Source organism: Benincasa hispida, chromosome 4, assembly GCF_027475165.1.
Source record: "Benincasa hispida cultivar pf3 chromosome 4, pf3_genome.v1.1, whole genome shotgun sequence".
In the NCBI taxonomy this organism is placed as follows: domain Eukaryota; kingdom Viridiplantae; phylum Streptophyta; class Magnoliopsida; order Cucurbitales; family Cucurbitaceae; genus Benincasa; species Benincasa hispida.
This window is the reverse complement of record NC_143481.1, coordinates 9,287,219-9,359,307: the sequence shown is the minus strand read 5'-3', so window position 1 is coordinate 9,359,307 and position 72,089 is coordinate 9,287,219. Positions and strand designations below refer to the sequence as shown.

The window sequence follows — 72,089 nt, the reverse complement described above, 5'->3', positions numbered from 1 at the left end:
GAAATGTCCTGCCCCACCATTGATTTAGAATTAAAGAAAAAAGGAAAAAAAAATATATTTGGTCTTCCTTCCACACAATTATTGGTTTCCTTTTTTTATAACTTTTTTTTTTAAAAAAACCCTACCTGATATTTTAAACGGAATAATGATTAAATACTATCTAAGTCGCACATAATCCTCATACTCCCTCACTTATTAACCACACAAAAATTGAATTAGAAAATAAATTATTTTTAAAAAAAATAAAAATACCACATGGCAAAATTTTATTGGACAATATTTGGGATGCGTCAAAATAAGTGTATCTAAAGGAACACCTAAGTTTTTTTTCTTTTAAATAGGACATATATTAACATCTAAGGCCGATCATTGATAAGTATTAGTTAAAAAGATAACCAGAGTATAATTAAATGGATGAAGCATATACTCTCTCCATGAAAATATTATATTTTTAAATATTTTTATTTCTTCTTGTTGTTAGACTAAAAATGAGCATAGTTAAATAGATAAAAAAAAAATTAAATGTAGAAAAACTGTCGAGCTACTTATAGCAATTAGTAAAAAAACATTGATAGATACGGATAGATTTTTATCAGCGTCTATCACTGATATCACTGATAAAATTTTATCAATTTCTATCACTAACAAACATTGATATGTTTCTATTAGTCTCTATCAACCTCTCTTAAAAAAAATTAAAATTTTGTTATTTCGTATAAATAATTTTCTTTATTTTTTCTATTTTTGAAATCCCTAAATAGATAATATTTAATATTGAAGAATTCAATGACTAAAGTCACGTTAATAATAGTGATTTTAGCAAAAAGAAAAAAAAATGCTTATAAGCGATTTATTAAAAATGAATTTTATCTAATACATTTAATGTTTGGTTATTGCACTTTTAGAAGTGATTTTGACGGTGAAAAAATAAGAGAGAAAAGAAAGAAAAGCGAGAGCACTAAAAAATAAGAGAGAAAAGAAAGAAAAGCGAGAGAACAGTTTAGAGACACATGGGGGGACATACAGTTTGACACAAATTTATGGAGAGATCAAAATTTCAAAGAGAGATAGTGTTAGAGAGGTGAAGAAAACTTCAGGGGATGATAAAAATTTTAGTGAGAAATATTAGAATTTAGTCATTTATTTGAAACAAACTCATGATTTCATCAATCATATTCTTAGAAAAAAATTGTGGAGAGAGGTACAAAAGTTTAGAGAAAGTTGCAAAATTTTGGAGTAAAAAATTGAGAAAGATGGCATAAAAAATCTAGAGAGAGATGAAGTTAGACACTACTGAAATTAGAAAGAGAAGATATAAAAAATATTTGGAGATGTTTGGTTTACCAACATGAATTGAGTTGAGTTCGTATAATATGCAACTCAATGTTTGGTAAACCAATTTTAAATGTTGATGGAGTTGAGTTGGTATATTTTACCAACTCACTCCAATCTCTATTCTTCTAATGTTTTCAATGACTCCATCTGTCAGTCACTGTCGACAATTATCGCTACCACACTCTAGGAACCAATTTTGGGCTCCGAAAATCACCTCCGATGACAACTCTGGCGACCAACTCCGACGACCAATTCCGAACTTCGACAACCACCTACAATGAAAAATCTGGTGACCCAACTCTGACGACCACCTTCATGTGACCAACTCCAACGACCAATTTTAGGTTCCAGCAACCATCTCCAACAACAAACTCTGATGACCAACTCCAACAATCACATTTGTAAACTTTGACAACCACCTTTGACTATAAACTTCGATAAAAATCACCTTCGATAATCAACTTAGATTACCACCTTCGAGCAAGCAACTCCGACAACCACCTCCGATGACAACTCTGACGACCAATTTCGGGCTACAGCAACCACCTTCGTCGACAACTCCGGTAATCCAACTCCGATGACCACCTTCGCACGACCAACTCCAACAACTACCTCCGACAATAAACTCTGATGACCAACTTCATCAGCCACCTTTGTAGGCTTCGACAACCATCTTCGACTACAAACTCTAACGAAAATCGTCTTCGATAATCAACTTCGAGTGAGCAGCTACGAAAACCAACTCAATACCACTTTCATGCGACCAACTTCGAGTTTCGACAACCATCTCCGACTACAAACTCCGACAAGAATCATTTTGGATGATCAATTTCGACAACCACCTTTGCGCAACCAACTCTGACGACCAACTTCGGGCTCCAAAAATCACCTTCGACGACAAACTTCGGCGACCAATACTCTAATACCGCCTTCACATGACCAACTTTAAACTTTGACCATCTTCAACTACAAACTCCAATAAAAATTATCAATAATCAACTTCGACAACTATTTTTTACTATTATAAGATCGATGACTGTTAAAGTATGTTATAGGGTTGTTGATTATATAAATAATATTATTTTGTCCACATTAAGTGTAATACATCTTATACATAAAATTTGTAAAATATACTTTTATTTAATTGAATTCACATACCAAAGGAGCGTTAGTAATATTTGTAAAATATGTATTCAGTTGAAAAGTAAGTAATACATAAAAAAAAACATAAAATAGATATTTTTTTCATAGAGCATTTTATGGCAAAAAATAGTGAAACATAAAAACTTGTTCTCTGATGATCCTCTAAATTTAGAAGAAATAAAATTGAAATTATTGAAGAAATGTAGTGGCGTTCCATTGGTTGCTAAGATGATGGGGCAGATTTAATTAAAAAAATTAATGAAAGAGTAAAAAATACATAGTAACATCAGGAATGAGAAGAAAAAGAAGATGTTGATGAAATTCATGGAGAAAAATTAGGAATCAAAAGTTTTGATTTTTTTTTTTTGTTCCCATTTCATTTAACTAAATTCCTGCAAGAAATGTAGTGAGTTAATTGTTGTTCATTACCTAAAAATAAAGAAGAAAGAAAAACTTTAAAAATTAAAAGGAAAAAATTGCAATCCATATTTTATTCAACATAAAGATTGGTAAAATTATTGATTTTTTTTAAAACAATATTTTTTAATATATAATGACAAAAATAAGGTTGGAGGGAAAGTATTCCCAAAAATAGGTTTTTAAATTGTGTACCAGGTACACGATTACATCTTAATCGTGTATTGGGTACACGATTAGCTCTAAATTGTGTACTGGGTACACGAGTCCTTGTCCATCTAGCACGTGCACTCTGTCGTGGCAGTCATGTAGGGTTGACTGAGCGGTACACGATTATCTTAAGTTGTGTACCTGATACACGACTTTCTCTCCATTAAATTGTCGCCCGCCCCTTCTTCTTCCTCATTGAGAGCTTTCTGCCTTCTGCCTTCCGAAAGATTTTGCTTGAAAATTCCGAAATCTTGCTTCTTTTGTTGCATTTCTCCGTCCAAAATTTTGAAATCTTCCTCATTTTGCTTCTATCTTGTGCATCCAAACGCCTCCATTTGCTTGAAATCGTTCGTCCATTCGTCCATATAACAGTTGCGTTTCTCCATTTGCTCCAAACGCCTCCGTCCGTACAAAATTGTTCGAAATCGTCCTCCATTTGTTCGTCCGTCCAAAATCATCTGAACGCTTCTGTGATAAAATTCTTTGTTTTTCAATATATAATCGTCCAAACTTAGATCTTATATTTTTTTATTTGTTTGGGCTGATTTAAACATAGAAATATATGTATGTTAAACTTAGAAATATATGTATTTGTTGGGCTAATCTTATATGTATATGTTTATAAATCTTAAATCTTAGATCTTATATATTTTTTTATTTGTTTAGGTTGATTTAAATATATAGTTTATGATTAGATTTGGGCTGATTTAAATATATAATATTTAGATCTTATATGTTAAAATTAGAAATTGGATTTTGTTGGGTTGACTTATTAACATATTTTTTTTTGTTAATTATAACAATTGAAAAAATCATATTAAATAGGTTGATGCGTCCTGAAGATTTAGTTATTCTTGAACCTGGAAATGATGGAGATAGTGATATTGACGTTGAAGTTGATGAATTATTTGGAAACGACAGTAGTGTGAACTAGGATCTACTTTGGAAGAAAGGAATATAGGTATAGATAACTGTAGTTTAATACAAAAAGAATGTTGTTTAATACCAAAGAAGATTTACAGCTTGTTGTAAAAAAATATTGTGTGACAGAACACTACGAAATTGTTGTAGTGGAATCAAATCAGGATCTTTGGTATGTTAAATGTAAATCATGGAGTGACGGTTGTGCTTGGAGGTTACGGGCATGTCGGTGTAAAACTCATGGGATGTTTGAAATCACCAAACTTCAAGGAGAACACTCATGTTTGTTTTCCTAATTGACACAGGATCATTCACAGCTTGATTAAATTTCATGAGTATTGAAATTCAAATTTTGGTTAGACCTTATCCTGGAATACTTGTGGCCCTACTCCAAGAAGCCATTAAAAAACAATATAGCTATAATGTCAATTATAGACGGATGTGGCAAGCCAAGAGAAAAGCGTTGATTGTTGTGTTTGGTGATTGGGAGAAATCATATTTGAAGCTTCTGTATTGGGTGAGTGCTCTTGTTCATTACAATCTAGGAACACGAACAGATTGATTTTTCCTTCCCTCTGATATGTCATGTACGACTATTTTTGGACAAATTTTTTGGTCTTTTGGTTCTGCAAGAGAAGGGTTCAACCATTGTAGGCCATTAATCCAGATTGATGGAACTCATCTCTACAGAAAGTATAAGAAGAAATTATTGATAGCCTTATCTATTGATGTAAACGAACATATATTTCCCTTTGCTTTTGCTATCGTCGAAGGTGAGAATTTGTCCAGTTGGTTGATAATTGGCAGAAATGCTAGTTATTATAAGCCTTTTATTGAGAATTATGAAGGCTAACAGGTAGAAAACGCAGTGATAATACTTAGAATTTGTGAAAATTTAAGTTTTGCGTCGATAAGCACCTAAAACCTCACTGACCCAATATTATGCGTTATTCTGTGCCAAAGTGTCTATTTTTTGTAGCTATCGCAGGAATCAAACGCATGCGTTTGTAATAAGCAATCACAGACAAACGTATGCGTTAAAGCCAGGCGACCGCAAAAGACGAACGCAGACGGAAACCCCATGCGTCCAACGCATGGAAGTTGCAATAACCCCATGCGTCCAACGCATGGAAGTTGCAGTAATCGCATGCGTCCAATACATGGAGAATACAGTGAACAAATAGAGATTGCGGCCACGGATTGACAGCCATAATAGAAGATCGCAAGATGGGTAGAACGCGTTGATAACTTCAGCTAAATTCAGCTCGGATGCATACCTTGGGAGTATCAACAAGATAAGGTGATGTGACAATGCCCATACCGTGACAAAAGTAGCAGTGAGCCATACCTCCATCATTACAGCTGTCGGCGTCCAAGTTCTATAAATAGCCCTTGAGACCTTCATTTTGAGACATCCGAGCTTCTGCCTCAAGGAAAAAGTTTGTGATCACAGATGAAAGCTTGAAAGAGATTTCCAGTGAGAATTCTTCATCTCCACAACCCAGACTAAGTGACGATCAGAGCAATCGCTGGAGATAGAGCTCAAGAGAGACATCTCCACCATTCAACCATGGCACCATCGGCAACCTTGACGCAGAGTCCTTCATCTCCCTTCTAATCTCTGTTTTGTATTACATTTTAGCTTGAGATATTAAGATATTTTGTGATCAATGCAAATCTTAACTCCTTCATTACCGTCTTCTTCATCATCTTCATCTCTATCATAGTTTATCTTCGGCGTTTATTTATCAAAGTCAATCGCATGCTTAATCGTGTAGCCTAGAGATAGGACGCATATAGCAACCCACCGAGAGGTGTTCGTTGTACAAGTATAGTAAGTTAATCCTCTTTGCTTGGTGAAAGGCTGTGGCAGCGCCTGTCTATGGGATGTTGAATTGCTTGTCTATAAGTTAAGTAGTCGCGTCTAACTGCCTGAGAAGGTAAGAGATGGAACGCACTAAGCAAGGTTCCTATTGTTCCTAGAGATACGCACAATCTTATGCTCGACACAACTATGCACTATAGAGATATAGTCATGCGGCTGACCACCCAAAGGTGTGATGCGTTAGTACAACGAGCTGGGATTACTCGGGCGATTTAAGATAGTAAACATTACTATGCGTTAATGGTTGTTGTGTCTCTACCTATTCTCATTACAAGTCTTCTATTGCTCAATCTGTTTAGTTAGGAGTAGAGTAGTGTGTAAATCATTTTTAACTTTCTTCACTTTATTGTTATTCAAACGCATCACCTCACAAATATTATTGAGTGACAAGTCCCCGTGTTCGACCTCGGATTACTCGAGAAACTTGCGTTTGTGTTATACTTGGTGCAAGCGTAAGAAAACTTGTGATAGGAACGTGCAATTATTGCATGCTAAGATTAACGCATCATCATTCCGATGCATGACCTCAGACGCATGAGAATAAATGCATCAGTTATATCTAACGCATGATTTCATGTTCAAACCCATCCATCCTTAAATGATAAAAATAAAATAAAACAAAACGCGCCCATAAATTATTCCCAACAAGTTTTTGTAAATTATTCCCAACAAGTTTTTGGCGCGTTTTGTTTTGTTTTGTTTTTATCATTTAAGGACGGATGGGTTTGAACATGAAATCATGTGTTAGACATAACTGATGCGTTTGCTCCCATGCGTCTGAGGTCATGCATCGGAATGGTGATGTGTTAATCTTAGCATGCAATAATCGCGCATTCCTATCACAAGTTTTCTTATGCTTGCGTCGAGTATAACACAAACGCAAGTTTCTTGAGTAATCCAAGGTCGAACACGGGGACTTGTCACTCAATAATATTTGTGAAGTGATGCGTTTGAGGCGATAAATAAGAATAACAATAAAGCGAAGAAGGTTAAAAATGATTTACACACTACTCTACTCCTAACTAAACAGATTGAGCAATAGAAGACTTGTAATGAGAATAGGTAGAGACACAACAACCATTAACGCATAGTAATGTTTACTATCTTAAATCGCCCGAGTAATCCCAGCTCGTTGTACTAACGCATCACACCTTTGGGTGGTCAGCCGCATGACTATATCTCTATAGTGCATAGTTGTGTCGAGCATAAGATTGTGTGTATCTCTAGGAACAATACGAACCTTGCTTAGTGCGTTCCATCCCTTACCTTCTCAGGCAGTTAGACGCGACTACTTAACTTATAGACAAGCAATTCAGCATCCCATAGACAGGCGCTGCCACAGCCTTTCACCAAGCAAAGAGGATTAACTTACTATACTTGTACAACGAACACCTCTCGGTGGGTTGCTATATGCGTCCTATCTCTAGGCTACACGATTAAGCATGCGATTGACTTTGATAAATAAACGCTGAAGATAAACTATGATAGAGATGAAGATGATGAAGAAGACGGTAATGAAGGAGTTAAGATTTGCATTGATCACAAAATATCTTAATATCTCAAGCTAAAATGTAATACAAAAAAGAGATTAGAAGGGAGATGAAGGACTCTGCATCAAGGTTGCCGATGGTGCCATGGTTGAATGGTGGAGATGTCTCTCTTGAGCTCTATCTCCAGCGATTGCTCTAATCGTCACTTAGTCTAGGTTGTGGTGATGAAGAATTCTCACTGGAAATCTCTTTCAAGCTCTCATCTGTGATCACAAACTTTTTCCTTGAGGCAGAAGCTCGGATGTCTCAAAATGAAGGTCTCAAGGGCTATTTATAGAACTTGGACGCCGACAGCTGCAATGATGGAGGTATGGCTCACTGCTGCTTTTGGTCGCGGTATGGGTGTTATCACATCACCTTATCTTATTGATACTCCCAAGGTATGCGTCCGAGCTGAATTTAGCTGAAGTTATCAATGCGTTCTACCCATCTTGCGATCTTCTATTATGGCTGTTAATATGTGGCCACAATCTCTATTTGTTCACCACATTCTCCATGCGTTGGACGCATGCGATTACTGCAACTTCCATGCATTGGACACATGGGGTTGCTGTCTGCGTTCGTCTTTTGCGGTCGCCTGGCTTCAGCGCATGCATTTGTCTGTGATTGCTTATTACAAACGCATGCGTTTGATTCCTGCGATAGCTACAAAAAATAGACACTTTGGCACAGAATAACGCATAATATTGGGCCAGTAAGGTTTTAGGTGCTTATCGATGCAAAACTCAATTTTTCACAAATTCTAAGTACTATCACTGCGTTTTCTACCTATTAGCCCTCATAATTCTAAAGAAAAGGCTTATAATAACTGGCATTTCTGCCAGTTATCATTGGTCATGGTTTTTGTGGGCATTGCGTGAATTGTTACCCAAAGAGAGGGTATTTGCTTGATTTCTGATAGACATAAGGGCATTCTTGCTGCAATTAATAATGAAGAAATTGGTTGGAGTGAATCCAGAACATTCCATCGATATTGTCTTTGCCATGTTACCAATAATTTCAATATGAAATACAAATCAAAGAAACTAAAAATTTTGGTGTTTAAGGCCAAAAATCAATACCAAAGGCATAAGTTCATTCGGTGCATGAAAGAATTGAAACAATTGCACCTTGAATGTCTTGAATTTTTTTCAGACATTGACTTGAAAAAATGGACACAGTCACACGACGGTGGGTACCACTATGGGTGGATGACAAGCAATGCAGCTGAATGCATGAATGGTGTTTTCAAAAGTGCTAGAATGTTACCAATTACTTCTTTGGTTAGGCTAATATTCTATCGCACAATATTGTATTTTGAACGTCGGAGACAAGAAATTAGTGAAACACTCGATCATGGGGACATGTATACAGAATATGCCCTAAAAAAACTTAAGAGGTGGGAAAAACGAGCATCTGCACATACGATGACCAAAAACTTAATACTGAAATAACCATATTGATTATTAGGAATGCGACCAAAATCCCACATTGGTTAGATACGAGGAGAATCATGGGTATATAAGTGAGTATGACTATCTCCATTGGTATGAGGCCTTTTGTGGTGAAACCAAAAACAAAGTCATAAGGGTTTATGCCCAAAGTGTACAATATCATACCATTGTAAAGATAGTTTGAACGTTTTGTCCTTTCTATGAGTGGTTCGAGATACTTCATGTCAATCATTGATGATTTTTCAAGGAATGTATGGATGTATCCACTGAAACAGAAGATGAAACTTTTGGAAAATTTCTTGAATGGAAAAAGCAGTTTGAGAACCAAACAGACAGGAAGGTAAAGTATCTGAGAACAGACAACGGTTTAGAATTTGTGAATCACAAATTTGATAAATTTTGCAAATCTGAGGGAATTACGAGTCATTTCACTGTTATGTATACTCCACAGCAGAATAGTTTAGCTGAGAGGTTCAACAGAACAATTATGGAGCGTATAAGATGTCTTTTGACAAATGCTTCATTACCCTTGAAGTTTTGGGGGGAAGCTGCCCAAACAGCCTGTTATCTTATTAATAGGAGTCAATCTTCCACTTTAGGCCTAAAGACTCCTTAAGAGATATGGACAGGAAAAGCTCCAAGTTTAGATCATCTCAGAGTGTTTGGAAGTTCAGCTTATGCTCATGTTAAGGAAGGGAAGCTGAATAAGAGGGCACTGAAATGTATGTTTATTGGCTATCCTCAAGGTGTTAAAGGATATAAACTTTGGTGCTTGGAAGAGGGTAGAAATAAATGTATTATCAACAGAGATGTGACCTTTAATGAAACAGAGATGGCATTTCGTATCAAAGAGCAACAGAAACAGTAGACAGTTGATCAGGTTGAGGGAGAGGTTAGAATTGATTTTAAAGCACGACCATCAGTTAGTTCAGGCGAATCCAGTGATCAGTCATTCAGTTCTGATGGTAGACAGCCTCAACTGCAGAGGACTTTGATTGATGAGGGAGCTTTCGGTGAAGAAAGTTCAAGTAGCAGTGACCTATAAAACTATCAGCTTACACGTGACAGGCCTCTCACCCGGCTCCTACGAGGTATGGTTATGCTGATTTAGTTGCTTATACTCTTACTTGTGGAGTTGACAATATTGAAGCAGAGCCTCTTACTTTTGAGGAGGCAATTGTATCTGATTTAAAGGAATAATGGAAGGATGCTATGGAAGCAGAGTTGTTCTCATTGCAGAAGAATCAGACATGGTCATTGGTTCCAAAGCCTTCTAATCAGAAACTCATTTAGTCAAAGTGGATTTATAAAATCAAGCAAGGTACAGGAGGTGATAGCAAGCCTAGGTATAAGGCTTGACTGGTAGCCAAGGGCTACACTCAAAAGGAGGGAGTTGGCTTTCATGAGATTTTCTCTTCGGTGGTGAGGCATTCGTCCATTCGATTAATTTTATCTATTGTTGTTCACTTTGATATGTTTGTTGAACAGATGGACATCACCACAACTTTCTTTCATGGAGAATTGGAGGAAGTGATCTACATGGCTCAACCTAAGGGCTATGAGGTGAAAGGAAAGGAAGACATGGTTTGTCATCTTCGCAAGTCCATCTATGGACTGAAGCAATCGCCAAGACAGTGGTATATCAGGTTTAACACCTTTATTCTGAAGTAGGGGTTTCACAGGAGCTCATATGATGCCTGCGTGTACTGGAAACTATCTCAGAAAGGTACATATATTTATCTACTTCTGTATGTAGATGATATGATCCTGGTGTCTAAGGATTATTCTGAAATCTATGATCTCAAGAAACGGTTGAGTAGTGAATTTGAGATGAAAGATTTAGGTGACCTGAAAAGGATCCTAGGAATGGATGTGAAAAGAGATAGGGAGAAAGGTTTGTTAACCATTTCGCAAGAGAGTTATGTGCATAAACTGCTTGAGAAGTATAATATGTCTAGTTGAAGGCAGTTTCGACATCCTTAGTATCTCATTTTAGGCTTTCTTCGTCTCAGTGTCCTGTTACTGAACAAGAAAGGTTAGAGATGTCTAATATTCCCTATTGTAATGTTGTTGGAAGTATTATGTATTTGATGATTTGTACTAGGCCTGACTTGGGATATGCTATGAGTATGATAAGTAGGTTTATGTCAAATCTTGGAAAAGAGCATTGGAATGCAGTTAAATGGGTGCTTCGATATTTGAAAGGTAGTATCAGTGTATCATTGTGTTTTAGCAGGGATTGTGATAAATCAGCACTAGTGGAAGGCTTCACAGATGTAGATTATGTTGCAAACCCTGACAAAAGAAGGTCTCTATCAGGTCACATTTTTCGTGTGTTTGGTAATGTGGTCAGTTGGAAGGTTGCTCTACAGTCAGTTTTTGCTTTGTGTACTACTGAGTCGAGTTGTTATCGCAGGAGTTCATTCCTATCGTTCGTTGTGATAGCCAGAGTGCTATTCATCTTGCGAAGAGTCCATCTCATCATGAACGGTCTAATAATATCGACATCAAATTTCATTTTATCAGAGAAGTTGTGGCCCAGAAAGATGTTGAATTGGTCAAGGTTCACACAGTTGAGAATTTGTCAGATATGTTAGTCAAGGTTCTTCCAGCCCATAGGTTTGAATACCTATTAGATGGGCTGAATATTAAATCTGGATGATAGGAGATTGGAGAATCAGCTTGGCACTTAAATATTCTTGTTATGAGGGAGATTTGTAGAAAATAACAAGGTATTTAAGTGGGTTTTATTGGGCTTTTTGGTGAAATTAAAGCCTAATGGCATTCTAGTAATTATGAGTAAATGGCATATTTGTAATTAAATCCATCTTTCTCCAGAGGGATGAAGAAATTGTGACTTTGAAAAAGAGGAGAGCTGCAGCTGTTTTTGGTGGAAGAAAAAAAAGAGGAGGAAGCAGTCAATTTTGAGAGACACAAAAAGAAGACAACAGCCGTTCACGCACAAGTAGACCACCGAGGGAGTCGGCGTTCACTTTTTCCCTCCGGCTTTGATGTCAGCAGCAGGGAGTCAGCGTTCACCTCGTTCGGCTTTGACGTCAGCGGTAGGGAGTCGGCGCGAGTACTCATCCTTCGCAGTGGGTGTCTGGTTCGATCTGGGCGGCCGCCTTGGTTCTGGTGGGTTCTGATTTTGACATGGGTTTGCCGGTTGTCAGCGACAGAGAGTGACACGCGGGTTTGTGCGTGGTTCGCCGGCCAAAGGTTGATTTGTTCTTTAGCATGTTGTTCTCGGTTTCAGAGGTGACGTTGTGTGCGGATCTCTCAGTATCGGTAGATATTAAAATTACAGATTGGTGATTATTGTTGATTATCTGTAATTGTAAATTTATTATTGCTCGTAATAAAATTGATTCAAGTTGGTTCTCAAAGTGAATGTAGACGAAATGGGTCGAACCACTATATATCTTGGTGTTCGTTCTTTACTGTTTTTCGTTTTATTTTGTTGATTGTTTGCGTTCTGTTTGGCCATCTAAGTTAGGTTCAAAATTCTCACATGCTCAGATCCAGCATTGCAATGTTTCACATAGCGTTGCGCGTTGCGATGCTATCCCTTTTTCTATAAATATAATTTTTCTGATTTAGGTCAGGAGGATGCTGAAAATTATTGGGGACATGCTGAATTTGATGGAGGTCGAGGAGAGGCCTTATTTTCTTCCTTTCCCTCTTTATTTTTCAGTATCATTAGGATAGTTTTTATTTTGATTTTGGATGATGAACGTGTATTGGATTGTACCTTGTTGGTTTGTCTATGAATCAATGAGATAATTCTTTTATTTAGTTCTTGGATTGAGCATTCATGTAATTTATTGAGTTTTCTGCCCAACTTTGTGTTTTAATTCAGAATTGTGTTTTCTTTGAATCTTTCTTGATTTCGAATTGCATTTGTGTGTTGGATTGATGCTCCTATCATGATTGCAATTTTATTGCTAGTTAATCTCGAGCTCGCATGTATCCTAGTAGTTCGTCTATGCTTTGAGTTTACCCCGATAGCATCGATTGAATGTATATGTTTAGGTTTATAGATTGACCTTGAATCTTTGCATTGCATGTTTAATTTAGGTTTGAAGAATAAATGGTTAATTGAATATGGCTTTTCCTGATTAATTGACATAGTTGAATCCTAAATCTTAATGCATGTGTTTCTAGTTCTTTATGGCCGCTAAGAACCCAATTGAATCTAGGAGCATGTAAGTTAGTTAGGGCAAGGTCTTTCCAGCCTTAATCATTAATTAGGATGCTTGATTGGTTTCGAATTAATTGATTGCCGGCCTTTGTAGAGATCAGTTAATTCGCATCAATTGAGTAGCTATGCATGTATAATCCGATGACATAAATTCATTGGCGGAAAACGATGATTTAAATTACATTGAATCGCCTCTTGATTTGAGAACTAGATAAACCAATTACCGTTTCATCTATCCCTTGCAATTTATTTTTCTTGCATATTTCAATTTCAACAAAAAAACTAAAATCTCGTTTTTATTGTTTTTCCACAGTCAAATTTAATTTAAAAGAAATTAATTCTTCGTTTCCCTATGGTTTGACCCTGCACTTACCACTGTTACTATGTTTCAATAGTAATAGGAGTAGCTCGGTGTTTATAAATTTTTTTTTAAGCAAGTTTGAGACTTATTAATGACATAAGTCTCGGGTTCTATCATATATCAGTCGCTGTAAAAATGGAAAAATTGGAAAAAAAAATGGGAGTGAAAAGCAGAGTTGAAATGACAAAATGTGTAAAAGAGAAATGAACTAAAATTCAAGTAATCGAAAATGAAATGTGATAGTAACACATAGCAATTAGATAGCAATCTATATTATTAGTAATCGTATAACAATCAATGTCAAATAAAAATCATATAACAATCACATAGCAATCAGATTCCACCGGTCAGTGAATTAGTGAGGACATTTTTGACTTTTTAATTTCAATGTCCCATTTAAATTGGATTGGACGGACCGATTTTGTTGTTTTTGTGAACTTTAAATTGTGTGAACATGGGTCTAATTTTTATATTTTATTGTGGTATGCCTGCTCATTACTATTTTTCTTTTTAAAAGTAATAAAATAAAATAAAATCCGTACATAACACTAAAAGGTAAAAAGTAAAGGAAATTAAAGATGAGTTAAGTCCCCGTCTAAAAAGATAAATAGATAAAGTTGCGGCCTAGTTTTTCGTTCATACTTTATACCATTTTGCTAAGTTATATATTTGCATAGTGAATTAACTTCTATGATTAGGAGTTTTGAATGCAAGCACCAAAAAAATATAAATCGATGTTTATAAACCTAATTTTTAAAAATTAAAAATGAAATAGTTACTAAACTCCCACTTATAAGTTATCGTTATTTCGTAAATAATTTTAAAAAATTTCTATTTATAACTATTTTCCTTTAATTTAACTATTAACTTTTGTGGTAAAATATAAATCACAAAGAGTTGGGTAGAAATATTTTGAATGTTAAAAGAGATTGCTTTAGTGTCGAGGAGCAATAATTCAGAGAGACCTTGGGAGTAGGGTTTTGGACTTTTTGCATAAGCTTTGCCTTTATTCCACAGAGCAAATAACTTTTTTGATTCAGAAATTACAATGGATATGATGCCTTTGTCCTTTTTATATATATAAAAAACTTAAGTAATGAATTTTTAATGAGCCTACTTTACCACGTGGCTCTAATCCAATAACTAGCTCACTGGAAAAGAAAAAAGAAGTTTGCCTTCTTGAATAACGAAATAATGTGAAAGAAAAATAACTTAGGGTAGACTTAGAAGGAAAGTATCATGTCTTTTAATTCAATAGCAAACCATTCCTTTTATAATAATATCTAATTAGCTATGGCGTTATGATAGCTTATAACATGTCCATGTGTAGTCTCTCTAGCTAGACTCTATCTTGTATATATGTGTATCATAATTTTATTATTAGTTAAATAAATATATTTGATATCAAATATTCATGTATGATTATAAAAACTTTAGTATTTTTAAGGAAAAAATATCTACTTTGATCCATCAATTTTGGGTATAGTTTTTTTTCTTTTCTTTTTTCTATTTAGTTATTAGGTTTCAAAATGTTACACTCTTAATCCTTAGTCATAGAGTTTAATTTTAACTTGATTGTTAAATTTCAAATGTTAATAATTGTACTTGTGAAGTTTGAATTTTGTTTCAATTTAACTTGGTTCTTAGGTTTTAAGATTTCTACTTTTAACCTCAATATTCATTACATACTCACTTTTGTTTTTTAGTGTCAATGTCTATTAATTAGTTTAAAAGAATTAAAAGAATTAATAGATATTAATGCTAAAGACGGAAGTGTGGGTCAATAAGAACGTAGCTCAATTGGTATAGTGCTCGTACTATCGAAATATGTAAACCAAATTGAAACAAAACTCAAAAATAAAAACAGGACCAAGAAGATGTTTTTTTTTCCTATTTTGACAAACCTAAAAAATACTCATAGGTACATTTAAAAGAAGTAATCTCCCGATTAAATTATAAAATTGGTTTGTATGGTTTGAAAAAAAAATTTAGAATTTAGTCCATACGATAGGATTAGGTTTGTAATTTAACATTATATATGTTTGAACTTAAAAGCATATATATCTTTAGTCTCTCCTACCAAACAATTTCTTTAGAACCTTTCCATTTAATTTAATGATCTCTAATCCCACATGTTCCAACTTATACGTTCTTAAATAAATTTAAAACAAAACGAGGCACATTGAAAGCAACCATAGGGATAGGGTGCTTGGTCGATGCCATATTGGGGGGGGGACACAGTCTTTTTATCTACGCCCAATACAAAGTATAGTTAATGGAGCGTAAAGAAATCAAAAGGAAAAGGCTGGTCGGTATCTGGGAATAAAAGTCATGCAGATCATGTGATATCTTGACCCACCGACGTTACTTTTACTTTTAATTACCATATACTAAAAGAAATAGGTTGATAGAATATTATAAGGATTACATACATGTCCCTCTCCATCTACCTTTTCCTAATAATATTGGTACCTAACAATCCCTGCATTCATACAAACAAAACTGCCAGTTTGTATGAACTATTTGTCCAAACGTGGGACGAGAGGTATTTTTGTTCATTTAGTTCTATATTTAATTATAGGTATATTGAACAAATAAATTTTCTATTTTTAAAAACCGTAATTAATGTCTTATTCACTAAATTATACTTAAAACTTTGATTTATCTTCTCTTAAACTTCCATTTCAACTTTAACTTAAAGTTGTATCAAACAAAATTGATGATTAGACCCCATAATTCTTATATCTCACTTTAAAAAAAATGATAAAAGAAAAGAAAAGTATATATAAACATATGCTTATGATCCCACAATTTTAATTCTCACTTTAAGGTGGCCACACAAAAACAATATTCTACTAAAGTCATGGATCACGAAATCTAATAATTATATAAACACATACGAGGAACGGAAAATACTTAGGTGTACCCAAACATTATTTATCTTTAAAGTTGTCCAATTATAAGTTATCATGTGACAAATTATTTTTTTCAAATATTTTAATTTTCTTATTGTTGTGAGTGATGAGGGAGGAAGTATAGAGATGGATGTATCTTGGGATGCACCTAAAGTATTATCCATGAAAAAATATTTGTGCTTATTATATATGCTACACTCATCTTTATACATTCCACAAAATTATTCATCATAATTTATCATATGACAAACTTTTCTTACTTATTTTTAAAGATATCTTTGAACTTTTTTTTTTTTTTTGTATAATTAGAGTGAGATGCACAAAGATAGTACGTAATTGAATGTACCAAAGTATTGTTCTTATTATTACAAATGTAACATTCATCTCCATGCATCACTTTCATTATAAAGAAAATATATAAAAAAAATACTTTTTTAAAAAGATGAAAAGTTTGTCGTCACACACAATGATTTGTGAATCGAGCATTTGAGCGGGTTACAAAAAGATAGATGTAATCCTAGAAACACTTTGAAAGCATTTGGTTCACTAAATGGATTTAATATGTTGAAGTTAGTAAATTTGTATTTGGATGTATAGTTATTAGATGAAGTTTGAGGGAAAGATGACGAAAAATAGAAATATAGGAGAATATGAAGTTTTATGTAAAAAGTTGAAAAATATGAAAAATTGGGTTACTCCATAAATGAGTGAACTTCAAATTGGTGGGCCAAGCCAACCCAATCCAAGTATTTTTCTTATTATAAATGGGTGTTACCTCAGCTCCCCTTTCACACACCCCTCTCTCTTACAAAAAAAAAAAAAAATAATAATAATAAATGTGGCTAAAACTCTTCACCGTCTTTTTGGTTTTACAGTCGTCGTTCCTCCTGCATGGCGTCGTTGCCCAAACCGGACCACCGCGGCCGAACCCCACTATCACGAGGATTCGACCAAGGCCGTCCCTGATCCCACCGGGCGTCAAGCTAATGCCCCGGCGCCCAAATAACAACCCGGGACCTCTAGCCAACCGAGCCAGAATCCTATACATAACTCAAGAGCTAAAAAGAAACATCACCTACGACCCTAAAGGGTACACCAAAACATGGGTTGGCAACAATTACTGCCTCTTCAAAGGCTTCTTCTGCGACGTGGTTCCTGATCTTAACATCACTGGCCTATCCTCCATTGACTTCAGTGGCGCTAGATTTGGTGGCCCTTTCTTGAACTTCTATCGTTTCATTCGTAATTTGCCGGACATTGCTCTTTTTCATGCCAATTCCAACAACTTCACTGGCGTTATTAACCGCAACATCAACAAATTACGGTTCTTATACGAGTTGGATTTGAGTAACAATAAGTTCCTTGGTGGGTTCCCTGGATACGTCCTTGGAGCTAATAAATTGTCGTTTGTGGACTTCCGTTTCAATACTTATAACGGGTCGGTTCCGTATCGGTTGTTTAATATTGATACGGATGTGTTGTTCATTAACAATAATGGGTTCGGTGGAAGGATCCCGCAAGCCACCTTCGGTAACACGCCCGCGCTTTACATCACACTTGCTAACAACAAGTTTACAGGTTCTATTCCTCTATAACATTTAATTATTATATATCTTTCGATTCAAGTTTTTAAAGGTTTAATTTTGTGTGCTAAGTATAGTCCAACACTGTCGGTTTAAATTTGAAAGTCTATTACAAAGTTTTTAACAGTTACAATATTCTTAAAATGACATATAAATGTCTAAGCGTACATTCAATAATTATGTGACGAAAAAGACTTAGGTGTTAATGCAACTCAGTCAGTTAACCCATTAAAATTTGATAGTTAAAAAATATATTTTTGAAAAAGAAACATAAATTTTCATACAATGTAACAAATATGGATGCATGAAATATATGTGTAGTCTAGCTGTATTACACAGCACAAAGCCCAAAAAGTGAAAAAGATGACTACAAATATTAATTATAGAGGAAGAACAATGATGAGACAGTAAGAATCACTTTGGCCAACTACACCATTGTATTTTATTACAATTAAGAAAGAATATAATCTTAGAAACAAAGAGAGAGAAAAGAGATTATTATTATTATTATATAGAAAACGTAGGTAATTAAGTATATTATATATGAGGAACTACTTCGACAGTCATATATATAAAAAAAATAATTATTAAAAGAGAAAAACTTAGGTACAATCCACTACACCTATCTCCTGTACAGTCCAAGATTTTATGTTTTAAATATTTTTTAAAAACTTTGTTTGTGTGGTAAAAAAGTGGGAATACATGAGGTAGGCTGCACCTGATCTGAATTGATTTTGGTGTATATGGTTTAAACAGGTCCAATCCCTCCAACCATCGGGCGAGCTTGGAGAACTCTTCGGGAAGTATTATTCTTAAAAAACAAACTCTCAGGTTGTTTGCCATTCGAGATAGGTTATTTGGTAAAAGCCACAGTATTCGACGCCAACACCAACATCTTAACAGGTCCAATCCCGCAATCTTTCGGCTGCTTATTTAGCCTCCAGATTCTAAACTTGGCCAACAACCAGTTCTACGGACCCATCCCAGAATCCCTCTGTAGGCTTCCAGATATCTACAACATCACTCTAAGCAACAATTACTTCACAAGAATCGGCCCACAGTGCCGAAAATTAGTCACAGCCCAAAGGCTCCACGTACAAGGCAACTGCATTCCGGGCTTCCGATTGCAAAAAACACAAGCCCAATGCGCCACGTTCTTTGCCAAGCCCAGGAGCTGCCCTCGAGCCAACACGTTCAACTATGTCCCATGTACACTTCCCACGGCGGCGCAACTCAATGCGGCTGCTGTTACTTCTGTGGAGAATATGGTTCCTCCTTCACCACGCTCCTATGCGGCGCTTGAAAGGCCTCATCCGCACCATTGATTGTTTACTACTACTACTTTTTCTTTTATTTTCCTTGGTGCCTCCTCCAATAAAATTACGATGATTAAGATTTGGGTTTGTGATTTCTACGTTTTATTTGTTTTATATTTTTATTTTCTTGCTGCGTTTGATGCCCAATGTCACAATGTGCATTATCCTTTTTAAGTTTTAACATATTCTGTAATTGAGTGTTTAGTTTGATGGTTTGATGTTAATGGAAAATATGGTTGTCTGTCTTCTTTTAGCGTATAATGTCGAATGTGTAAAAGAGATGGTTTTGGTTGGACATGACTTTTAAGAGACGATCAATTGCTTTTGCCTGCAGCTGGCCCCCAAATTATTATTTGCTTGCTAAAAAAATTATTCCATGTGACACAACATTCTGCTGGCTCCAATTACGACATATTTTTGGGGCATTTTTAAATATAAAAACTATGTAAAAATATTTATATTTTATAACAAAAATTCTAAAAATACAAACAACCCATGAAACCTTTTTGCTATAAAATGTAAATACTTTTGGGATATTTTTATTTATAAAAATTCTCCTATTTTTTTTTATCATTTTAGATTAATTTAATGCTTTTTTTTTTTTGTTAAAATATTATTTTAGTTCCTATGTTTTGAATTTTATTATATTTTGATTTACCTACTTTTAAAGGGTAGTGTGAGACATTGAATTGAGATATGATGTTTGAAGTTCATATATCTTTATATATGTGTGGGGTTCATATGTTTGTGTTCGAGGTGTATAATTATTTGATCTGAGTTCATATGTCGAAATTTATATGTCTGTGTATGGGATGCAGAGTGAGGTATCTAGTGTATTTGGTGGAGTATATATGTTTGGGCTTTTATGATAGACTATTTTTAAAAAATTATTCAATAATTCTAATAATTCTACCAAATAAAATATGTGGATTGCAATTTTTTCCTTTTAATTTTTGAAGTTTTTATTTTTCTTTCTTTCTTTCATTCATTTTTTTTTTTGGTAATTGATAACTTATAGAAATACAAGTTATTTTACCTCTTTTATCTAAAAACAATTAGGAAAAAACTTTGAGAATGCGACAACTTGATAAGGAATTCATAAAAATAATTGTATCGTGCGACCACATACACAAAGTCTCACTATCTACGAAAGATATAAAAATAGTGTTTTTTGGGTGCATGAAATCTATTTATGCGATCGCAAGGAATTCTCGACACCAACATTAGAATCGCATAGTTGAACAAGTTGGTAGCCTTATGCGATAGAGGATGACATGACGTATGGGCGATGGAAGTCAAATCAGAGACTAAGTTGGTAGCTGACAAGAAAAGCTTTACGGCTGAGCCAATAAACTTCTGACGCGGAGCCGGCGGCGGATCAAGGTATATAAATTAATGCACCTAATCAACATAATCATTAGTGAGAGAAGAAAAAGTTACTCATGACGGCTATAAATACCCAATGAGATTTTTGTGCAAAAAAAAAAAAAGAGAGAGAAGGATAGCTGATAGCCAAGAGCCAAGACATTGGATAAAAACTTTGCCTAAATTTTGACTTCAAAAACACTTCTCCTTCGAGCCCTCGTGTAATATTAAATGAAAGCTTAGGATTTCTCTCTGGAAGCAAGAAGGAAACCTCACCTTCAACACACTCTCTATGAAGCAGTCATCTATAGTGCCGGAGGAAGCAAGGAATTACATACCACGGCTTGATTCTCTATCTCTCTCTTTTTTTCCATAATAGTTATTTGTATTATGTAAAACGTTGAAAGACTCTTGTTTCTCAATATGAATGCATCTACGATTTATCTTTTATCCATCTCCTCAATTTTTACCATGAACAACTAATTTCTTTATGGATTGAGAAACATTGCAACTAACATAAACTAACTAAGGCTTAATCATGCGTTTAACTTGTTTTATGTATGCTTTATAAACTATTTGAATAAGTCGAAAGATTATTCCAAGTAGATGAAATTTAGGTTTGAAAAAGCCAAAGATTTAAACCTCATAAAATAAGAAAAGAGTATCTTTATGATAGAGTTAGAAAGCAAGCAAAGGAAGAAAAAAACGAATCATTAAGCATTTTAATTCATCGATTTTAGCTTTAAATTAAGCATGCTCATAAACTAAAAGGAGGGTTTCATAACTAACTTTTGAAGATTTTCTTGAATCACATTTCCAACTGCAAATCTTCTCCAAATCTTGTTATGGATCACCACAAGGTCTAACAAGCTTAGATTAAGGGAATAAAGGAGATGAGCTTCTGGTTTTGCAGATGAAACCCAGATTTTAACCCTTGAAATTTTTAGCTAATTCACCTCTGAATCATATCTGATTTCCACTCGGATGGTTTTAATGCATGACTCTCATGCAAACACTCCTCTTGCATGAATTACAGTTCCGACTTGAATTAATTGAGCTCAGGAATAATGGATTAATGACTAAGCTAATTGGAGAAGAAGTGGAAAAATCTCAACTTTTCCATTTCCAATTTTTCTTTTTCTTCTTTTTAATTTGAAATTATTTTTCAAATTAAAACTTAATTTCAGTTTTAATTTATATTTAAAACTGAAATTGTATTAATTTTACAAAAATTAATTCAAAATTAATTTTTCTAACAAAATTAATAATTAATAATTAATTAAATAATTTAATTAATTTTTCTAATGAATTTAAATACCAAATATTTACATTAATTTATCACCAATTTCATTATCATGAATCCAAAGATCCTTTTCTACTAAAATGGATGTAGGCAATTCTCATCAGATTTCGCTTTCAAAATCAAACTAATTCATGGAATATTTCCTGCTTAATTTAACACATGATTTTTTAGATTTTTTAATATTTAATTAACTCTCCAATTCCATTTAATTCCAAAATTAAACGTGTCATTGTATCACATATAATTACCAATTCCCTTAATTCTAATTTGAACATTTCAAATCAACATATCACACTATTATAAGATTAATCCGTTTGTGAGCTAGTAAGGAAACCTAGTGGACCTATAGATCATGGACTCCAACGATCCAAGATTAATTGGTTAAACTCTTTACACCGAATTAACCCCCATTCGTTAACTACTAGGTCACTCCACTAGAGCCCAAAGTTGCACTCTTCTCACTGTAGATATATTGTGTCCACTCGATATAACCATGATTTGTAAATTAACCCTTCACGAGTTTGTTCGTAATAACGGTTGGGTCAAATGGTTGTTTTACCCCCGATATTACCTTTTGTTCCTTAAGTTCCACTGATTCTCTAATGAACAATATGTTTGTGATCCGATCATCAAACCGAGTCCCTCGTGAGGCCCCTTGTTCAAGACCCGAAGTCAACACTTAAGGAAACAACCTTTCTACTATCCCTAAAAGCGGGTAGGAGTGAATTCCATCTTACACTCTATATCCCCAGCTATCTACCCAGTCATACCTTTGATATGAGAGGCTTATTGAGCCAGCACTGTTGAGTCAACCCTCACTCATGAAAATCTAAGGATAATCCCGAATAAACAGGAATTCATAGTTAGCTCAGGATTCAGGTTAAGTTACCTAGGCCATTGTTATGAAATAATCAGTCTTAAACAGTTAACAACGTTATAAAGTAAAAGTGACTTATTTCATGGTCCGATCTTGTGCAAACTCATTGCACAGGACGCTTCTACTCCTTATGTCATCACATGTACGAATTAGGATCACATCGTCTGTAGCACTTTACAACTCCTTGTACCAACTATAGAGTGAGCCGCATTTGATAGTGTTACCAGAATAAGGCACCCAACCTTATTCATATACTATAGATCATTTTGACTATTTACTCGAACCTAATCCACTATTATGTCTTCACATAAAGTTCAAGTACTTGTGTAATAGTCTTAGATCTTTTAGTTTATTGGATTTATTTCTAAAACGAAATAAGTAATTCATATATATTCAATAACAACTTTATTGAATTTTCAGAATAAGTTTTATTGTTTACAATCCACAAGTTTTAGGACATAAAACCCAACACTTTAGAAATAAAGAAACATCTTTTATATCAAATACTCATCGCATGGATCCTAGAGATAGGATATGGTGGCTAAATACACTGAGAAGTATAGGTTGTAATTTTTTAGTAGTTTGCTTGAACGCATGATTTATGCATTTATTTAGGAATGATAATGAATGTTTTTCTCAACCCTACCTTTATTCATTCGAATCTTGCACATCTCGCATATAGTGTTTCACTTACAATTGTGATTTCTATTACATTCATCACTCTTTATTTTAGCAATAGAATAGGATCAAAATCATCGCATATCTAGTAAATAACTCACGTCAAGATTGAAACAGGACTTGCTAACACAAATATAGAACGTAATCCCTGAGTTCGACCCTGCACTCATCGGGGCTCTAGTTTACACTTGGGTCTAACTAGGTAAAACAATATGTTAATAAGACATTACATGACACTCACTCCATTGCATATTTAAAACAAATTGGTAATGAACAACAATTAACTCACTACATTTCTTGTAGGAATATAGTTAAATAAAATGGGAAACCAAAGAGAAGTCAAAATTTTTTATTCTTAATTTTTCTCCATGAATTTCATCAACATTTTCTTATTTTTCTTCTTATTAATTTGTTGTTGCTCTCTATTTTTATTATTATATATTTTTACTCTATCATGATTTTTTTTTAATTGAATCTCCCCCATCATCTCAGCAGCCAATGGAATGCCACCACATTTCTTCAACAGTTTCACTTTCATTTCCTCTAAATTTGGAGGATCATTAGAGAACAAATCTTCATTATCACTATTTCTTTCCAAAAAAATTTCTAGAAAAAAAAAATCTTTATTTTATGGTTTTTCTTTCTTTTGTATGTGTTACATACTATTCAACTACATATACATACTTTTCCAAATATTAACACTCATTTGATATATGAAGTCAATTGAATAAAAGTATATTTTACAAATTTCTATGTATAAATATTGCACTTAATGTAGACAAAATACTATTATTTATATAATCAACAACCCTACAATATACTTAACCGTCATTGGTTTTATACTAGTCAAAAGTGGTTCTCGAAATTAATTATCGAAGATGATTTTCGCTAGAGTTTGTAGTTGGAGTCTGAAGTTGGTCGCATGAAGGTGTTATTGGAGTTGGTAGCCAGAGTTTATCGTCAGAGGTGATTTTTGGAGCCTGAAGTTGATCACTGAAATTGATCGCTTGAAGATGGTCGTCAAAGTTGATCATCGAAGATGATTTTCGTTGGAGTTTGTAGTCGAAGATGGCTATTGGAGCTCAAAGTTGGTCGCACGAGGGTGGTATTTGAATTGGTTGTTGGAGTTTTTGTCGAGTAGGTGGTTGTTGAAGTCTTGAGTTGGTTGCCGGAGTTGTTTACTAGAAGGTGATTATCAAAAGTGATTTTCGTCGGAGTAGGTGGTTGTTGAGGTGGTTGTCGGAAGTGGTTGCCAGGGTCCAAAATTGGTCGTTAGACTTGGTCGTGTGAAAGTGGTCATCAGAGTTAGGACACTAGAGTTATCATCAGAGGTGTTTGCTAGAGCCCAAAATTGGTCGTCGGAGTTTGTCGTCGAAGGTGGTTATCGAAACCCGTAATGGGTTCCCCGAGTGTAGCAATGATAGTCGTTGACATTGGCCGATGGATGAAGTCACTAAAAGCATTGAAAGAAGGGAAGGTTGGGGTGAGTTAGTAAAATATACCCACTCAATTCTACCAACATTTAAAGTTGGTGGGCCAAATATTGAGTTGGTATCTTATATTAACTCGACTCAACTCTTGTTGGTGAGCCAAATGCCCCATAATAGTCTAATTTAAGTTTTTATACTTCTGATAGATCTTAGAATTAATTTTTATATTTTCAGTGATAAAAGAGTATTGTGTCATAACTCAATTGATATAAAGTATGTGCTAGTAGCCAAAATATAGATGATATGAATCCTCTCACCTCTATTGTATTAAAAAAGTCTGAACTTATGAGGTAAAGTCCAAGACAATTTAAACCCTGAACTAATAAATGGTATCAATTTAAACCTTCAACTTTTGTGAAGTGAATGTATCAATTTACACCATTCATTACGTTTTGTTTGGAAAAATTACGAGTGAAATCTATAACTGTATCAATTAAACCACTAAATTTTCATAAATAAATCAATATATACTCTTAGACAAAACTTCTTTTGAAAATTATCCACGCATTTATTCTAATCATCCATTTTGTAATATTGACATTTGAAAAATCTACACGAGTTTGAGAATTAATGTGTGAATGATTTTCAAAGGTAACCATGATAAAGTATCTAAATTGATTGGTTTATGAAAATTTAGAAGTTCAACTGACTTAAGTTATAAGTTTCACATGATATTTTCGTCGAATATCACATAAAAGATTATATAAATTGTAATTGATAATTCTCAAAATTTAGAAGTATAAATTGATATTGGTTAGAAAAACAAAAGAAAAAGTGCCAAGAGATGCGACGTAATGGGCTTCAACAGGCAAGAATTCATATGAGATTATTGCATTCTCATTATGAAGAAAGAAAAGTTTTGTATTTTGAACATTGCATTCAAAACGTGTATAATTAATTAATCATCGCCAACAAACGAGGCAAGATTGTGGGGTGAATCATTTGCATTTTTCTTCCCATCGCTTTCAAACATGTCCTTGATTAATTACTATTTAAAATTAGAGATTAATATTTAGTTGCTTGAACTATATTTTAGGTTAGATTAAAATACAATTTTGATCTACGTAATATATAATTTCAATAGATCTTAAAATTAACCTCTCATAAATTTATTGTTTATTTTTTTAAACGAATTGTATTATCATTTTTTCTGTAGATTATGAAAATATATTTGTATAGTATATTTTATTGCATGAGAAATATTTTATGATTTAATCAAATTTAATAAAATTTTAACTTTAAAATACTACATCTAAGATTTATTAAGAGTTAAAGAACATATTATACGTAAAATAGAAAATTCATGTATCTTTTGACTCAAAATTGAAAGTTTTAGACACTCATTAAAGTTCAATGTGTTTGATGAGATTTTCAAAGAAAATTAATTCGTTGAGTGAACTTTGAATTTATATCGACTTTAGCATGGTATGGTACGGTGAGTAAAATCTCTAATAAAGGATCATTTTCCAAGGTTGAAGGAAGCTTAAATCCTCCATATCAGGGTATTTATTATTGGAGTATGATTGGCTTATTTATTAAAGGTAAAACTTGAACAATATATTACGTAACATGTTTCATGTCATGTTAATTCTTCCTTCAAATTGGTTTCTTAGATGTTGATATGTGTAATGCATATTTGCTGGCATATTTTTCTTGTCCATTGTGAAGGAATTTTGAATGCCCTAAGCTGAAGCAAATTATTGTTGTTGTGTCCTGATTTTATTTTACAGAACATCAAGCACACTGAGTGACAGAAACATGTAATAAACAAAATAATTAAGCATGCTACTCTACATAAAATTAGAGAGGAGAAGGGATTGTGAGAAACTCACCCTTGAAGAACATCATATTCTCCCTTCCTCTCCATAGCACGAACACTGCTTCTCTCGATCTCCCGAACTTAGCACCGCCACGAATATAACAGTAACAAAAGGACACCACCACAACATTTTTCTCGTTATTCTCAAGGTGAGAATTAAGGTGGAGTTTCTCAGGCTCGCTTGGAATAATTTTGGTGAGAAGGGAGAGGAGTTTTCTTTGAGAACTCATTGAGAGAAAATCTTAGAACATAGGGAGAGGGATAAAGAAGATGATTCTCTTCTATGAAACTGTTTCACCTTCTTATCTCACTCAAAATTAACTCCCTATTATTTTAATTAAAATGAGAGAAGTTAAATAACTCTCAAGGGAGTTATTATTTAAAATTCAAAATTTGAATTTAATTAATATGTATTAACTACTTTAATATATATATATATATATATATAGACATATTAAACTATAGGTTATATCACATATAGTCTATACATTATATTATATCACACATGATATAACCTATTATTTTCTCATAAAACTATACAGATTTAATATGAATCATATTCACATTAATTTTAACATATAGTTTTTATATCAATCTCATTCATATAGTAAATATTTGAATCGTATTCAAATATTTATCTCTCTCATTAAACTATATAATGTATCAACATACATTATACTTTATAATATGTCTGAAAGGAATCGAATCCCATGGAAGCGTGTAATCGCGATGGAATTCAAAATCGATTTTATAGCAAACAAAAACAATAAAAAAAAATTATACAAAAATAGAAGATAAACATCAAGTTTAAGGATGCTATTAAAGAAGAAGTAAAGGAGAAAATGATCTCGCCTTTGTTGAATCCCGATCTTCAAGTATTTCCTCCTGTTTTTCTCACGAACGCCTCTTCAACGAAAAAGGACACCACCATAAGAGTAACCTTATTATTATTGAAGGACTATAAGGTCTGATGGGAAACGCGGATCGTGTCCCAATTTTTTTTATTCACAGAGAATTAAATTTTCAAAGAACTACATTATGTATTTTAACAAAATTTACATCATGCTTCAGATACATTACAGAAGGAATTCAGGGTTAATCACATCTACCCTTGAAGCCAAATGAATCTTCACGAATTCCTCTTGATGGGTCACGAATTCTCCTTTTGATCACGAATAGAAATAACAACCTAAAACCAGAAAGGCTAAACACCCCCATGAGGCAATCCTCTGTATTCTCCTTAGGGTAGAGTGAGAATAATAGAATTTGTGGGCTATGGTATATTTAATTTTGGGAGTGAGGGAGAAAATAGGGATGAGAATAATTTTCTAGGGAGAGATAATTGTTCGCATGAGATTTCAAGGGAAATTTATTTCGTAGAACTGAAACTTTGTATTTGTATTAATTTTGTGGAAAGTGAGTACAATCTCTAATACATAGTATTTTGATGCTTTCAAAATAAACTATAGTCTTTAAGTTGGTTGATCTTATTGAATGATCGGCCTTTGTACTTGTTGATCTTCTTGGATAATCGGCCTTTGGGCTTGATAATCTTTTTAGACTATCGACCTTTGGGCTTGTTGATTTTCTTGGGTGATCGGCCTTTGGGCTTGTTGATCTTCTTGGACGATCGGCCTCTGGGCTTGTTTATCTTCTTTGATGATCAACCTTTGGGCTTGATGATCTTCTGGGATGATAAACCTTTAGGCTTGTTGGTCTTCTTGGATGATCAGTGTTTGCATGAGGCTTCCGGAGAAACTTGTTTCGTGGAGTTGAACTTGAGTTGGTGTTAATATTGAAGTTGATTTGATGCGATGTGGTTCGATCTCTAATACTTGATCCTCTGATTCTCTCTCAGTTGGGTGAATTTGCTTGACTTGAAGAAGAAAAGCACCGAACGTTCTTGAAGCAGAAGTCTTGGAAGAGTCTTCTTTGTGTCTTCAGTCTTCTGTCTTCTAGGAGTGGAGTCTTGGAAGTCTTCTGCTTGTTGATGAATTCTCTGGACTCTCTGAATGTAGAAAATGCTTGTATTTTCAAAGGACTTTAGTCTTCAGAATGCTTGCATATTCAAAGGACTTTAGTCTTCAGAATGCTTGTATCTTCAAAGGATTTCAGTCTTCAGGTGTGATCAGCTTCAGGAATCAAGGAGTCTTTTGGTTATAGAGAATTCCCTATAAGCTCTCTGGTGTATAGAATTGTTGACCCCTCAACTGAGGAAAGCTTATCTATTTATAGAGTTCACAGGTGGGCTTGGGCTTGGTTGATCCATGGGCCTGGCCTTTGGGCCCAATTAGTTGGACTTAGGCTTGGTTGGTCCATGGAGTTGGCCTTTGGGCCCAAGTAATCGGATTTAGGCCTGACATTTGGGTCAAATTCAGCATATTTTTGGACTTAGTTGGACTTTGACCTAAATAATAATATCAAATTGGGTCTAATTAATCTTATCTGATTCAACGGTCATGATAAAACCACGTGGCATCATCGAAATTTGTTTTCAACTTAAATTCAAGATATATGTCAACTCCTACCAAATTTAATGATTTGGAATTTCATCATTAATTTAGTAAATGACGTGGCAACTTGTGATTGGTCTAAAATTTCTCATTCAAACCCCCTCTCGAGATTTATGCACATACATGAGTGGATGAATCTCGAAAAATATAAAGTTGGAATCAAAATCCAAATATATTTGTTCTTAAGTTTGACCTCAATTGATGTGTCAGTCAAATTATGAATTTAGTACATAAGTTTAACTTGAATTTGGGATAAAATTTAGAATATCGCCAAATTTATGAAAAATTTTGAGCTTTGTCTCAATTTAATTTGATTTGGATTAAGATAAAATTTGGGATATGCCCAAATTTGAATAAAAATATATATTTTTACTTATCCGCTCAATAGGATACTTGAATTTGGAATATGACCAAATTTTAATTTGGAATGAATTTTAGATCTTTTCCACAACTTGATTTAGAACTAAATTTAGATGAATTTGATATAAAATTTGGAAGATGCCCAAATTTTAATTTGAGATTTTATCCTTAATAATTTAGTTTGAGGATAAAAGTCTGATGATTTGGATTTGGGATAAAATTTGGAATATGCTCAAATTTTAATTTGATTTAATAATTTGGGATAAAGGTATGCTTTAGTGATTTAGGTGGGATAAAATTTGATATATGCTCAAATTTTAATTTGAGATTTTATCCTTAATAATTTGGCTTGAGCATAAAAGTCTCATAATTTAGATTTGGGATAAAATTTGGAATATGCTCAAATTTTAGTTTGAGATGTTATTTGCAATTTAATCTCAATGTTGAATAATTTTTATTTTAAATAAAATTTGGAATATGGTCAGATTTTAATTTGACTTTGAATAAAATTTGGAATATGTCCAAGTCTTAGTTGAAGATAAATTTGAGGACAAAATCTAATAAGATTAAATTAAATAGGAAATTTGTTTAATTTAATTTGAAATTAGGATAGAATCAAATTAGAAAATCTGATAAAAAATCTAATATTTTAAATCAAATCTTTTATTTGACTTGGATTTCCTAAGTTGTTATGGAACCTAGAGAATCTCTATAAATAGGACCCCAAACCCCTCCATTATCTTCATCCCCCTCCTCTTCTTCTTTCAATTTTTTTTAAAGAAAATTTCATATTTTTTTCTCTCTTTTTTTTCCTTCTTTTTTCTTTACTGCCCCTGCCTCTTTTTTTTTTTTTTTTTTTGTATTTTTGCATAGATTTACTAATTTATCCCCTTTACTCTTTTGTAGGAGCTAAAGTGCAACTCAAGAGAGTACAACCGTGTCTTTTGTAGGATGACCTTGGTATGGTCTATCTACTATATACTTGTTCATGCTTCCTGATTGTCATGGGAGGGGCCCTGCAAGGCTTACAACTCTCTCATGCTTTCGCCCTAGAGAGGATCCCGATAATGTCTACCTTATAGCACCGTTCGCTTATCCTGATCATCATGGGAGGGGCCCTGCAAGGCTTACAACTCTCCCATGCTTTCACCCTAGAGAGGATCCCGATAAGGTCTATCTTGTAGCACCGTTTGCATATTTTGATCGTCATGGGAGGGCCTACAAGGCTTACAACTCTCTCATGCTTTCACTCTAGGGAGGATCCCGATGAGGTCTACCTTGTAGCACCGTTCGCATATCCTGATCGTCATGGGAGGGACCCTGCAAGACTTACAACTCTCCCATGCTTTCACTTTTGGGAGGATCCCGATAAAGTCTACCTTGTAGCACCATTCGCATATCCTGATCGTCATGGGAGGGGCCCTGCAAGGCTTACAACTCTCCCATGCTTTCACCCTAGGGGAGGATCCCGATAAGGTCTACCTTGTAGCACCGTTTGCATATCCTGAACGTCATGGGAGGGGTCCTGCAAGGCTTACAACTCTCCCATGCTTTCACCCTAAGGAGGATCCCGATAAGGTCTACCTTGTTATGATACTCCTTGATCAAAATTTGAAGATAAGGGAAATATGCCACTGAGTATTGAGGATGAGGCAGATATGCCATCAAACTTTGAAGATGAGAAGAATATGCCATCAAGCTTTTGAATGGAGTCAAGTTGGTTAGAGTCGATCTTGCGTACAAGGCGGAGCCAGACGGACCAGAGTTGTCCTCGTATATGAGGTAGAGCTTAGCAAACCAAACTTGATCTCGCATATGAGGTGGAATCACACCCACATTTTTTTAGAGGAAGCGAAGCTACACCAATTTTGGAGAAGGGGTGAAGTTGTACCAACATTTTAGAGAGGAAACGAAACTGCACCATGACTTTGGAGATGAAGCGAAGCCACGCCACAAATTTGAAGATGAGGCGAACCACGCCAGACTTTAGAGATAAAGCAAAACTGCGCCAACATTTTGAAGATGAAGCAAATTCGCGCCATTAATTTGGTGATGAAGCAAAGCCACGCCATGACTTTAAAGATAAAGCGAACCACGCCAGACTTTGGAGATGAAGTGAAGCTGCGTCATGATTTTATAGACTGACTCATTGAAGATGGAGCCAAGCCATGCACACCGACCATGAACTTGAAGATGAAGCGGAGCCATGCACACCAATATTGAGCTTAAAGATGGAGCAGAGCCATGCACATCGACCTTGAACTTGAAGACGAAGCGGAGCCATGCACACCGACCTTGAACTTGAAGATGGAAGTGGAGCCATGCACACCAATCTTAAACTTGAAGATGGAAGCAAAGCCATGCATATCGATCTTGAACTTGATGATGAAGTGGGGCCATCTTGAACTTGATGATGAAGTGGGGCCATGCACGTCAATATTGAATTTGAAGATGGAAGTGGGGTCATGCACACCAATCTTAAACTTGAAGATGGAGCAACATCGATGGAGCATCTGAACTTGAAAATGGAGAAGCATTGACGAGACCTTCGCGTTTGAGTTTGACAAAGCATTGGCAAATCCTCCGCATTTGAGTTTGATGAAGCATCGGTAAATCCTCTGCACTTGAGCTTGAAGAATCGGTGAATCCTCCGCATTTGAGCTTGAAGCATCCGTAAATCCTCCGCACTTGAGTTTGATGAAGCATCAATGAATCTTCACATTGAGCTCGACTTCGCGACTTTGAGCATGAAGATGCCATTGAAAAGCCTCCAGACTTGAGCATGAAGATGAAGCATCGATGAAACCTCTGAACTTGAAGATGGAAGAGCATCCGAGTTTGATTTCGAAGAGGAAGCAAAGTGCATTCCAAGCGTGTGCCTTTTATTTACTATGCTAACTCCTTACGAGGGATGAACTTCTTCAATCCGTTATGTTGCCCCCAATAGGGATTAACATCTTCAATCTGGAGTGTCATTCTTTAGTGGGGATGATCAACATCAATCTTCTAGTATCATATTTGCATGGTTGTCGTACCTCTTCTGATGGACTAGACTTAAATTTCTTTAATTTTCCTTCGTACCTTTAAAGAAAGGAATCAAATCATGACGTAGTTCAAGTTTTTTTTAACTGGACTGAACTTGAAGTTTCTTTCAAGCTGCCTACATATCCTTCTTAATGATAGGGATCAAGTCATAATGTAGTTCAAAAAGATTCTTTTTTTTATGCGCGACTGAACTTAAATTTCTTTAAGTTGCCTACGTACCCTTTATAATGATAGGGATCAAGTCGTAACGTAGTTCGTACATTTTTTTTTTTTTTTTTTACATTTGTTAAGCGTAAAACTTCTTAAGAAACTTGTCATTGATTGAGCCAATTCTTAGCCCATCTTGATCAACTATCTTGTAAGCGCCATTTGTGTAAACTTCTTTGACGATATAGGACCCATCCCATTTAGGTGTAAACTTATTCCCCGTATGTCTTGTTGTGATAATTGGTCTCCTTGCGGCGAGCACTAGATCACCGACTTGAAAGGACCGAGGCTTAAGGCTTTAGACATTCACGCCTGGTAACATTCCAATGCTTGTTGAGCTTCTAATCATTTTTCATCCAGTGCTTCCAACTCTTGGAGCCGTAGTTTGGCATTGTCTTCAGTAGTGAGCCCTTCTTGCACCGCCATTCTTAGTGATGGAATTTCTCTTTCCAAAGGAAGGACAGCTTCTATCCCATAAACGAAAGAGTAGGGGGTGACTCCTGTAGGGGTACGGTGAGTGGTGCGATAAGCCCACAACGGTTCACCGATCTTCTCCTGCCAATCTCTCTTCGACTTGGAAACAATTTTCTTCAGTAGATTGCACAATGTCTTGTTAAATTCCTCAGCCAACCCATTTGCAGCAACGTTATACATGGATGACTTGTACTGCTTGAATTTGAATTTTTCACACAACCTGTCCATCAAACTGTTGGAGAATTGTCTTCTGTTATCCATCACGATCTGATAGGGAATACCGTACCGATGAATGATATGAGTGCTGATAAAATCCACCACGTTTTCTTTCTTAGCTTCCCTTAGCGCGATAGCCTCAACTCATCTTGAGAAGTAGTCAGTGGCTGTGAGGATGTATGAGTGCCCTGCTGATGACTTAGGTGTTATAGGGCCGACCAGATCAAGCCCTCATGCTTTGAAAGGCCACGAGGTTATGGTCGAATGTAGAGGCTCGGGTGGTTGATGAATGAAATTTGCGTTATATTGATAGGCTTCACATTTCTTTGCATAATCCATTGAGTCCTGGATCATTCCCAGCCAATACTAACCCATTCTTTTCAACTGGAATTGTAGCTTTGGTCCAGCTTGATGCACGCCACGTATGCCTGAGTGTGCTTCCTCCAAAGCCTTCACTAACTCTTCTTTACTGAGGCATCGAAGGAAAAGTACTTCAAAGGATCGACGGTATAGGACCTCTTTATAGTAAATGAAATGCGTGGCCCTCCTACGAACCTCGGTTTTACGATGGGTGTCATCTGGGAGCCTTCCATGCTCAAAGTAATTTATAATGGGCTGCCGCCAGTCTTCTTCGTCGATTAGATAGAATGATATCACATTTGTTTCCCCATATGTAGTCCCAACCGGAGGTACAACCCATCTCCGCCAAAGCGATATATTAAGGGGCACATTATCCAGGTCCATTAAGGCAGTGGCTAGGTTTGCCAAGGCATCCGCTTTCTTGTTCTCTGTCCTCGGGACATGTTCTAACACCATGCTTTCAAACTTCTCCATCAACTGGTGAGCGTAAGTGAAGTAGGGTTTCAAGTCGTCATGCTTCACCTCGTACTGGTATAAGAGTTGATTGATTATCAACTTTGAGTCACTGAAGATTTCTATACAAGCTACTCCAATCTCTAAGGCCATTTGGAGACCAATTATCAAGGCTTGGTATTTAGTGACGTGTTTTGAGCATAACTCGGTAAGTGCGAAGCTATAAGGCAACATGTGCTTTTCTAACGGAATGAGGACAATACCTACCCCCGCACATTTTTCGTGCCGCACTGTCAAAGAACATGACCCACGGCTCTGAGATCTTCGTCATCGGGCAAGTCTTCACTTAACTCCCAATCCGATGGAATTGGGTGATCTGCCAGGAAATCAGCCAATGTCTGCCCTTTAACTGCCCTTTACAGTACATAAACAATGTCGTACTATTGAAGCAGGATTGCCCACTTGGCTAAACGTCCCGAGATGATCGGCTTGGACAAGATGTACCTGATGGGATCGACTTTCGCAATTAAGTGGACTGTGAAGGCCTGCATGTAGTGCCTTAACTTATCTATGGCGAAGAAGAGCGCAGGGCACGTCTTTTCTATAGGGGAATAATTTCTCTCGACTCCATTCAGGGTTCTACTTAAGTAATAGAAAGCGCGTTCTTTTCCCTTTTCTCTTTCTTGTGCCAATAATGCCCCTAGTGATCTCTCTTGCGCTGCAATGTACAGTATCAATGGCTTGCCCATTACTGGGACTCCTAACACAGAAGGGCTAATCAGGTACCTCTTTATGCTATCAAAAGCATTTTGGCAAGCCTCATCCCATTCGAATTTCTCTCCCTTTCTTATTAGTCTTTAAAAGGGTTGACACCGCCCTGCCAGGTTAGAAATAAACCTCCGGATGTAGGCCAGACGTCCCTACAAACTTCTCAACTCATGTAGATTCCTTGGCCTTGGCATCTTCTGGATGTCATCGATCCTGGATTGGTCTATCTCTATCCCTCGATGTCTCACAACGAAGCCCAAAAACTTTCCTGAAGTTACGCCGAACACATATTTGAGGGGGTTCATCTTCAACTAGTACTTTCGCAGGTGATCGAACACGGTTCTTAGATCTTTCAAATGGTCATGTCGCCGCTTGGTCTTGACCACAAGGTCATCCACATAGCACTCCACGTGTTTGTGCAACATATCATTAAACACCTTTTGCATGGCACGTTGATAAGTAACGCCAGCGTTCTTCAACCCGAAGGGCATTACCTTGTAACAATATATCTCTTTTGGGGCTCGAAATACCATCATTTCCTCGTCTGCGAGGTCTATTCGTATTTGGTTATACCCAGAAGATCCGTCCATGAAGGATAAGGCCTCATGTTTCATTGTCGCATCGACCATGATCTCTGTGATGGGCAATGGAAAATTGTCTTTCGGGCATACGCTATTTAGGTCGCGAAAGTTACGCAAACACGAAGTTATCCATTCTTTTTTCTAACCGGGACAATGTTGGCTATCCATGTTGGATATTTAACTTCGCGAATGAACCCGACCTCAATCAACTTATTCACCTCAACCTCAATTTGGGGGATAAGTTCTGGTCGAAAGCGTCGTTGAGCTTGCTTAACGGGTCGACACCCCTGTTTGATCACGAGATGGTGGACTGCTACTTTTGGATCTAGTCCTGGCAACTATCTGTATAAAAAGGCGAAAACATCCCTGTATTCGGTGAGCAGACTCATGTACTCGTTCTCTTCCTCTTTCGAGAGGGACGTGCTGATGAAAGTCAAACGCGGTTCTTCTATAGTACCCAGATTCACATCTTTTAGCTCGACCACCGTGGATTGACCACCGTCCTCTAGACCTTGCGGAGCGTCCTCCACTTCCTGTTTGGTCATACCCTCTTTTGATTCTTCAGTTTGTGATATGGTGGCACAAAGTTTCGCCTTCCTCCTGCTCTAAATTTCCATTTTGAGGATTGGTGAAAACAATGTCGTGCCTCTTTACTTTGAGCGTGCCCTCACTTGTATTTAGAGTAACGAAGGTCTTTCTCTTCGTGCGTGAGGGGATGGTACTATGGATTTCTCCATCACTTCTTGCCTCTCCTGATGGCTTCTGGTCCGATGACGCTTCAACATTTTTAAGGTCAATCATTGTCGGATGGACGCTCGGTGTATCGGCTCCCTTTTTCTTATGGTCATTTCGGGGGCGTCAGCATAGGCTTTTCCCTTCTCCTTTGTCTTACTAGGGACATATTGGTCGAGGGGATCTTCAGCCCTCTTGCTTCAGGCGATCAAAAACAGGAGCGCGGGGTTCTTCTTTATTCTCCGTCGGAACTACGCCTAGTCTTTCGAAGGTTTACAGTCGCTCTACCACCGACGATTGACAGATGATTTCCTCATTTCCTTCATTTGGCAGAGTCAACCTTCAAAAAACTGAATGTCGAGTAACTCTGGGAATAGTATGTGGGCTTTCCCTTTCTGCTTCTGTCAAGCTTAACCTCTCCAAGACCAAGGCACGTGCGGCAGACGGTCTATTACGGTCAAAGGTTGAGGGTCTTTTATTTTTGCCCTCCTTTTCTCCTGTATCGTCGACTTCTCCTGCATTGATATGATTGTTGTTGGCCACTTTCCCCTTCGCCATTCTGATTATGCGGACTGGCTCTGACGACTCATATCCGAGTCCCACCCTCGACGTGGGTATAGCGTGTCCGTCTTGCAAAAGCTTCTTTTGGGTTGGCGAGAGTCGAGGTTGCTCATAAATCTTCAAACTCTTGAACTCAGTGTGAGTTGTGAGCCCGCCTTCACTAACAGCTTGTAAGCCTTGGGATCGAATTTGTCTTTAGTTTGCCTCTCGAGCAACTTTAACCCTGTCATTTCCACCTCCGGCTTATGGATTTCCTGCTTCGTTATCGGCATGAGGGGTGTGACGAAACTCTCCTTTAGAATTTCTATGTCTCCAACCTGCAAACCTTTTGAGCATTTCGTAAAAGGTGACTCGCCCTTTTTTCGTCTGAAAAAGGGACATAGCGTAGAATCGGAGGTTTTGAGGTTTTTTCGCCCCTCATCACGGGTGTTTCTCCAACGCCAAAGGATATTCAACTCTCTTTAGGGTTGGAGGCTTGTACCTTGCTACCCACCCTTTCCTTTGTGTCTATTGGCAACCTCGACTAAGATCCACCTACTTTCTTTACCAGTAAGTTCTCTGCCGGCATAGTCTCACCGGAATTCTCACTCTTTAGGTAAAAATTTGCATATGCGAAGTGAGACTCGGCCTCGGAAAATGGATTAGAATCTGCTTCAACCTTTTTAATCCCGCCTTGGTAAAACTTGAAACACTGATGTAGTGTCGATGTAATCACACCAATCCCATGAATCTAAGGGCGTCTCAATAGCAGCTTGTAGGTGGTCTTTGAATCTATCACATGAAACAGCGCATCAGCCTCCAGATCGCCAATGAAAAGCTCCAAGCGTATCATGCTTATCGCCCTTTGGCTGCCTTGATTGAAACCTTGAATTACTAATTTGCTGTTTGATAGCTCTTCCATGAGTATGCCCAACTATTTCATAGTCGTCTTAGGCATTATATTGACGGCGGATCCGTTGTCGATGAGGATTCGACCCACTCTCTGTTCTCGAATGTATCTAGAGATGTACAAAGGCCTATTATGCAATTTGGATCCCAGTAGCAGATCTTCGTCTGAAAAGCCTATGGATGTGCAACACGAGGCATAAGCACGTGCTGCAGAGATTGATGCACCAGAGGCATTGGATTTTAACAGTGCCTCAATAAGGGTCGTCTTAGCTTCTCGCGGGAGTGAAAGTAGGTCATCTATGTTGAATGGTGACAAACCCTTTGGTTCTTCTGTCGACTTTAATGGGCCTGGAACGGTATCTTCGTCCTCCCTGATACTGGTAGCATGACATGTAGCAACCTCTGGTGTCTCCTCTGAACCCCAATTGCCGAAGTTCTTCGGGAGGAAATCTGTTAACGTCATCTGTCATCTGGGACGAGAAACATTCTCGTCTCTCGTGTCAACAGCTTTGGGCCTTCAAGCCTTCTTTCTACCCTTCCTTTTTTGTGTCTTGCTCCCTCTCTTGTAGCTTCTATGAGAGCGTAGCTCTTTTTGGGTAGAGTTCAGTCTTCCCTTCTTACGACGCACCATAAGAATCTAGCCTTCGTTATCGTCATCATCAACGCGCTCTCCTCCGTTTTAAGGATCTGTAACTTGGACCTCCTACTGAAATCGCACTACCATAGGTTCGAAGGTCCCAAACTAGACCGAGGTCTCCCTTTCTTCATAATATATGATTGGTGCCACCACGCTTAGAGCTATCGTCACTGTAGCATGATTCGTTTGGACCACCTCCTCTAGATCCAACTCTATTTTCCTCTCACGAGCCAATTTGAGGATTAATTTCTTCAGTACGAAACATTTTTCAACTGGGTGGCTAACGACCCTGTGATACTTGCAGTAGTTGGGATCATCCACTTTGCTGGCTTGTTCCGATCGTTTACATTCTGATAGCTGGATGAGGTGGTTCTCTAGTAGTTGCTCAAGCATATCCGCAACATCAGAGTCAGGGAATAGGTAGACTTTTTCCTGTCGTTCCTTCAGGGTTAGGCGATGTCTTTCGCCTCTTTCGTTTTTCTTTTCTATCTTCTTCTCTTTCCCTTTCGAGGAGAACTTCAACAGGGTTGTATTAATGACCATTGATTCCTTTGTGGCACATTTCACAATTTTCTCGGTGCCCTTCACTTTCTTCTTATCTTTCTTCGGTTCGTGGCTCAGGAAGTCCCTCGTTCCTCTGTTGGCGATACTTAGCTCCATGTCATGGGCACGGGTCACCAATTCTTTAAAGGTACGGGGCTTTATTCCTAGCAGGATGTAGAGAAGTTCCCAGTGCATACCCTATGTGCACATTTCTACAGCAGATAATTTGATAAGTCGATCTTTGCAATCCAGACTCAGAGCTCTCCATCGGTTGATATAGTCGACGACCGGCTCCCCTTTCCGTTGTTTGGCGTTTGTCAACAACATCATGCTGACAGTGCGCCTAGTGCTGTAGATGCGATTCAAGAATTCTCTTTCAAGTTGCTCCCAACTATCAATCACCTCAGGCTCTAAGTCTGTGTACCGGTTGAAAGCGTTTCCTTTGAGGGTTCTGACGAACTTTTTGACTAGTAGATCTCCCCTTGTTCCCACATTCTCGCATGTTTTTACAAAATGGGCGATATGTTGCTTTGGGTTGCTCTATCCGTCGAATTGTTGGAACTTTGGGGGCTGGTACACTGCAGGCACTACAGGAATTCTGGCTTCTCTCGACGTCATATTTCATCGGGAAAGTGTGGAAAATTCGTCGGGAGAGGATCTCCTGACGCATTAACGGTCGTCGGGAGTTTGGTCGGAAGAAATCCATCGAAAGAGGATCTCCCGACGAACTTTTGAAACAACATCGGAAGTTAAGGGGGAACTCCGGACACCGTATACTAAGTGTTGGGAGTTCCCCTAACTCCCGATGCCGCATCGGGGGATCCTATATGGATAATCAATTCAATTTCCTATATGGATAAAATTTAATATATCGTTTTTAATTTTTAAAATTTGATCTGGAATCCTGTGAAACATATTATACCAAATAAAGATTCACATAAAAGAAAATGAAGTCCATTTTATAACAAGTAAAAAAATTACAATATCCAAATGTTGTCCCAGCTCTAGAACACTTGTCCATTATATTCAAAAATACATAAAAGAAGTAAAATGAGAACAACATCTAGAACACTTCTTAAACACAACATCTTCAACAATTGTCCTAGCTCATCTCCGAACAGCATTCTACAAAAAAACAAAAACATTGAAATGTTATATGGATAAACAATTCAATTTCCTCTATTTTTCAATTTTTGAAAGTCCTATATGATCTTTTAGATTGGAATCTAGTAAAAATTAAATTTTCATGAGAAGTATGTAAGAAGATTTTCATGAGAAGTATGTAAAAAGGGTTAGCTCATCTCAAAATAATATTAGTGCATGGATAGGATAATGGGGTAGAATAATAGTAAAGTAATATTGTTGGAAAGGGGAAAGAAACAAAAACAAAAACCTAATAAGATTTGGGTGACCTAACTTTAGTTTATTGACATGACAAGGCATGGCAACCTTTTGAATTGATTATTACTTTGGAAGTCAATCAGGGTTTGAAGCTGCTGAGGGCATCTTTGGTAGCGAGATACATGGAGAGAGTGACACTGATGGAGAGAGTGAGATTCATGGAGAAAGCGAGATACATGGAGAGAGCGACACTGAGGGACTGTGATTGGGCTTTTGAAATATCAAGGCATGGTGGGATGCTTATCTAATTTGTATGAGAGTGTTGAAGCTTTAAATGACACATATTTACAACCAAATCAGAGCAAAGACCAACCTTTTGAAGCCTAATATTTGAATCTTCAGCTGATCAAATGAAGTTATACATGTGCTGTGACATTCATAGAGAGCGAGATACATGGAGAGAACGACACTGAGGGACTGTGATTGGGCTTTTGAAACATCAAGGCATGGTGGGATGCGTATCTAATTTGCATGAGAGTGTTGAAGCTTTAAATGACACATATTTACAACCAAATCAGAGAAAAGACACCCTTTTGAAGCCTAATATTTGAATCTTCAGCTGATCAAATGAAGTTATACATGTGCTGTGACATTCATGGAGAGAGCGAGATACATGGAGAGAGCGAGATTCATGGAGAGAGCGAGATACATAGAGAGAGCGACACTGAGGGACTGTGATTGGGCTTTTGAAACATCAAGGCATGGTGGGATGCGTATCTAATTTGTATGAGAGTGTTGAAGCTTTAAATGACACATATTTACAACCAAATCAGAGCAAAAACACCCTTTTGAAGCCTAATATTTGAATCTTCAGCCGATCAAATGAAGTTATACATGTGCTGTGACAATCATGGAGAGAGCGAGATACATGGAGAGAGCGATATTCATGAAGAGAGCGACACTGAGGGACTGTGATTGGGCTTTTGAAACATCAAGGCATGGTGGGATGCATATCTAATTTGTATGAGAGTGTTGAAGCTTTAAAGGACATAAATTTACAACTAAATCAGAGCAAAGACACCTTTTTGAAGCCTAATATTTGAATCTTCAGCTGATCAAATGAAGTTATACATGTGCTGTGACATTCATGGAGAGAGTGAGATACATGGAGAGAGCGACACTGAGGGACTGTGATTGGGCTTTTGAAACATCAAGGCATGGTGGGATGCATATCTAATTTGTATGAGAGTGTTGAAGCTTTAAAGGACATAAATTTACAACTAAATCAGAGCAAAGACACCTTTTTGAAGCCTAATATTTGAATCTTCAGCTGATCAAATGAAGTTATACATGTGCTGTGACATTCATGGAGAGAGTGAGATACATGGAGAGAGCGACACTGATGGAAAGAGCGAGATTCATGGAGAGAGTGAGATATATGAAGAGAGCGAGATACATGGAGAGAGCAACACTGAGGGATTGTGATTGGGCTTTTGAAACATCAAGGCATGGTGGGATGCGTATCTAATTTGTATGAGAGTGTTGAAGCTTTAAATGACACATATTTACAACCAAATCAGAGCAAAGACACCCTTTTGAAGCCTAATATTTGAATCTTCAGCTGATCAGATGAAGTTATACATGTCTTGTGACATTCATGGAGAAAGCGAGATACATGGACAGAGCGACACTAAGGGACTGTGATTGAGCTTTTAAAACATCAAGGCATAGTGGGATGCTTATCTAATTTGTATGAGAGTGTTGAAGCTTTAAATGACATATATTTACAACCAAATCAGAGCAAGACACGCTTTTGAAGCCTAATATTTGAATCTTCAGCTGATCAAATGAAGTTATACATGTGTTGTGACATTCATGGAGAGAGCGACACTGATGGAGAGAGTGAGATTCATGGAGAAAGCGAGATACATGGAGAGAGCGACACTGAAGAACTATGATTGGGCTTTTGAAACATCAAGGCATGGTGGGATGCTTATCTAATTTGTATAAGAGTGTTGAAGCTTTAAATGACACATATTTACAACCAAATCAGAGCAAGACACACTTTTGAAGCCTAATATTTGAATCTTCAGCTAATCAAATGAAGTTATACATGTGCTGTGACATTCATGGAGAGAGCGATACTGATGGAGAGAATGACACTGAGGGACTGTGATTGGGCTTTTGAAACATCAATGCATGGTGGGATGCTTATCTAATTTGTATGAGAGTGTTGAAGCTTTAAATGACATAATTAAACTTTGCTACCATAACTGCATAAAGCTACTTAAGATATAACTAAACTTTGCTACCATAACTATAGGATAGCAACATATTACATAACTAAATAATGTAGTAATCATACCTAATTTGATGGGTCTCCTCTATGTGATCGTACCATGTCTTCAATCATCTTTTTCATTTCTTCCATTTGTCTTGCATGATCCTCTTGCATTCTTCTCCAAGCGTCTTCGAGTTCCTTAATCCTCGACTGAGACTGTTGGAAATTGACTCTCAATTCATCCACTCTCACCTCCGTTCCTTAAGTAGATGACGAGCTTGATGACATGGTACTCCTTCTTGACTTAGGCTTAGGGACCCAACCTAGACCTTTTGAATATTCGGGTCGTCTACCCAAAACCGTCTCACAGATTTCATCCTCTGTTAGTGGTTGAGAACCTTCTACAGTGGAGCTGGATTCTAATTCCAACATTTGATGTTAGACATAATAATTAAATGGGTAAGAACAAGCGACTAAAGTTAAAAGTGAAAAAAGAACATGACAGTAAAGAAAAAAATGTTACATGTCCATATTTAGCTGTCTCGTTCACAAACTTGCCACCTTTAGAGTGTGTTTCCCTAAATAGGTCAACACGTCCTATTTCTCGACCCTCTTTTACCTGCAACTCTGCCTGAATTTGCAGGAATGACTTTGATCCACCTACGTGGTCGAACAGTAATTTCTCTCTATTCTTCCGGTTCGTCAAGAACATTTCCTACATTTGAAGAAAAAAATATGTCAATAGTGTGATGTATTAGTAAATGTAGCAAATGATACACGCCATAAATATTGTACGTGAAACGCTTCACTCTCAAAGTGGTCACACAAAAAGTACCAATCTTTTGGCCTATTTTTAAGCCAACTAGGCAAACTAGCACGTGTTTGCTGAAGATCTCCACATTTTTTATAATGTCTGTGCAAGTTGGATCTAAATTCTTTGAACGAGTTTTGCATTTGATGTTCTATGAAACGGTTAAGTCATTGACTAGACAGATCAAGATCGAAATGAGCCTACAAAAGAGGGAGGGAAGAATTAACATAGATGATGCTCATGACTGTAAAAGAATAAACTTATAATTACTTACCAATAATTGACTTTTAGCCAATTCTATGAACTCGTTTGAACCTCAGCAAAAGTACGACACCGTAATGGAAATGCGGATCTCACGGCGATGTCGATAGCATTACTAAAACGAACTGAATGTTGAGATATCGGTTTTATCTCCCCCTCATTTATGACAATTGTGATTCTCCCATGTTTTTGTACGTATTTTTTTAACTCGATGTTCTGCGAATGCTCTCGCTTCTTCCGATTGGATGCTGAGCCACTATCTGAAGAATAAAGAATTTAAAACATTTTATGATGTATTTCAGTTAACAGAATATATTTCAAAATATACTATCCTAAAGTATCACCCACAGAAGATATCGTGTTGCCTAGATATAACTCCTGGAATTCTTCATCAGCCTCCCATTGCCCATTAAGGGTTGACATCATATCTATACAAACACAAAAGAGATAAAAGAATATTAAATTAACAATAAATACGTGTAAGCTAGAGAAAAAGAGAATTTAGTAGATACATCATTACTCATCATTGTAATCTAATTCAAATTATTATTAGGGGTTGACATCGTATCTATACAAACACAAAAGAGAGAAAATAATATTAAATTAACAATTCAAATTATTCATCAGCACTTGAACTGTTATTGGGAGATAATTGTTCTTCACCATCCTCGTTTATGAAGTCATGATCACCACGTAAAGTAATTGGTCTTTCCACAACTGTAGGCTCAACTTCAACTCTGTATAAAGTAACCTCCTCAATGGTTTCATCCACTCCGACGCCACCAATAATTTCTAGTAAATCTAGTTGTGCGTTTTCAACATCATCCACTTCCGGTACATCCCATATTTGTTTATTTTGGACTACTTGAACAACTTTTCACTTGCTATCATGTTTGATGTCAACAATGTAAAAGACTTGTTGTGCTTGGATAGCAAAGATGAAAGGCTCGTCGACATACCAAAAGTGTGATGTATTAAACGATTTGTATCCTAAATCCACATGTATCCTATTACTTTTGTTGTTATCTGTATCAAACCATCTACACTTCAACAAGAATATGCGTCTTCTGTTCGCATATTGCAAATCTAATACTTCATCTACAATACCGTAGATATTGTTATCCACACTTTTGTTCTCACTGATCTCCACAGCCACTAGGACTCCACTATTTTGTGTAGCTCGACGATTATCACGCTCTACAGTGTGAAACCGTGCCCCATTAACAATGCATCCATTGTAAGAGCGCACCTCAGACGAAGATCCTATTGCAAGTGAAAAGAAACCATCGGAGATATCTTCACTCTCGCGCCGTTGTAGAACCTGATAATTACGTATACATTAAAAATGAATACGAAAAATGAATCATCCCTCAACCGTTGCCTACAAAATAACTATGTATACCTGAGATTTGAATCAATCGGGAAATTTGCGTTGATGTTTTATATATAAGTCAAAGGCGCTTTGAGCTTCACGACGAATTAACCTCAAATGTTGTCTACAATATTTATCATTTAAATGTTATATCAAAGGAGATACCCTAGAATTTAGAAAAGGAAAAATTTTGAAATGTACTTGCGATAGTCTTTTATTTCTTTACAATTGTTGAGAATGTACCAATGTGCAATACGCTTTTCCTCCGCTGATAGCGTCCGTAAAGTTGACGCCCCTAATGGTCGTACCGTCTGCCTAAATAATTCAAATTCACCAAAAATCTCGTGATCGGGAATGTTATCATCATTTCGTTCATCTCTATTGAATCTCGTTTCAATCCTACTTAGATATCGCGAGCAGAAGTTCCATGATTTATTCATTGCATATGCTTCCGTTATAGACCCCTCGGGACGTGCTTTGTTCTGTACAAATTGTTTTAATGTTCGTAAACTTCTTTCAATAGGATACATCCAACTATAACTAACTAGACCCACGACTTTGGTTTCATATGGTAGATGAACTGCAAGGTGTACCAATACATCGAAAAAAGCAGGTGGGAATATTCTCTCCAATTTACAAAGTATGACTATAATGTCTGCTTTTAGTCTGTTCAAATCACTTACCCATATTGTCTTTGCACATAAGTCGCGAAAGAATGTACACAACTCAACAATAGCAGTGGAACATTCTTCGGTAGGTATACTCGAATACTAATAGGGAGTAGTCTGTGAAGCAACACATGACAGTCGTGTGTTTTCAGCCCCGATATTTTTTCATCTTTGTCATTGACACATCGTGATATATTAGATACGAATCCATCAGGGAATTTCACTAATTTCAAATACTTACAAAACGAAATCCATTAACCATTTGTTAATGTGTATGCTGCGTGTTGTTTTACAAATCTATCCTCCACCTGTATCAAGTGTAGGTCCTTTCTTATCTTTAAATCTTGTTAGTCCAATCGAGCATTCGTTGTATCCTTTGTCTTTCCTTCAATATTTAACAATGTGCCCATTAAATTGTCGCATATGTTTTTTTCAATATGCATTACATCCAATTTATGTCGTAACAATAGTCTGGATCAATATGGAAGTTGGAAAAAAATACTTTTTTTAGTCCAGTTTAGAATTCGCTGTCTTTTTTTATCTTGCTTCGATGGATGTTTGCTAAGCACATAAAAGTTTAGCGTATTTATTTGTTGTAATATCTCTTCTCCATTCATTATGACTGGTGGAGGTCTAGGTTCAACTTTTTCATCACGTTGTCTACTTCGACGCCAACTATGATTCTCCGGAAGATAACGTCGATGTCCCATAAATGATATTTTCCCTCTTATCCCGAAGGACGAGTTATCTTCTTTGCATATTGGGCATGCTTGATAACCTTTTTTACTCCACCCAAATAAGTCACCGTATGTAGAGAAGTCATTAATCGTCCATAATAAGGTAGCATATAGTTGAAAAAACTCACCAGCAACAGAATCATAAGTTTGCACACTAATTGTCCACAACTCTTTCAACTTTTCAATCAACGGTTGCAAGTAAATATCAATTTCCTTTCCAGGAGATTTTGGACTAGGTGCAAGCAAAGACATGAAGAAGTTTGTTTCCTTCATGCATTTCCAAGGGGCAAATTATAAGGAATTATCACCACTGGCCACATAATATAAGAAGTGCTCATATTTCCAAACGGATTGAAGCCATTTGAAGCTAATCCCAAACGAACATTTCGTAGATCTAAAGCAAAATGAGGGAATTCACGATCAAAATGCTTCCACCTCTCTGCATTAGCTAGATGTCGCAATACATCATCCATTTCAACTCGCTTATCTTTATGTCATCTCATGTCAGAAGCGCCTTCTTTTGATGCAAACAATCATTTTAATCTCAGTATCAATGGAAAATGATGCAATACCTTATGTGGTATTTTTTTACCCTTGCCATCATTAACTTTGTATTGAAACTCACCACAAACAAGGCATTGTTGCAAATCTGCAAATTCTTTCCAATACAATACACGATCATATTTGCACGCATGAATAGACTCATAATCTAGGCCTAAATCATGCAATTTTCGCTTGGCTTCATAAAAAGAAGTAGGTATAGAGGTGTCAGCTGGAAACGCTGCTTTTAACAATTCCAGCAACATGTCAAACGATTTGTTACTTCAGCCGTTCAGAACTTTGATATGCATCAACTTCACTAAAAAGTTTAAGGACGAAAATTGCGAACACCCAGGGTAAATTCATTACGTGCTTCGGTCATTAAATCTCTTTCTTGACCATTAAAGGACATTTCATTCTCAATCCTTCCTTCATTTGCATTTTCGTTTTCAATTGGAACTTGTAAATCATTTATAAGATTCAACATCTCATTTTCTTCGACAACATTACTCTCTATACTATCTACTTCAACATCCTCTATTGAATGACTTGTATGACTTATAGATAAGTTTACTGGCTCTCCATGATATACCCATTCACAATATGATGGAGATATTCTATATGTTAATAGATGTCGTTCCACGATATCTATCTTTTCCCAAATTGAATTCATACAATTCTTGCATGGGAATCTTATTCGTCCGGAATCATTTACATGAAACCTTGCCATATCTAAGAACTGTGATACTCGTTCTCTATACTCCACTGATAACTTATTCCTTAGTTTAATCCATTTTTTATTTATCCTTAAAAATAAATATTTTCTGACCAACTTATAATCCAAAACAATAACCTGGATTAGAGGACAAAGTACAAAGTATTATTAAGCATTGAGTTCCATAATTTTCATTTCTTAAGGGAAAATAAACACATAGGTCCCCAGACTGCTTAAATTGTCTTAACAACTTTCAAATGTTTTATTTAGTACATCTCCAAGCTTTCAATTTTGTGTCTAATATAGGTCTTTCATCTATTCAACATCTTCTAAAATTTACAAGCCTATTGGATACAAACTTTAAAGTTCAATTTTCTATTAGACACAAAATTTAGTTTTATGTCTAGTAGATTCTTTAAACTTTTTTTAAATATTAAATGCACTAAGTACAGTATTTTTTTCTAAATTAAGTAATCCATAACCTTAAGAATTAAAAGAAAAAAAAAACTCAATCCACAATAACATCAACAATCCATAATTCATAATTCACATTAGATTATCAACATGCTAGAAATTAAACATTAGCAACATTAATTACCAACATTAGTAACATGCTAAAAATTAAACATTACCAACATGCTAGAAATTAAAAACAATGGCTTAAATTAAGATACAAAATAAGAGAAAATAAATGAAATAGATATGCACGAACCTTGATGAAAGCTTGAAAATGAAGAATAAATTTGCAAGTAATGAAGGGAGCGGTGGCAAACGGCAGACGGCGGCGTGAAGGGGGGGTGAAGGGAAGAAGAAAAATGGGGCAACGAAATCGATTAGGGTTTTTTTGGAAGAAAAGAATCTTTTGATGTGCATGAGAAAAAGAGGGGTCTGGTTTAAACCAGACCACTCTCCTGATGCTGCTTGGGAGACCATCGGGAGTTCCCCGGGCACCTTCGACGCTGCTTTAATGTGTCGGGAGTTCCCACGTCAGTTTAGATGCGTCGAGAGTTTTCGGAGAACTCCCGACGAACCTTTACGACGTCGGGAGTTCCTTGGGAACTTTCGATGGTCCTTTACTTCGCCGGGAGAGACCGTCTCTCCCGACGACCTAACTCCCGATGCCTTAAAACGATATCGAGAGTTTTCGTTTTTCTTGTAGTGAGGCATTCTTAGATTGTCGATCCTCTGGGTATATGGCTTAGAATACATGAAGGAAGTTTGAGCCGGCCCTCCATATTGAGCTCTTATGGAGGTCATGATCATGTCTTGCAGTTGTTGGACCGACAGAGAGGCCACCGAGTCTGACTATCGTCCTTGGTTTTCTTGCAGCATGCCTTTGTCAGTTGCTTTGACCGTAGGTGCTTGGCTGGATTCAGCAGCCTCTCGAGACTGCATTTGTTCCCTCAGGGTAGCGATCTCATGGTCTCGCTCCTCAACGGCTTTCATCAGAAAGTTAATCTTCCTTTCCATTTCTACCATGGCCACTTCTGCAGTCACATCTGCCATCATCACAAAGATCACATCTCGCGGTGAATCTCTTTTCGGCTTGCTAGAGGCAGAAATAAAGTTGTCAAACAAGGGGTTTTCCTTGATGACAACCCTGCCTTGTGGGGATTCCATCATTTGCCTCAAGATATTATGGGCAATAAGGGAGCTTTGTTCTTGCTCCTGCATGACTTCTCTTGAGCGGCTGCGGGTGACAGGTCCCATGTATGAGTCGTTTGTGGATGAAGCCTTTGATGCCATCTTCTTAGATGTCATTTTCCTTTTTTGGATGCTAAGAGAGAGATGAGAGGTAGAGATAGTCCCATTGGGCGTGCCAATTTGTTCGCACGAGATTTCAAGGGAAATTTATTTCGTGGAACTGAAACTTTGTACTTGTATTAATTTTGTGGAAAGTGAGTACAATCTCTAATACATAGTATTTTGATGTTTTCAAAATAAACTATAGTCTTTAAGTTGGTTGATCTTATTGAATGATCGGCCTTTGTGCTTGTTAATCTTCTTGGATGATCGGCCTTTGGGCTTGATAATCTTCTTAAACTATCAACCTTTGGGTTTGTTCATCTTCTTGGACGATTGGCCTTTGGACTTGTTGATATTCTTGGACGATCGGCCTCTAGGCTTGTTTATCTTCTTGGATGATTGACCTTTGGGCTTGATGATCTTTTGAGATGATCGAACTTTAGACTTGTTAGTCTTCTTGGATGATCAGTGTTTGCACGAGGCTTCCGAAGAAACTTGTTTCGTGGAGTTAAATTTGAGTTGATGTTGATATTGAAGTTGATTTGAAGTTGATTTGATGCGATGTGGTTCGATCTCTAATACTTGATCCTCTAATTCTCTCTCAGTTGGTGAATGTGCTTGACTTGAAGAAGAAAAGTATCGAACGTTCTTAAAGCAGAAGTCTTGGAAAAGTCTTCTTTGTGTCTTCAAGGGTCTTCTGTCTTCTAGAAGTAAAGTCTTAGAAGTTTTCTGCTTGTTGATGAATTCTCTGGACTCTCTGAATGTAGAAAATGCTTGTATCTTCAAAGGACTTCAGTCTTCAGAATGCTTATATCTTCAAAGGATTTCAGTCTTAAAAATGCTTGCATCTTCAAAGGACTTCAGTCTTCAGAATGCTTGTATCTTCAAAGGACTTCAGTTTTCAGGTGTGATCAGCTTTAGGAGTCAAGGAGTCTTTTGGTCATAGAGAATTCTCTATAAGCTCTCTAGAGTATAGAATTGATGACCCCTCAAATGAGGAGAGCTTATCTATTTATAGAGTTCACAGGTGGCCTTTGGCTTGGTTGATCCATGGATCTGGCCTTTGGGCCCAATTAGTTGGACTTGGACTTGGTTGGTCCATGGGGTTGGCCTTTAGGCCAAATTAATCAGATTTAGGCCTGATTTGACATTTGGGTCAAATTCAGCCTATTTTTGGACTTAGTTGGACTTCGACCTAAATAATAATATCAAATTGGGTCTAATTAATCTTATCTGATTCAACGGTTATGATAAAACCATGTGGCGTCATCGAAATTTGTCTTCAACATCAATTTAGTACATATGTCAGCTTCTAATAGAGCCCAAATTTAATGATTTGAAATTTCATCATTAATTTAGTAAATGACGTGGCAACTTGTGATTAGTATAAAATTTCTCATTCAACAATAATCTATTGTGTGCTACTGGAAAAAAATCCAGAGTTCTCTGCATAAGAACCAAAGGGAAGAAGATGGAAAAATTTGATCTATGCCACCTTTCCATAACCACACCTTATTTTAGAGAGAAAATAGGGGAGGGAAGTTATTTAATAACTCCCTCCCTTTAATTCTAAATTAAAACTTGATTTTAATTCAGATAATAATATAATAACCAATTTATTATATAACCATATGTTATATCAAAATATAACATATAACCTATAATTTATATTATATCAAATATAACCTATAGTTTGTATTTTCTCTCAATAATTTATGGTATTTAATATAAACCAAATTTATATTAAATTTAATTATATGAATCTAATCCATAATCAATATTTGAATCATATTCACATATTTATTTTCTCTCAATTAAAATTTATATAATAATGTATCAAATATATTATATTAATTATATCATATATAATTAATTCTCTCGATTAATTTTAAGCAATTCAAATTAATCCAAAATTAAATTGATTATCAATTATGCCAGTTGAACTACTAAGGGGACCTGATGAATCTGTAGATTGAAACTCCAATGGTACTTGAATCATTAATTAAACTTTTTTAATTAAATTATTCAACATTCTTGAACTGTCGGTCACTCCATTAAAGATCGATAGCTGCACTCTTCGCATTGCAAATATATTTCTTTGTCCATTAAATATAACCAGTCAACAGTGCGATGACCCTTCATAAATTGCTCGTAAATACAGTTGAGCTAAAAATTACCATTTTCCCCTTATAGTTACATCTAACTCCTTAAGTACCACTGATTCCTCTAATGAACAATAAGTCATAGTCCAACTATGACCAAACCTTCTCGGGCCAAGAGAGGATGTGACGCCACATTGTTTAAGCCCCGGAAACAGCCTATCAATTTATCTACTTATCCCGACATTAGGGAATGGGTGAATTCTATCTTGTATAGTTGTATTCCCAACTCCTCAATAAGATGAATTCCCAAAATAGTAGGCATATTGAGTTGGCGATCTGGCTACTCTCATCCTACAAATCAAAGGACCGCCTTCATAGTCAAAAGTTCACAACTCACTCAGGATTTAGGTTATGTCAGTTATGGTCATCCTGGTGAAATGTAAGTCTCTATTATTAACAACGTTATATAATAAGACTATTTATTTCGTAGTCAGGTCTTATACAAACCCTTTTGTATAGAACACCTTTGCTCACATGTCTTTACATGAATGATCAAGATCAGATCATTTATAGAACTTTACAACAATTGTAACATTTACAAAGCGAGTTATATTCGTAATGTCACCAGGATAAGGAACCCAGTCTTATTCATCTACTACAGACCATTTAGGTTATTACTTAAACATGATCTACCTGCATGTCTCTACATACATGTTTAAGGTATAAAAGATAACCTTGGATGTTAGTTTATTGGTTTTGTGGGTCAATGTTACTAAATGTTCAATAAAATACCTCAGATTTTATTAAATAAATAAATTGTTTGTACATTACAATTACAAACTACAGAACCTATGAGATTTAGAGCATCAACTTCAACAATTCTCCAGGATTCCAAAGGTTAGGTGTATGGTCTCTAACACTTAGAAGAGAAAGAGGTAGAGAGAATTTTTGGTATGTAGGTCATGTTTCTTTTTGCCAAATGAAAACATTTGCCCTAAATAGGCTATAAAGATATATTTATATGGAGAAGGATTAACCCTTCTCCAAAAATTTCTTTTCCACCTTTAAAGCTAATTAATTAAATAGCCATTATTTAATTAATTGGCATACAAATTAAATAATCATATATTAAATCAAATTTAATATATAGATAATTATTTAACATATAAATATCACATATTTATATGCATACGCCTCTCTAACATTATAATTACACATGAATTTAATATTCGAATCCCATTCAAATATTTCTCTCTTACATAATTTGGATTATAGATCACATCTATAATTAACCACATTGTATATTAATCATATTAATATAAAATTCTTTCAACTAATTTAAACAACCTTGGATCATTTGTAGCACTTTACAACAACCACATTGTATATTAATTTGGTATGTAGACCACATTGTATGTTCACTACTACAAAATCTACATTACTTGACACTTGTAGTTTTTAATTACTTGACGTTTATGTGAAAAAAAACGTCAAGTAATATGATTTTGGACAAAAAAAGTTAAGTAAAAGGGTTAAAAAAGCGGAGATTGATGGAATATTTCGGATATTTTCACGCGAACCTTTACTTGACACGATTTTCATGTCAAGTAATATAAGGTCTTACTTGACATGTTTCACGTGTCAAGTATAAGAAGCTCTTACTTGACATTTTTTTCGTGTCAAGTAAAAGGGTTAAAACAAACGAAGATTGACGGAATATTTCATATATTTTCACGCAAACCTTTACTTGACATGATTTTTTTGTCAAGTAATATAAGGTCTTACTTGACATGTTTCACGTGTCAAGTATAAAAAGCTCTTACTTGACATTTTTCTCGTATCAAGTAAAAGGGTTAAAAAAAGCGAAGATTGACGGAATATTTTTGGATATTTGATAGGCCTCCAATTTGGTAGGCGAATCATATAGCATTTGGTAGTTTCGGGTAAGCGATCGTTGGGTCTTCGTGGGCGATCGTCTAGTGTTACTCAGCGATCGTGTAGTCGAGCTCAGTGATCGTATAGCACTTGGTAAGTGATCGTATAGCATTTTGTTATTCAGCGATTGTGTAGCAGAGCTAAGCGATCGTGCAACCGAGCTCAGCAATCGTGTAGCATTTGGTAGACAATTGTATAGTATTAGGTAGGCGATTGTATAGCATTTTGTTACTTAGTGATCATGTAGCCGAGCTCAGCGATCGTATAGTATTTTGTTACTCAGCGTTCGTGTAGTAGAGCTAAGCGATCGTTTAGCCAAGCTCAGCGATCATGTAGCATTTGGTAGGCGATCATCTGTCATTGGGTAGGCGATCGTATAGCATTTTGTTACTGAGCGATCGTGTAGATAATTTTTATGATATTTCCCTTTTTCTTTTTCTTTTTTTCCTCTTTGAAAATCAAGATCTTTAGTTTTTTTCAAATAAAACCTCCCCAGACAAAGGTTTTGGAATACTTCCAAGTTCTCTCTGACCATCAAATGATTTTTTTTTATGTCGAAAATGATGATTTTGTGCTAGAAATTTTCAATGGCCAAGGTATGCCATTTTTTCCCCATGTTTCAGTCTTAATGAAGTTGTGTTATCTCCACAAATTGGACATGCCTTATAACCTTTGACACTACATCCACTAAGGTTTCCATATGCTGGAAAATCATTGATCGTCCACAATAGAATTGTTCTTAAGTTGAATAGTTCCTCTTTATATGCATCATAACATTGTACATCACTTTCCCACATAAGTTTTAAATCATCAATCAATGGCTCTAAGTATATCCCAATGTCATCCCCTGGTTGTTTTGGACCTAAAATCAATATCGATAACATCATAAGCTTTCTTTTCATACACAACCATGGAGGAAGATTATAAATGACTATAACAACTCGCCAACAACTATACTTAGAGTTCATATCACTATGTGGATTTATTCTATCTACTGACAATGCTAAACGAAGATTCCTAGGTTCAGAACTAAAGTTCGGCCACATGGTGTCAACTAACTTCCAAGCTGGGGAGTTTTTGTAGGGTGACGTAATTTATCATCCATTTGTCTCTTATTAGCATGCCAAGTCAGATTTTTAGTACATTCAACATTTCTAAACATCCGTTGAAAACGTGGTATAGGAGGAAAATACCACATTATTTTGGCAGGGATTTTGTTCTTATTATTTATGTCTTTACCATATTTCTACCTTGACTCACCGCATTCACGACACACAATTGCATTGGCATATTCCTTTCGATACAAGCAACAATCATTAGGGCATGTATGAATCTTTTCATATTCTATTCCTAGTGCACCTAATATTTTATTTGCGTCCTACATTGATGTAGGGAGTTCATTAGTAGAAGGTAAGATATCCTTTAATACTTTTAGTAGTTCTGAGAAACTAATGTCACTCCATCCATGTCTAACTTTTAAGTTTACCAAATTGCCCGCCCTTTGGGGATGCCCTTAGCGTCGAGGAACATGTACTAGGGTGTATGTGCGACTCGTTTAGACCATGGACCGGGACAAAAGAAAGTACAAAATTTTTTCCGTATCAGTGATAAGTACCAGTGAATAGGATAGAATGAATGGAAGAACTCCATTCACTACCTAAAAATAAATAAATAAATAAAGATTTATCGTATCCTTTTATTCTTTTATTGTGCATAAAATTTATGGTTTCTATTGGTGCAAATCCAATCATCTCAATTTTCAATTTTAGATAAGAAAGAATTTCCCATTGGTAACAAATGCTTATCCATTAAGCAGAGGAAATCCTATTTAACAGAAGGATTATGGCCTTATTCTTCCAAGAACGGACTAAGAGGGTCAGCTACCCAAATAATTTTCATAATTAAATATCGTTACTGTATAGATAGATCTCGTTGTGAAAGACCGATTACTAGCTAATTCATGGGTAGAGCCAAAGAGGGTGAACTGTACAAGTTAACAATAACATTGATAAAATAAAAGAAGGAGCTCCAACTTCACTAATGTTGACAATTTGGTGAACTTTTTGCATCCTTCATATAATGGCTTCTCAGTATCATTAAGCAACTTTTCGAATCCATTGGGATCTTTTGAATATTGTTCATGAGCTATTTGAACTCTTTCTTTTATATTTCCAACATCATTCTCTTCATACCTACACTCAGAGGATTTTCCATGCAAGGATGAACAAGGAAGTTCCTCGCCATGCCAAAACCAAATCTTATAAATTACATCAATCCCATTAAAATATAAATGATCTCTAATATCATTGCCATTATAACTTTGACAATTTTCACATTTCAAACAAGGACAACGTATAGTAGTATTATTTGTATTGGAAAATCCAAATTTAATGAAGTTTTCCACAACTAACTCAAACTCTTTAGATAATCTACTCTTTGTCATCCATGATTTATTCATACTTATAATAAGCTAATCTTGGAACTACAAAAAAATATTACAATAATTCAAACTAGATAACTCATACAACTTATAAAATTTGTATGGAATTGATATTTATAGAGAACTTAAGAATCTCTATTCGCAGAAGATGATTGAAGACATAAAAACCAAGCAGATCAGCAAAATTAACATCTAAGACATAAACAATCCACCAAAATTTGGTCCAAATAATCAAACATTATATTCTAACAGAATCACAAAAACCCTTAAAACCAAGCAGATCAGCAAAATATCACAAACTAAAAACAAACTGCATCATCAAACTAAAAAAAAACTGCATCCGTAAGTGCATCCTCAAACTAAAAAAAAGAAACATCATCCGTAAGTGCATCCCTAAACTATATCATCTAATCTAATCACAAAATTCATCCTCAAACTAAAAAATAAACAAACAAAAAAAGAAAGAAACATACACATAAAAAAAATATATACACATTTCAATTAAAAAAATATATATACTCATAACGAAAATGTTTGCATGAAATACTTGCTCACAGCGAACGATCCCAACGGCACCACGGACTGACGACTCACCGGACGACACAACCGGCAGCGGACGACCACAGACAACCACGAACAGAGGCGAAGCGACGAGAGAACGGACAACCACGGACGACAACACTAATGGACTAGAGAAATGTGGGCGGAGGCGACTAAATGCGGACAGCCAAAGGTTTGGGCAAGAAGAGAAATGGAGAAAATAAAGTTATAAATCTAGGGCTTTTCATTAAAGTAAGAAAAAAAATATATTATTAGGTATTTTTTTTTTATATTTTACTTGACACTAAAACAAGTCAAGTAAAGGTACGCGTGAAAATATTAATAGACAAACAGAGACTAAACAATCGTGTAACAAGTCCAAACGTCGTTTACAAAATATTATACGATCGCTTAAATTATCTACACGATCGCCAAGCTTTACTATACGATCGTTGAGTAACAAAATGTTATACGATCGCCTACCAAATGTGACATGATCGCTGAGCTCAGTTACACGATCGTTTAGCTCTGCTACAGATCGCTGAGCTCTGCTAAACGATCGTTTAACTCTACTGCATGAATGTTGAGTAACAATACTATACGATCGCCTACCAAATGCTACACGATCATTGAGCTCGGCTACATGATCGTTAAGTAACAAAATGCTATATGATCGCCTACCCAATGCTATACGATTGCCTACTAAATGCTACATGATCACTGAGCTTGGCTACGCGATCACTTAGCTCTGCTACACAATCGCTGAGTAACAAAATGTTATATGATCGTCTACCTAGTGCTATACGATCGCCTACCAAATGCTATACGGTTGCTGAGCTCGGTTACACGATCGTTGAGTAACACTAAACAATCGCCCACGAAGACCCCGCGATCATTTACCCGGAACTACCAAATGCTATATGATTTGCCTACCAAATTGGAGGCCTATCAAATATCCGAAATATTCCGTCAATCTCCGCTTTTTTAACCCTTTTACTTGACACGAGAAAAATGTCAAGTAAGAGCTTATATTACTTGACACGAAAGTAATGGTTCGCGTGAAAATATTTGAAATAATCCGTCAATCTCCGCTTTTTTAACCCTTTTACTTAACCTTTTTTTTGTCCAAAATCATATTACTTGACGTTTTTCCACATAAACGTCAAGTAATTAAAAACTACCAGTGTCAAGTAATGTAGATTTTGTAGTAGTGAGTAAAGAGGTTGTTTCATTAAGTGCTGACTTCGGGTCTTAAACTAGGGGCTCCACCATTTCATTGACCCGAGAGGGACTCGATTTAGTGATTGGATCACAAACCAATTGTTCATTAGAGAATCAATGGGACTTAAGGAGCAAGATGTAATCTCGGGGATAAAACAGCTTTTGACCCAGCTATTATTACAAACAACCTGTGAAGGGTTAACTCACTAATCATGGTTATATCGAGTGAACACAACATATCTATAGTGAGGGGAGTGTAATTATTAGGCTTTAGTGGAATAGCTTGGTAGTTAACGAATGGTGGTCAATTAGGTTAAAGAGTTTAACCGATTAATCTTAGATCGTTGGAGTCCATGATCTGTAGATTCATGAAGTCCCCTTACTAGCTCATATCCGACTAAACCCTAGAACAGTGAGACGAACGAATTTGAAGTGTTCAGATTTGATTTTTGGAGCAAAGTGTTATATATATACGATATATTTAACCTAATGTTTAATTGTGAATTAAACATAAATAGAGAGAAAATAAGAGATAATTAAATAAGATTTAAATATCAATATTATGAATAGGGATTCATATTGATTGAGATTAGTGTTGGATTTAATATTAAATTAAATTATTAAATTATTTATTTAATATTAATTTAATTTAAAATTAAATGGAATTAATCAAAATTGCATCAAAAGTTAAAATTGTTGACTAGGTAAAAAATGCAATGAAAGTCAAAATGTTGACTTTTGACTTTTGACTTTGAAAGTCAAAAAGTCAAAGTTGTTGACTTTGGACTTTGAGAGTCAAACTTTGACCTTTAACCAAGTTAATGGAAAGATCCAACATTTTTTAGTGGGAAATTCCAACATTTTCATTGCTAAGTGTTGTCTTCAATTGAAGACATTTGTCCCACTAATTGCACTTTGAGTTAGTGGATTACTCGTATAAAATTCTCATCAAACTCAAAGTTGCATGTTTTGCATGAAACGACTTTTAAAAAGAAGAGTTTTATGAATATTAAAACTCTTGACAAAAGTGGATTTTTATGAGATTATTTGATAATCTCAAAATTATTTTCTCTCAAATCCTTAACTTTTTATTCTCCAAATTAGTTACTCACCGGATCCCACCATCCCATTCTAAGGACAGAGAATAGTCGGGAAGAATCATGTGGTGGTCTACGAACCGTTCGTGAGGAGATTGAAGCTTATTTGGAGAAGATTCTAGTCTACAAAGGTCGTATATCTTCTTACCCTTTATTCTTAATTTATTTTCATGTTTATCTTTTGAAATTAACTTAATTAGAATACTTTAGATCTGTTATTTCTTCCATTGCGCATGTATTTCTTCCATCAATTTGAAAAATTCAAATTAAACCAAAATTAATTTGACTCCTAATAGTTCTTATTGAGCTCACAAAAGAATCTTATAGGCCTATAGATTGAAGTTCTAATGATACCTGATTTATTAATTAAATTCATCAACTTTCATTAAATGTCAGTCACTCCACTATAGACCAACAACTGCACTTTTTACACTATAGATATATTTCTAGGTTCATTGTATATAATCAATCAACAGTGCGTTGATCTTTCACAAATTGCTTGTAAGTACAATTGGGTTAAAATTACCATTTTACCCCTATAGTTATATCTAACTTCTTAAGTACCACTAATCCCTCTAATGAACAATTAGTTATAGTTTAATTGTAATTGAACCCTTCTCGAGCCAAAAGAGTGAGCGTGCCTTATTGTTCAAGCCCCTAAATCAACCCTTAAGGGAGCAATTTATCTATTTACCCTAACAGTTGGGAAGGAGTAGATTTCTTCTTGTGTAGTTGTGTTCCCATCTCCCTAGTCAGATGAATCCCCAAAATAGTAGGTATATTAAGTTGGAGAATCTGGCCACTTTCACCCATGCAGATCAAATGACCGCCCTCATAGACAAAAGTTCATAACTCACTCAGGATTAAGGTAAAGTCACCTATGGTTATCTTGGTGAAATGTAAGTCTCTTCTAGCAACGATATTATAAAGAGAAACTCAACATTTCGTGTCCCAGCCTTATATAAACTCTTTGTATAGGACATCCCCGCTCACATGTCTCCACATGAATGAATGGAATCATATCATTTGTAATACTTTAGAAAAATTGTAATAGTTACGAAGCAGGTTGTATCAGTAGTATTACCAGGATAAGACACCCAATCTTATCCATATACTACAGACCTTTTATGTTATTATTTAAACACGATCAACCTACATGTCAATCACCTACACGTGTTTAAGTTACATAAAATAATCTTAGATCTTTCCTTAACAAATTATTGCATATAAAACTAATCAACCATTGATTCAAATAATATATAACTACGAGACTTTAGAGCATATATCCCAACACTCTGCGATATGTCATACAATGTGTCGTGACATTGTATGTGACATTGTTACGTGACAGATAGAAAAATTTGCAAAACATCTTTCCTTATCTGTCAGTAGGATTTTCTATATTTCATAGTCTGCTATATTTTTCCTTGTAGAATGATTTATTCTTTCCTTGAATATAGTCTCAACCATACCCAAATATACATGATGATTTTGTTCAATTTCAGGGTTGGCCATTTTGAAAAATATTAAAGCCATTGTCTCGTGTTTGTGCAAAAAAAAAAAAAAAATACAAATATGTCAATCTATGAGATTGTGGAACTTTTATTATTGTTGATCTTGAGTGTCTCTAAATCTTATTAATTTGTTCAAAATGAGTTCTATTTTGGTGGTGGTTAAACTTTGATTTAGAATCTTTGTTGATCTTGAAGTTGTGTCGTTGTTTGTTGTTGAAGCGTGCTTCGTGAGATGATTGGTTGGTCTTAGGGGGAGCCTAAGACATCATCTCTTGAGAAGAGATTCTCTAACTTATGGGGAGCATAAATTCATGACGTGAAGAGATATTCACAAGTTGGAAATATACTAGTAGAGAAAGAATCTCACACTTAGAGGGAGCTTAAGTGAATATTCACTAATATTCTTATACTTAGGGGGAGCAAAGTACGTTGAAGTTGTGGGGATCTCACACTTAGGGGAGCCTAAATTTCATTGAGAATGAGTCTTATACTTAGGAGAGCCTAAGTGGTCGTTCTCTAGGTTGGACTATTTTATTGTCACTATAATTGTCGTTTATTTACAGCATCGTTATAATTACTTGACTTTATATTAGCGAATATATCTTTGCACGACACACTACCACCTAGAAGTAGGTGGTATTGCACCGAACTGGGTTACCCAACTATGTATTCTGTTCTGATTTTAGTTTTCTGTTTTTATTTATGATATTTCTGAAAATGTTGTAACATATTGTGTGATAAGTTTGGTCGTGTATTAGATAACCTAAATTTTCACTCCAAATATTCTTGGAGTTTTTAACCTCGAAGTTATCAATAAAGCCTTTGAGAACTTGAAAAGATTTTTTCTTTTCTTTTTTAAGTCTTTAGTCTTTATATTTTCATGATAGTTACACTCTTTAGGGGCCGTTTGGTTGGAGGGAAAAAAGGGTGGGAATGGGAATGGGTTTACAAAGCCCATGTTTGGTTGGTGGGATTTGTTTATTTATCTTGGAAAAAGAAATTCCTAGGTATCTTTTACCCACACAAATGAAGGAATTGTATACCCATTGAGAAGTGTGGGTTTTCATTTCTTCTTCCGCTTCCTACCACGATTTTCCTTCCTTCCAACCATGAAATCGTATAGCATTTTGTTACTCAGTGATCGTGTTTTGGTAAGTGATCGTATAGAATTTGGTAAGCGATCGTATAGTATTTGGTAAGCGATTGTATAGCATTTGGTAGGCGATCGTATAGCATTTTGGTAAGCAATCGTATAGCATTTGGTAGGCGATCGTATAGCATTTGGTAGGCGTTCATATAACATTTTGTTTCTCAACGATCGTGTAGCATTTGGTAAGCGATCGTATAGCATTTGGTAGACGATCATATAGCATTAGGTAGGCGATCATATTGTATGGGTGCGAGTGGCCAGGTCGCCGATTCAAACCTCTCATTTTGGGGATTCGTCTGATTTGGGAGCTGGGAACTCAGTTACACAAGATGAAATTCACTCCTTCCCCGAGGCAGGGGTAAGTAGATGGATGGCTCCCTTAAGGGCTGATTTAGGGGCTTGAACGATGTGGCGCCACACATCTTCTCTTGGCCCGAGAGGTGTTCACACATAGTTGGACTATGTTGTATTGTTCATTAGAGGAATCAGTTGTACTTAAGGAGTGAGATGTAACTATAGGGGCATAACGGTAATTTGGCCTAGTTGTACTTACGAGCATCTGTGAAGGGTCATCATACTCATGATTGGTTATATCCGATGGACACAGAAATATATCTGTGGTAAGAAGAGTTCAACTGTTGGTCTTTAGTGGAATGTCTGATAGTTAACGGATGGTGAATCTCGTGGCTAAAGAGTATAGTCAACTATTCACGTACCGTTGGAGCTTCGAGCCACAAGTCCATTAGGTCCCATGGGTAGCTTGGATAAAATCAAGAACCAGTATTTGGGTTAATTTGAAATGTTCAAATTGACAAGAGGAAGTTCGATTATATATGATATAATTGGACTAGTTAATTATATATGATATAATTGACTAAATGTATGAGATACATTATTTTGGAGGAAATTAGATATAAATATGATTTATATCAAGTAGAGGAGAAAATACTATAGTAGATACATGTGATATCAAACTATAGGATAAAAATATAATATGATTATATTTATTAATTAATTAATTGGTTAATTATAAGATAATTATGCCAAAAATCATGTTTAGACGTGGGTTAGTGGGAATGAGTCAGTTATTGTAACCGATGAAATAAAAATTAAAAGAGTTTTCATTTTTGCGTCGTCCGTCCATCGCCCAAAGAATTCGAAAGAGCGCATTGTTGAGAATAGAAAACGATCATTTAAAGAAAATCGAGAGCCTATACGATAGTTCTCTCGCACCTAAATAACGATAGCGTTTTTTTTTCTCCCACTTGCTTATCGCCTACACGATTCGTGTTTCCTCCTTCCTCTACCAAATTCACCAAAGCTCACTCTTTGAGTTTTCACTCCGAGAATACCTGGGGCTCTTTAATGGTGGTGTCGTCCTCGTTGCGGTCGTGAGTTTGCGGTTGTTTGTGCTGCTGCAGTCGACGCTTCTGCTAGGCGTTGGTAGATCGCTTGGAAGGTTCCACTGCGTTGGAGTTCCAAAGTGTGAAGAACGTCTTCAACTGGTATGGAACTCTCTCCCGTGTTATTTATGTTATTCTTAGCATGCTGTTAATTAAGATTTATTTACATAAATGTATGTTGAATGTATTTTATTGTATTTCGGTCACTGTGAGATCGGAGCGATCCAAACACGATCATGGAACTTTTAGATATGAGATCCTTCACGTATAGCATTTTGTTACTCAATTGTCTAGCAGAGCTCAGCAATCGTGTAGCTGAGCTCAGCGATCGTATAGCATTTGATAAGCGATCGTATAGCATTTTGTTACTCAACGATCGTGTAGCATTTGGTAAGCGATCGTATGGCATTGGGTAGGCAATCGTATAACGTTTTGTTACTCAGCGATCATATAGATAATTTAAGCGGTCGTATAGTATTTTGTAAACAATCGTGTAGATAATTTAAACGGTCGTTTGTTATGAAATCAAAAATTAAAGAACACATAAAAAAAAGGGAACATAGAGATAGAGAAGATCGACACACAGATATACGTGATTCACTAACAGTGTATTAGCTACGACGCGCCCTAAGGTCATAATCGTAAATAACTAAAAATAAATAAATATGTTGAATACGAATTCTAAATACGCCCCTAGACCCTGACTCGCTGACCGGGTAGCGAGACCCCGTACTTGGTTGTTCGAAGCGCCAACAAACAGATTCAAGGCATTTCAACAAATGCTTGATAGGGACAAGACCCTCAAACTATCTCCACAATGGTATGATATTGTTCACTTTGGGCATAAACCCTCATGGACTGGTTTTCACACTCTCAATATTTTTGTTTAAATTCTCATATACTATTCCTACACATACTATTCCCATACATTGTTTTCTCATACACAACCAAACATAGTCATCCTAATTTTATTCCCATACATATAATTCCCAGATATCCTTAATTCCTGGACATTGAGAAAACCTCAATCCAAACGATCCCTTAGAGATTAAGTGTAAAATTAGGTTTAATTTTAAAAAAATATTAGCAAAAATGTGACAGTTTTGAAACAATGGGTAAAAATAGAGCACATTTTTTTGTTTTTATTAAATTCACTCTCCTTAAAAGACTGAACTTTGGTTTAAAAACAAAAAAATTGGTATGCGTCAACAAACTTCAAATCCCACCCTTCAAAACTTTCCACTTGTACCCTCCATTTCTAAATAGAGAAATGGCTAGGTACAACTTAGGTTGTCCCTAACCATCATGTTCCTCTCCTCTTTACCATAGAAATAAAAAGAAATAAGAAAAATGTATTTCCCTATATTTCTTTCTCTCTTGTGTGTGTGTTTTTTTTTCTGTTAAGTTTTTCTATTTGTGATTAATTTTGCCTTTAATTTTTTTTCCAACTGTTTTTTAAATTTTATTTTATATATTTAATTAATACCCTAATTTTTTTTATCCTCTCGTAAATTTATTTTACTTTTACATCTTAAATATATTTAATTAGCAACTTAAGATGAGTTAAATTTAGTTAGTATAAAATTTCAATTTTTTAATAATAATAATTTATTGTTTTATTGTTTTTTTAATAAACGAATAATTATTTATTGAGATGAATTCTAATTTGATTATTCATTATGAATATATAATCATTATTGATTATTTATAATAAGTTAATTATTTGTTATGATTAATTTTTATTAATCCTTTCATTATTGGTCTGTCATATTTACAAAAACACTTTTTAGTATTCTTTATTAATATCTCATATTTTTTATCTCTTTTTTCACTTTTTAGATAATATATTGTTTATTAAAATATGTTTTTCTTATATTATTTAATTAAAATTACTAATGTTGAACTTAATTAATTATAAAAATGATTAATATGAAGTTCATTAAATACATTAATTGGTTAATTTTAATTATAAATTACTCCATCTTTAAATATTTATAATTAAATTTGTTATTAATGCATAATTAATTGTTTTTTGATCATGAATATTGTTTATTCTTTAATTTATTAATCTATTACAATTATAAAAGGATTTTCATGGTTAATTTTGTAAATTAAGTGCAAACACAAATTTTGTCCATGAAATTCTGATAGCATTATCATGTACAACCAAACACAAGTCATATTTGATTCCATAAAACGAAAAATGTGCCCTAGTTTTGTAAATTGTTTCAAAACTACCATATTTTTTCTAATATTTTTTAAATAACCCTAATTTTACACTTAATCCCACTCTTTAGATCACATAGTCTTCTAATTTCGAGATCTTCAAGAAATGTATATTTTTCATATTTTCAAAGCTGCAATATTCGGATATTCTAAGTTTCGGTCTCCAATTCTTTCAATTTCTCCTAAAATAAAGGATACGTGTTATTTTCAAAGAGTTTCCAAGGTTCTTCGTGGACTTCGACCTAATTATCTCTTGAGTCCAGCATTTTTATTTATATTTTTTTTGTAATTTTAGGAAATTATATTTACAAATATCCTTATGTTTTTTTGCTACCCATTGTGGTTTCCCTTATATTTTCCATAAATCGGATCTTAAATGCTTTAGATGGGTTTGGTTGGACCTAACGGTCTTTTCGGCCTAATAATTGGACTTAGGTTTAGCTCAAAGTTGGTCTGGGTCCAGCTTTTTTCTGGCCCAAAATTTATAGAGTTATTTGGACTACATTTTCCTTAAATAAGTGGTCAAATGATTGTTTTAGAATTTTTAATCGAACTTATCAAATATAAAAGATATCCCTTATCTAAGGAAAATACTAACAAATTTAAAATTCAAATAAAAACAAACTAATCTCTCATATGAAAGAATATTAGGTGATTTATTTTAATGAACCAACTTTTGATAACAAATCCTGAAAACAATTCCTAAAACAAGCAAAATATATTGTTATTAACAACACATTAAAAAAATATAATACCTAACATAAAATTCGCGTGTATTGAATTGTGAAGAACGAAGTATATATCTAATTTGGTATGCAACTATGCATATAAAGAATAAAACCTAATTTGAGATTGTCTATTATATATCATATACTCACTCGCCCCAACTCCGATATTAATGAGCAAACCTCTATGTCTTATTAATGATTTATTTTTCATAATTATAAATAGGGTATTTTTGTTTTGTCTTATGTTCCCAATTCCTTTACTCTATATCAATAGCATTTCACCATGTATCTTCTACTGAAAAATACTATAATTTTCTTGACAGTTTTGCCACACAAATATCTTGTACTAAAACTAGCTAAATTTTCATCACACTTTTAGCAACACAAAATATCTAAGACAATTTAAATGTTATACATTGTAACAACTAAAAAAGACCTCCTAGTAGCTAAAAAAACAACTAAGACGAGTCATCTAAATATGCATTTTGTACTATGGTATGCAAATTCCTTGTATTGAAAATAACTAAAATATTCATCAATTGAACCATATAAATACCGTAAACTCGGAAAAACCTCCTGGTAGTTACATTTCAGGAGGAATGTACTAGGGAAGATTTATTTCAAAAGATGCATCATATGGAATCTAGTCCCAAACCCCTTGAACAGACATTGTCTTAGCTTTGATTGGTGGATTATAATGTGGTATTGATTAAACAAATATCTAAAGTTAGAGATTTACACCATTGCATAGCTTAAGTTAAAAAAAAAGAAATCTAACATTTAATTGTAGAAGCTTATTGTCATATTGATTGCAATTCAAATCTTGACCCTTGACACGATTAACTATTGGTGTGATGGGTGTGATGGAAGCTTTTTTTTGTTGTTAAAAAAAAACCAACACGGTATTTTAAATAAAATTTTAAACCATCACTCCTAATTAAAAATTAAATCCCAACAAAATCTCCTTTGAATAAGCTAAAAGATCTGTTGTGGATGTAGCTAAATTTGTGGGGATACCCAACCGCCCTCCACATCAAGTTTTGGTTATAAAACTACGAATTTAAAAAATTATTAGTATTTCAAATAGAGGTCCGTTTTGGCCATTAAATGTAATTTTCCAAATTTATATCATGTGTTTGAATTGGATTGGAGATTGAGCCCAAGTGAATTAATTTAGTCATCTCTATCCAATTTACAATTTAGGCCCAATTGAGATGCTAGCCAAATTGTAGATCATGATCCGTAATTGTGGTTGAATTTGATAAAGCCAAATTTCTTCTTTGATAACAAAACACACATCATCAAAAGTTTAAAAACCTAATAAACATTTAAGTTTAAGAAATGAATAGACATAAAGTTGTTTTTTATTTTTACTTTTAGTTTTAAAACAATACAGGGGGGAGATAATCAAACCTCTGAAATGTTTAAATGATCCGACAACTAAACAATCTAGACTACCCAATTAGGTCGAATTTTTTTAGGACTGACAAGAGAAACAAAATTTAAATTTTCATTTAGAAAAATGAAAAAAAAATCAAAATTAAAAAAAAATAGTAAAACGAACTTATATAATAGAAAATACTAATTAATAAATGACAAAACTACCCTATAACAACAAAATTAAGTACAAACGAGAATGCAAACACTACAAGAATTATGGGCTTTAATGTCGGTTTAAAACCTTTAATGTCGATTTTAAACCGACATTGAAAAGCCCAAAATTATTGTCCATTTTTTCAATTATTATCCGTTTTTTTCAATTATTGTCCATATATTCAATATAATTATTGTCCAATCCATTTTTAATGTTGGTCAAAAAGTTAAAAACGACATGTCCCTAAAACCAAGGTAATCAACCTGTCTATGCACAAGATAAATTCTTAATTGCTTTCACAAATCCATAATAATAGGTCACAAAAGAGGAATCGGATGATAATTTAACTCTAAAACCAAGGTAATCAACAAAGTAAGTTCTCGCTCTTTTTTTATACATCCTCCCCCCCCCCCCCCCCCCCAAAAAAAAAAAAAAGCACATACACACTTGTTGCCATTATATAGTGTTTTCCAAATAGTCTTTTAATTGCTCATTCATTATGTTCTCTCCACCATCCACCACAGAGTTGATCCAAATCGAAAGCATGACTTCCTGCAGGTAGAGAAAAATAGGCAAACAACATATAATAAGAATTCAATTACCCCACACAAAGAATTTATGAAATTCAAGCTAGGGAGCTATGGAAAGACAACATGAGAATTTATGATTTCGAGTATTCATGGGAATTTGCAAAGGCCAAGATATCATGTTCTGTTATAAACAACCACATAAAAACTCGAATCACATAATAAAAATCCAAAATATGTCAAAACATAAGCATAAGCATATGAAAGAGGAAAGGAGGAAATTAACATCTCCAACTAAAAAGTTTTACATTATCCATATAACTAAAAAGTAAAAAGCACACCAAATACTGAATACGAAAGAGGATAGTCATATCATTCCAACATTGAATCTAATCCAAAGTTTAGAACAAATAGACTTTTAAGATAAGAATTTTATAAATATTACCTTGTATTTGTTATTAATGTTGTTATGAAGTCCTTTTTGTTTTGGGTGCATCTTCTCCACTTGTTAACCTTCTTAAAACATGTCCAATGCAATCTTCCTATCTTCCTTTCAAATCCCCAAGAATCAAAATTTAGCCTTACACGTCAAATTTGAACCTAACAAAATGAAAAACTTCACTCAAAATCATTTCATTATTGTTCAAATGAGTTAGCTCAAAAATTCTAATTCAACTAATTTCCAAAAGAACCTTACTCTGAAATAGTTTAATTCTTATCTCAATTTAACATATGCGAACGATGAATCAATAATGCTAAAAAGAAAGTCTAGGAATTTAGAGTGATTCACTTATCAAAGTTAAAGAAATTAATTCAAACCGTAATTATTTTGAAATTTTAGTTGACAACTCCTAAATTGAGTTTTGAAATTGGGGTAACAACCTAGTACCATTCTTACATCAAAATAGGCATGTACGAGGGAACAAATTTCATGCACCTGCTAATAAATAACTATCTGTAAAACTTACTTAAATAGGTCCAACTTAACAACTCTTTTGAGCTTAAATTGCATGCTATTTGACAATAGAAGATCCCAGTTAAATTCAACACATATGTAGCAACCCTTCCAAGTTGCATCAAAATGTTGGAAGCTTTGCTGAAGAAAATAGTTCGAAAAAAATCATATCACATTCACATGAAATTAAACAATTTCAATAGAATATCGCTGCTGCCAAGTACATAATGGATATAATACCTTTTCACATGTTTGTTCAAATCCCAGAGGAGAAATCTTAAACGGTTTTCTACAGATAAACTTTTATTTATATATCTTATAGCATTTGAAAACTCAACACGGAGGACACTTTCTCATGGCTTTTTCTCGCGCGCCTATTTCACGATTGATTTCAGAGACAATATAAGGAGAATTGAGTAAGACAATTGAAAAAAAAAAAAAGACTAAATATTGAATAACAGAGGTCACAGAACATGTCCAATGTAAAATTTGGAGCCTTCTTAGGGATAGAAAACAAGATCAAAGAGACATTCAAGCAGAAAAGCACCTTTAAGAACTCTTCTCTAGCCAACTACGCTAGTCCAACGCCCTCTAGACCCAACTATAAACGAGTACTATTTTCCTACAGTAGAATCAACTAACAGGGAAAACATCCAAAAACATGTCATATCACAAGCATATACTCTTAATGAAAAGACATTCAAGTAGAAAAGCAAATGGTCCTATCAACATTAAATATCCAATAAAATGAATATAAACTTTTTTGCTGATAGCATAATGGATAACCAAATTACCTTCTTTTGAAATTAATAGATTATGGAAGTGAGGGAGATGATATAATGGATAACCAAACTACCTTCTTTTGAATTTCAAGACCAACCTACAAGGAGAGTTTCAATATACATTATGTTATGGTAGAGGAAGAGATTGAGAGAATACAAATGTGAGACAACTTCAATTAATATGAACTAAACCTAAACTCGTAGGAGTATAACTAAGGAAGCAGGAGTTTTCTTGAAACAAGCACAATTCTCTTAAATTCTTATAATGCCAAAGCATTCTCCCTCTCAACAAATAAACAAACAAAATAGAGGCTTACAATGTCAAGCATTTTGATTATTCTCATTCCCCTATAAAACTCTTATAGTACATATATTCAAGAACCTACAAGAACAATAGATGAAATATGGAGTGCTTTCTTGGACATGAAGGAAAAATAGATAGAAAAACTATTATTATAGAAAGGTCTGGAAAATTAAATTTACATCCTCAGGGTTGCTAAAGCACATTTGACAAGAACAAGACTCAGGACAATAATCCCAGCGGCGAAACAATCACAATACCTACAAATGAACAAGTAGTATAAGCAAAAATGATGAAAAACAAGAAAGGGAACAACAAAAGATTCTTTAACTTTGCATAAGTGACTAGAACTTTGAGCTTAGCACAATCTAAAAACTAGATACAACATGCTGTATAGAATTTTGAACAAAACATTATAAAAAACCACAATCAAATAGTTCATTTGCACTAAATAAATAAATTAAAAGAAAACTTGTTTTTCCTAATAGAGGAGCTACAATTGTACAAGGCTTTCTTTAGATTCATTAAACAATGTAAAAGAAACATTTGGTAAAGTCAGTTGCTTACAATGAAGTGTAGTTGAGGGTTATTTTTTGCAATACTTCCACTTTCAAAGTCAATACCAAAAGGGAGAATTGTTTCTTTCCTTGATTCTTGTGGGAATTAGAATGAAATGATTTCCAATTTCTATGGTCTCCAACTATAGGCGTTCACAATACCTATACACACAAAGCTACATTAAACACATACAGGGCAAAATATATTAAGCCAAAACTCTATAGAAAAAGAGATCAACACTTGCAGTAATTGGAGCTCTGAGGTGTTGGATGGTACCTAATGATTTCTTCTAGTGAAAGGACAGAACTCCAATCAAGTGTATCCAAACACAATATTTAAGGGTCATTACCCAATTTCCAGCCTTAATAAAGAATCCAAAAAGCTTATAAAATATTAAGAACTTGTCAAAAATACCTAAAACAATCTTTTAATACTGTAGAATAGTTTGCTTCCAAACTCAAAATTCTTCTATACCTCAAATCTATAATCCATACATAATAGGTAGTTCAAGATTAGGCCAAAATCTTAGTAGGTATTCAAGAGAAAACAAAAAAAATCAAAGAGAAACTCACTAAACTCTCACCCACAATAGAGTCAGTGGCAACTCAAAGAACAGTGCAACCACATATCCATAGATCTGTGCGGTAGTGAGGGAGATTTAAGAGAGAGAGAGAGAGAGAAAAGCTGAGAGAGGGAGAGAAAAACAAAAATCTATTGTTCGAGGTAGGCGATGATTGACAATCCACAGTGTTTGAAGGTGCGGATGGGAGGTGTACGAGCAATGAAGGTGAGCAAATAAGTTCCATATGAACACAAGCGTGGGTGAGGTAATTCATGAAGGAGAGAGGAAAATACCCACTAAAATCTACTGTAATCGATGGCAATGACGAACGAAGACCTGCATATGATCGATGAAGGTGGTGGCGTAGATGTGGTCGACGGCGCTTGTGCAGCCGAGGGAGATGAAAACAGCGAGAGTCGTAGGTGAGAGAACTCGCGAGGGAGAAGGGAGTCGTACGTCTAGAGTTGAAGTTCTCTTTCTTTTCGTTTTCCTATATATAACCAAACCCTAAATTTTGAGAGGGTAGCAAAAAATTGAAGGAGGAAAACAAAAAAATGAAAATTTAAACCGACATTATAGCTCATCTTTAATGTCGGTTTAAAATCGACATTAAAGATCTGCAGTATTTTAAGTTAATAAAAAATGTACTACAAAAGAAAAGAAAAAAAAGTAAATAACTCGACAACTCAACCAAAACCAACCCGAAATTATAAAGATTGGGTAGGGTTGGAAGTCCCATTTTGAATCATTTGGATAGCCAACTTGACAAACTAGAATTTTCAGACTGGTCCAAAAGATCTTTGAACTCAATCTGCCATTGCCAATTAAAGTACGTTTATTTT

The 72,089-nt window shown here is 35.4% G+C and overlaps 3 protein-coding genes and 2 pseudogenes across 3 annotated transcripts; 1 reads left to right on the top strand and 4 right to left on the bottom strand.

Annotated features, from left to right (window-relative positions):
* The first annotated feature begins 16,963 nt into the window (after positions 1 to 16,963).
* LOC120076392 (uncharacterized protein At4g06744-like) lies at positions 16,964 to 19,516 on the top strand. The gene is made up of 2 exons (XM_039030207.2): positions 16,964 to 17,949; positions 18,711 to 19,516. The coding sequence occupies exons 1-2, from the start codon at positions 17,208 to 17,210 to the stop codon at positions 19,277 to 19,279; spliced, it is 1,311 nt and encodes a 436-aa protein (XP_038886135.1). The 5' UTR covers positions 16,964 to 17,207; the 3' UTR covers positions 19,280 to 19,516.
* Positions 19,517 to 33,272: 13,756 nt separating this feature from the next.
* LOC150036457 (uncharacterized) lies at positions 33,273 to 33,662 on the bottom strand. The gene has a single exon (XM_090313134.1). It carries the CDS (start codon positions 33,660 to 33,662, stop codon positions 33,273 to 33,275), a length of 390 nt encoding a protein of 129 aa, XP_090169260.1.
* Positions 33,663 to 33,983: 321 nt separating this feature from the next.
* On the bottom strand, positions 33,984 to 34,583 carry LOC150036456 (uncharacterized). The gene has a single exon (XM_090313133.1). It carries the CDS (start codon positions 34,581 to 34,583, stop codon positions 33,984 to 33,986), a length of 600 nt encoding a protein of 199 aa, XP_090169259.1.
* Positions 34,584 to 38,702: 4,119 nt separating this feature from the next.
* On the bottom strand, positions 38,703 to 49,123 carry LOC150036455 (uncharacterized; annotated as a pseudogene).
* Positions 49,124 to 54,116: 4,993 nt separating this feature from the next.
* Positions 54,117 to 55,893, bottom strand: LOC150036454 (uncharacterized; annotated as a pseudogene).
* Positions 55,894 to 72,089: the final 16,196 nt, after the last annotated feature.

Coding starts and splice junctions, on each gene's coding strand:
- LOC120076392 (XM_039030207.2), top strand. CDS start 17,208: ATGTGGCTAAAACTCTTCACCGTCTTTTTGGTTTTACAGTCGTCGTTC. Junction 17,950..18,710: donor TGCTAACAACAAGTTTACAG/GTTCTATTCCTC, acceptor TGGTTTAAACAG/GTCCAATCCCTCCAACCATC.
- LOC150036457 (XM_090313134.1), bottom strand. CDS start 33,662: ATGGATAACAGAAGACAATTCTCCAACAGTTTGATGGACAGGTTGTGT.
- LOC150036456 (XM_090313133.1), bottom strand. CDS start 34,583: ATGGCCTTAGAGATTGGAGTAGCTTGTATAGAAATCTTCAGTGACTCA.